The sequence below is a fragment of the Dama dama genome, chromosome 7 (genome assembly GCF_033118175.1).
Source record: "Dama dama isolate Ldn47 chromosome 7, ASM3311817v1, whole genome shotgun sequence".
Classification (NCBI taxonomy): Eukaryota; Metazoa; Chordata; class Mammalia; order Artiodactyla; family Cervidae; genus Dama; species Dama dama.
Window position 1 is genome coordinate 13,306,637 of NC_083687.1, and position 71,278 is coordinate 13,377,914.

At 43.9% G+C, this 71,278-nt stretch overlaps 2 protein-coding genes across 10 annotated transcripts; one reads left to right on the forward strand and one right to left on the reverse strand.

Annotated features, from left to right (window-relative positions):
• Window positions 1–1,579: 1,579 nt before the first annotated feature.
• PPIL1 (peptidylprolyl isomerase like 1) lies at window positions 1,580–21,983 on the reverse strand. The gene is made up of 4 exons (XM_061146578.1): window positions 21,682–21,983; window positions 18,293–18,447; window positions 3,518–3,586; window positions 1,580–2,754 (listed from the first exon to the last, which is right to left on the reverse strand). The coding sequence occupies exons 1-4, from the start codon at window positions 21,735–21,737 to the stop codon at window positions 2,534–2,536; spliced, it is 501 nt and encodes a 166-aa protein (XP_061002561.1). The 5' UTR covers window positions 21,738–21,983; the 3' UTR covers window positions 1,580–2,533.
• Window positions 21,984–26,042: 4,059 nt separating this feature from the next.
• Window positions 26,043–58,460, forward strand: C7H6orf89 (chromosome 7 C6orf89 homolog). 9 transcript variants are annotated; one of them, XM_061146582.1, is made up of 9 exons: window positions 26,056–26,196; window positions 34,486–34,551; window positions 35,966–36,044; window positions 36,627–36,840; window positions 49,118–49,272; window positions 49,404–49,543; window positions 50,750–50,879; window positions 53,962–54,085; window positions 57,292–58,460. In XM_061146582.1, exons 3-9 carry the CDS (start codon window positions 35,985–35,987, stop codon window positions 57,384–57,386), a joined length of 918 nt encoding a protein of 305 aa, XP_061002565.1. In that variant the 5' UTR covers window positions 26,056–26,196; window positions 34,486–34,551; window positions 35,966–35,984; the 3' UTR covers window positions 57,387–58,460. The 9 variants fall into 9 exon arrangements, with proteins under 9 accessions (XP_061002571.1, XP_061002566.1, XP_061002568.1 ...); XM_061146579.1 differs by having other exon boundaries at window positions 26,058–26,196; window positions 35,966–36,173; XM_061146584.1 differs by having other exon boundaries at window positions 26,058–26,196; window positions 36,686–36,840.
• Window positions 58,461–71,278: the final 12,818 nt, after the last annotated feature.

The following is a 71,278-nucleotide window of genomic DNA, read 5'->3' on the forward strand; positions in this document are numbered from 1 at the left end:
CTTAAAGCTCCCCCTTAGCAGCCAAAGCCAAGAGCTGGTAAAGCTCAGCCTGTGCTTTGAATCCCTTCAACTGTCTTAATCTTCTAAGAGGCAGAAGAAAAGGTTAATGTCCTGACTGCTCATGCTCTCAAGAACCACCCGCTTGCCCCAGTTTCATGTTGGGCAAACGTGAGCATTAGACTCTCACTACTCAAAGTGTAGTCTCTGGACCAGCAATCACCACCACCTGGGAGCTGGCCACAGATACAGAAATCTCTGGCCAGATGCTGAATCTGGATCTGCTTTCGAAGAGCAGGCTCCCCAGTGCTTCTTATGTGTGGCAAAGTGTGAGAAGCTTGGGCTACTCCCCGTGAGGGCCATGCACTTTTCAGTCTGGGTACATGATCTATTTCATTAATCCCCATCTAAGTTACAAACTCATCCTGTGCTCTCCACATAACCTACCCTCATCTTGATCTCTTTGAGCTGTGACTGAAATAAGCTGTGTCCCAGCACATCCCACTTCCATGAGACTTGTCCTAACTGTACTTTTCCAGAGAGGATGTGAACATTCCTATGACGAAAGGGTCAACCAGGATTCCTTTTACACAAGCTCCCTTTACATAGAATCAGGAATTTCTACATCTCTGGCTACCTGGCAGAATCACTAGAAACTGTGATTCAATTCAAGTTTTACTCTTTGAGGTCACCTCCTTTATGAAAACTGGCATGTGCTTGCATGTATGATCACCATGGCACACGTGTGGTATGCTTATCCAGAAACAAGGAACTGTGCCTGTGTGGCTCTCTTACCAAGTGTAATCACAATCTTGTTTACTTCTCAAAGTAGCCGTAATACATTTCCACCACTCCCATGACCTGGGTGAAAACAGGGATTTTCAGGATTATAATTCTGGAAGGTGAGTGATTGAGTATCTTATTCCTTGCTCCCAGAGGAGGATCCAATTATGTCCACCCAGTCCAAGCTGAAAGAAATGTATTTCTACTTTCCCACAATAGAACTCTGTGCCCTAAAACCATCTCTGGGAGGTTACAGAGTCATTTATATAGTTTGTTGTTGGGTTTTGCTTTCTTGTTGAGATAAAAGGCAACGATGCACATGGGGAAAGCTTGGGGAACAGAACCTTGTTCGGCCATTCCATAAAGTAAATCACCATTTCCAAAATTAGAGAGTGATAAGGAGGAACATTTAAGCTGTAATCCTCTTTCAATCAAGGAGCTATCGATTTAAGAAAGCAAATACCACAACACACATTGCCCCTGGGTTCATGATGACATGCGGGTATATCTCCTGCAAGTTCACGTAACAGTTCGGGTATCTCAGCACATCCACTTGGTTAATCCACAGGGGCGTCCCCCTCACTCAGAAACGCTAGTCAACAGCACTTAACTTTTTTCTCTGGTACTACCTTTTAAAAGTCAAACCTACTCTTGGATGGGAGAAATCTACTAGAGATCCCAAATCTTAAAATGATATGAAAACCTAAAGATCAGTCCTACAGTAAGTACTACTTGAGATGATTCAGATGTCCCAATGGCTGTTAGAACCTCATAAAATATTTAAGATCAGACTACAGCAGTGATTTCAACCATCAATGGCATTTTATTTTGGAAGTTTCTATGCATTCCATAGGTATTAACTTCCTTTCCCTCACCACTCCCTCCTTAAAAAAATTTAGAAAAATTAAAAAAATATATATAAACTCTCTTACCTAATTTCTCTTAAGTCTTAGTTTAAAAAAACTTAAGTGGTGCTTCTCCTTTATGAGAATACTGCTTTTTTAAGGAGAACTCACAGTCTGCCTTTATGCTCACTACAGATTTCTATTCCTTCCTGGAGAAAAAATGGTCAATGCTTCTGCTTCTTTTTAATAAATTCATTTCTTGATTATTACACATTATCATTCCCCACTTGACACCTTCTTAGAAACTTGATTGTTGGATGCGTTTTTCATTTGGCAAAAATTCAATGTGGCTTTGCGTGGGATGTCTAAGTGTCAGAAACAGCAGTGTTGATGTTCTGAGAGGAAAAATATATACAGAGATGCATACAATCCCTGGAAGAACAAATGCAAGGGACTGAAATAGGGGGCGCACACAGTTAAGAAGGCTGATAGACACTACTTGGTTTTGAATTCTATGGCTGTCAGCCACTAAAGACTGCAATGTAGGCCGGAATATAAATTTCCACAAGAGGTTGGTTAGGCACTGCGAAATGACAGAGTTGATTTCACTCTGAAGTACATAAAGCAGACACACACAGGAAGGAGCAGTCTGGGTCACGTGCAGTGAGAAGATCATGTAAGAGCATTTCTGCAAATGTTCAGTCAACACGGGCACTGGGGAAGAAAAAGAAGCATCTGACTAAAATATACTTCCATCTCTAACTTACCCAAGACCCCAGGCCTCCTCAGTGCCTCAGATCTGCAAGGCCAAAATGAAGTTTAGAGTTATGTGTCATTCTAGGTCATCTGCAAACTGGTTTGTTGGGGCTATCTCAGAAGACCTGGATGTGCCCGAGAGGGCAGCAAGTCTACCCGGAAGGGTATGCCTTAATGATCTTCACATCGTCCACGGGGCGGTCCTGGGAGTTTGTTTCCACCATTCCAACTCGATTCACCATGCCTATACCCTGACACACACGGCCAAAAATGGTGTGTTTGCCATCAAGCCACTGGGTGGGAGCCAGGGTCACAAAGAACTGGCTGCCGTTGGTGTCAGGCCCTGCATTGGCCATCGCGAGAATTCCAGCCCCTGGTGGCAAAAAGGAAGAGGAAAGAGTGTGAGTAACCCTGACACTCCAGCCTGGACCTGCTACACCAGCCGAGGGATAGCAAGAAGCCACACCAAGCACCCGACCGGACAACCTTGCCCCCAGGGCAGGCTCTCTGCTCCCGCACAGAGGCGGACAGCTGGACTACCCCAATGACCTCATCTTCCTCGTCTTCACCTGAAGTGAAGCTGCTCAGTCATGTGTGACTCTTCGCAATCCCCTGGACTGTTGCCTACCAGACTCCTCCATCCATGGAATTTTTCAGGCAAGAGTACTAAAGTCAGTTGCCATTTCCTTCTCCAGGGGATCTTCCTGACCCGAGGATCAAACCCAGGTCTCCCGCATCGCAGGCAGACACTTTACCCTCTGAGACCCCAGGGAAGCCCTGTCTTCACTTATTCCTCAGCTTATATCCATCATGATCCCTGCCAACTGCTGGACCAGGTTCTCAATTCCCCTCAAAAATCCAGGAAGGTCTCCTGCTTCTTTGCAGAAGCTTTTGCTTTCTTGCAACATTCAACAAGCAGTGAGAATTGAGATCATTCAGACCAGCACTCTGAAACGCTCAGGACTCCGAGAGGCGCCGCTTTCCCTAATCAGCCAGAGCTCTTTGGGTGCTGCAGCTGGGCAGCTACATGGCACCACGCCACGGTGTCAGGCAGTCACCCTGAATCGCTGCCAAAAGAGTGAGCTTTTAAAACCCACTACCTCTTCCTACCCGGTCCAGCCAGATCATATACTTACCTGTGAATTTCAAGTCTGGATGAAGTTCATCTTCAAACTGCTTGCCATAGATAGATGCACCACCTCGACCTGCCAGTTAGAAGATGGGAAACCAGTCAGTCAGTCCCACGTTCTACCACACAACAAGAACTATGGTCCAGGGCCAAAAAGACTGGAGTACAGGAAAGGAAAATCAGTGAGCACACCCAGCTGCCTGCTAAGTACACTGCAACTACACAGCCCAGCAGCAGAATCAAGTACTGACGCAGCACATTCAAATCACCAATTTCATTTAGGTAGGACGTTTCTCTTCAAAATAACACTGTTTTTTTTTTTCCTGCTTATTAAAGTAATACATGTTCACTGTCAAAATGCAGAAAACATAGATCATTATCAAAGGAATAGCAAATTCTCCTGAATATAACAATCTACAATAACCACCAATCATGATTTGACGTGTTAAGAGCTTTCTTAATTTTTTACACTTTTATGAGTACTTCAGACAGGAGTGGTCCAAGCCCTAACCCTGTGCTAATCAATCAGCATTCTTCCCTGCAGAGTTCAGATTGGCCTCTGAATCTGTACCCACCCACAACTCCAGACAGCCATTTTCAATGGCTCAGAGATGGCATAAGAATTGAAACCTATTCACTATCCTTAACCTAGATGAAGGGAAAAAAAAATCATTTAAGTCAAAGATAACTAGCTTAAGGAGAAAAAGGGACAATGCTAAGTGGCAATGTGGCAGAAAATAATAATATTACAGTAAGAATTCATTAGAAGGACAGGCCACATACTGTAAGGAGAATATGAAGAAACATGGCACTGGGAACGATTTGCTGGTAACCACACCACCACATTATTTATATTATTGATAGGTCCACAAGAGTCCATACTCTTGCTATGCTGGGCACCCAGGTTTCTTGTTAGAAAAAAATATATTAAATAAGAATTTACCATAGGAAAAAATGTCCTAATAGGAGATAACTCTCTTAATCAATTATTTAGTCAACCATATGCCTTGTTGAACTATTTTGGCTTCTCGGGGCTTTCTTGATAGCTTAGCTGGTAAAGAATCCACCTGCAATGCAGGAAACCTTGGTCCAATTCCTGGGTTGGGAAGATCTGCTAGAGAAGCGATAGGCTACCCACTCCAATACTCTCAGGCTTCCCTTGTGGCTCAGCTGGTAAATAACCCACCTGCAATGTGGGAGACCTGGGTTCAATCCCTGGATTGGGAAGATCTGGAGAAGGGAAAGGCTACCCACTTCAGTATTCTTGCCTGGGGAATCCCATAGACTGTACACAGTGCTGGGGTCACAAAAAGTCTTACATGACTGAGTGACTTTCACTTTCACTTTCAAGTTGGCCAGTCAAGACAAAACAGCCTGAAACAAAGTGAACAGTGGATTTTACCAGCTTATTCTGCTTGCCTGGCAGCCAGGAAACTGGTCAGAGGCAGGGAGCTCACTTTCTTTTACAGCCTGCTGTGAAAGTAGCATGTTAGAGCACCATGTCCACCCCCAGAGGGCCTGGGCCCTGCTAAGATGTTTCCATGGTAAAAAAAATCCTTTGCTTTATCTTTTAGGATGCTCCACCACAGGGAGCCTGTCACAGCCCCCGGTTCAGGAAGGAAGCACTGTTCTCCTGTAAAGAGGCATGGGGGTGAATCCTAACAAGTTGGGGAAACCTCCCACCTGGCCCAGGCTACCTAAGCTTCTGGAAAATTACTGAACTACCAAACTATGTAAAAATTCATTCCAAAAATTCCAACTTGCCAGTATACCTCCAAACAGCACTTATATAACCAATATATTCCCTCTGACTACAGGGTCAAGGTTCCTGCTTGAGCCTGGGGTGGAGGTAGGGGGGTCAGCTGCAGAGCTAGGGCTGAAGATGAAAGAGGAGAAAAAGGGCTATGGGGACAAATCCAGGTCAAGCTCTACCCCCAGGGCTTGAATAAGCAAGCTGAGGGTGAAGTTCAGCAGCTCGGAAGTATGATCTCTGCAAGTCAAGGACTGCCAGAGCCTTGTGGAAGAAGCCTGGAGTTTTAAGCAATCAGGAGATGAGAAGAAAGGGTCTGGAGACTCCTTTTTACTCACTAGGCATAGTTTGACCAACCGCAAGTACTTCAGGCCATGAAGACAGTTTACTCATAAAGTTATCTTTTCATAACTTAATTCAGTTCAGTAGGGTTTGCAGCAAAATGTCAGAAAGACAAATAATTCCAATCAAAGCATTCCTTTGGGCATGTGGAATAGGGGAGAGATGGTAGGAGGACTGGAGTGATTAAAGAGTTCTCTGGGGGAAAAAAAAAAAGAGTTCTCTGGTGCAGAGCGGGCAACAGGTCAATGATCACATACAAAGTCAACAATTAGGAAGCTCTGCGGTCAAAATCGGAGAAGGCGATGGCACCCCACTCCAGTACTCTTGCCTGGAAGATCCCATGGATGGAGGAGCCTGGTGGGCTGCAGTCCATGGGGTCTCGAAGAGTCAGACACGACTGAGCGACTTCACTTTCACTTTTCACTTTCATGCATTGGAGAACCCACTTCAGTGTTCTTGCCTGGAGAATCCCAGGAACAGGGCAGCTTGGTGGGCTGCCATCTATGGGGTCGCACAGAATCGGACACAACTGAAGCGACTTGGCAGCGGCAGCAGCAGCGGTCAAAATGCACTGTGTGCCTCCTCTGGTACGAGCACAGGCCCGTTTTGCACACTCTACGCTCAAAGTTCTTCACTCTTCAGTCCTCTCTTTCAAACATTTACTCAAAGTATTTAATATTCCAGACATAAAATAATACAAAGAATAATATGACGAACAACTGTGTACCCTCCTCTCAAGGAATGAAAGCGTGCAGGGACTCCCCTGGTGGTCCAGCGGCTAGACGCCTCACTCCCAAGGCAGGAGGCACAGGTTCAAATCCCTGTTCAGGGAACTAGATCCCCACATTTGAGAATTTGCAGTTGAGAGCTTGCATGCTGCAACTAAGACCTGGTGTAGCCAAATAAATAAAAAGAAAGAAAATATGGCCAGTCTGACAGGGACAGAGTAAAGGGACAAAGTAGGTGATTAAATACTTAACCCCACTAGGGGGACTGTAAGTAGAAAAAAACATGGGAGACCCCCGTAAGTTAATGATAAAGAGCAGGCTTGCTTAGCAAGGGAAGCATGAGACCTGCCCCCAAACAATAAAACAGTGGTGGCATTAGCCCCACATCCTGCCCAGGGAGCTTGGTAAGTTAATGATCCCCAGGACATGCTCTCTGCACACATAAAAAACAATGATTTGTGGACCTAACTTGACCATATAGGGATGAAAAACTTCCCTACGCAACCTGGAGGAGGAACTGATGATGGAAACATAATGTCTAGTCAGAAAAGACAAAAAAAGTTCTTCCCCTGCTCCCCGCTTTTCCTTTTGATTATAAAACTGTAGCCCAGTTCTCAGCACATGGCAACCCCTCGCCTGCCCACTTGTAAACCGCACAAGCATCCTATTCTAATAAATCACTTATCTATATCTCTTTGCCTCTCACTGAATTCTTTCCGTGCTGAGACGTAAAGAACTGTGGTACTGGGAACTCTTTGAAGCCTCCTGAGATCACACCAAACGGTTTCAAATCCAGTCAAAGGCCCCAAGCACACATCCCCCACCCCCACCCCATTTCCCTCCCTCAACTCCACCATTCCCCCAAGAGTTAACAAGGGCTGTGATGGAGCTCATTTTCCTCTCAGGTAACCACTATTCTGACCAGGAATTTGACATTTCTGTGCATTTTCTTTTCTACTACATATTGTATGCATCCCTAAACAATCCTTGTTGTTTGCATGCTTTTAAGTTTATATAAATGGTACTATACGCTATATGTGCTATGCTTAAGTCGCTCAGTCATGTCCGACTCTGTGCGACCCCATGGACTGTAGCCCACCAAGCTCCTCTGTCCATGGGATTCTCCAGGCAAGAATACTGGAGTGGGCTGCCATTTCCTTCTCCAATACTCTATATATTCTCCTGCAATTAGCTTTTTTTGGCTCACACTGTAAGTGATATTTATCCATTTTGTTCCAGGTAGTTCTCCGTAGTATTCATTCTATTGTCTGATTACACTGCAATCTTATCTTTTCTCATGGCGATGGATATTTAGGATCTTGCCCATGTTTTTGCTATCATAAACTACGCTGCAATAACCATTCTTCTACTGTTTCCCGAACACAAGTGCAGGAGCGCTCAGGGACTATACCTCACGGGGGGAAGTGCAGGCTCACAGGTTATGAGCGTGTCACCATTACTACATTTCCCCAACCATCTTGTCAGATGTGGCCCCCATCTGCATCCCCAACCAAGTGCTCTCACTCTCACTGCCTGAGGTCCTTTTGCCAGGCTTTCTAACATGTCAGTTTTAGAGGTGTCAGCTCTCTTGTGTTTTAAATTGTGTTTCCCTGGAGCCGTGCATAATTTCATGTTTGGTGGTTATTTAGCTTTCCTCCTCTGTCAATAGCCAACTGAGTGGTCTGACATTTTACAATGTGTGTGTGTCTATATATACATACATACACATATAAATATATTTTATTAGTAGGATTATTCTAGATACTAATCCTTTGTCAGTTAATGCTTTTGCAAGTATTTTTTTCCAATTTACTTTTTTCACTCTTTTAATGGGATCTTCTGGCACAAAGAATTTTTTGCAGTTGAAATTCCTTAAACTGTTTCCGTATGACCTGTGCTTTCTGTTTCTAAAAACAAACAAAACAAAAATCCTTTTAGTCCCAAGAGTCCTCTGATGTCTCTTCCTCCTGCTCCTGCTCACCGCCTACAGAAACCTCTCAAGATGAAATGAGGTGGCATCTGAGACATGCAGAGTGGTCTCCCACACAGAGATCGCTAAACCTGGTGCTACTTGTCCCCACCACTCTCACAGCTGATGGGATCACGGATCAATATCCAGCCCTAAAGCAGCCAGAGGTCAGCCAGTTTATCCATTAGGAGGCCCGTGTGAAAGCTCTGCTTCAGGCATTTGACACGAGAAGGTGACTAACCAATCCAATCAAAGCCTCTCTCCCAACAAGAAAGCCTCTAACAGATACTGAAGCTGTCTTCTGAGCATTTCCAACCCCTTCTCCACAGCCTGCCTCAACCTCAGAGACAAAAAAGGCAGGTATTGACCAGTCCCTTTTGCAGCTGGGGTGACCAGATGACCCAGTTCTGACTTACTAATGTAAACAGAAGCCAGTGAGTAGAGCTTCTAGGAAAACTACAGCTTTCCTGACAAAAGGGACAGACAGACTCCTCTGTCTCTCATCTCCTCCTTGGAAAGCAGAGGTGATGTCAGCAGCAACAGCAGCCATCTTGCAACCATAAGACAAGTTTGATATCAAAGGCCGAAGCACTAAGAACGGTGGAGTGGAAAGACACAGCAAGCCTGGATCCCTGACAACCGGGCAGAGAAACCGATGCCTGCAATTGCTTAACTCCAGACATTTTGTCACATGAAAAAAACAAAGGCTCCGTGGTTTTCTGTTGCTTGCAGCCAAAAGGATCTGAAACTGATACAACCACTTTGTTAGTTAACAGTAGGAAGGGGAAACTAACTAGTGAGGCTGCTAGTGGATTACCAGGGCAGATGCCAGATACCAGATCTAACACAGCAAATGACACTACAGTTCTCCAAGAAGCTTTACAGTTAAGAGTCCTCTCATGCTCACTTTGCCTTTGTGGTCAAAGAGATCTGGATTTTGGTTCCCACTTCACCACGTACCAATTGTGCAACCTTAAGCAAGACACTTACCCTCTCTAAGCCTCAGTTTCCTTATCTGTAAAATAGGAATAGTAGTAGTACTTACATTTCACAGGACTGTTACAAGGATTAAATGAGATAATACAAGAAACCATGTGATATACAACATGAAGCACACACAGCGGTATCAGTAATGATGAGCCCTCTTTGAGATAATCTGAACATTTTCTGTGAGAGGTGACTGTAGGTCATGATCCACCTCGGGAGTCAGCCCTAGGTTATTCTAGTTTGCCTTCAAACCTCCACCACTCCCCCACTGCTCCTTGCTCTTTGTGGGTAACTTTGCTTCTTATTTCACTGAGAAAAAGATGAGAACTTTCACATGTCTTCACCACCAAATCCTCTTTCCTTCCTACATCTCTACCCATTTACTTTCCCTCTTCCGTTATTAATACACTCAAACTGTTCAATTGACTGTCCTACCACCATACTAATCAAGCCCATTCACCTTTAAAAAACTTTGCAACTACAATTTTCCACTCTCCTATATCAACTTTCTTTCTAGTACATCATTCCTATAAGTACATCATTCCTATCAGCATAAAAACATGGTATTACTATTTCCCATTTTGGAAAAACAGCAACAATAACAAATACTGTCTCTAAGCTTCCCCCTACATCTCCGCATCAATTCCCAGAAAAACTCCATCCCACTTCTTCTCCGGCCTCTTGAATGATCTCCATCCAGATGTTTGACCTCACCACTCCGCTGAAACGGCTCTTGTCAAGGTCATTGGTCCTACTATGTTGTCATTAAATCCAACAGCCAGTCCTCAGGCTTCGCCCTGCCTGATCTACGAGCAGCATCTCATAGCTGATGTCACGTTTCCTGAAATCCCACTTTACTGCAGCTCTTCATTTTCCTCTGCTGGCCCCTTCGCTGCTTCCTTCTCTTCTATCACAGATGTTAGACCTGCATTGTTACGTGAAGACTTCTCTTTCCAATCCTTGCTCCCTCACCCCTTTATCTTTCACAGGTGTTACCCCATTAAATCTCTTGAATTCCTAACTCTATCTAGACATGCGCTTCCCAGAGGACCAGCACCAATGGAACCACTATCACCATAGTCTAAACTACAAGCTTTAGCTTTGACAACTATAAACCTTCTACCTGGTCTCCCTGCTTCTGGCCTTGCCTCCAGCTTTCCTTACTAGTCTATTCTCCATGTGGAAGTCAGGGGGATCCTTTAAAACAAGTCTTATCATGGCAGACCTCTGCTCAAAATCCTCCAGTGACATTTCTTCACACTTAGGACAAAATCCAAAGTCTTCAAGACAACTTACAACACTTTCCATGACCCCCTGCCACTCTCCCCGCTCACTCACCTGCTCCAGCCACACTGGCCTCTGCTGTTTCTCACGGAGCACACTCTGCCCTGAGACCTCTGATTGCTGTTCCCTCTGGATTGTCCTTGGCCCTGACAATCTCATGGCTTACTACTTTTCTTCATCCAGAGCTCCGCTCAAATAACTTACCAGAGGTCTTCCTTAATCATACTATCCACAATACCACCTCTCTCCAAATCCCAGTGGTTGTCAACCAGGCGAGACTCTGCCCCCTGGGGACACTGAACAATAGGTGGAGATATTTTTGGTTATCACATTGAGGGATTCTACTGGCATCTGGGGGTAGAGGTCAAGGAAGCAGCTAAACATCCTGCAAGGCACAAGACACTCCCACAACAAAGAACTGTCCTGCCCAACATGTCAGTAATGCCAAGATTGAAAATCCCTGCTCTATCCCCTTTTCCATCATTTTTCTGTATCATTTGTCACCCATATTATGTACTAATTTGTTCATTCTCTCCCACCAGAATGAGTCTCACAAGGGCTTTTTTAGTCATTATTGTATCCCCAGGTCTTAAAATAATGCCTGGAATCCAACAGACATTTGTTAAATGAATTAATAACCAAAATGAATAATGAAACCCGTATTTTTCTGCGCTCGTATTTTGTATCAAGTCTGTGCTAACCATTTTACAAACATCTGCTCATTTACTACTCACAATAACCTGAGGTACATATAACCACACTCCCCATTTACAGATAAGAAGCTCAGCAAGGTTACCTAATTGTCTACATTTAAGAAGTGTTCATGTGAAGCTAAGATTCAACCCCAAGCCCACCAGGCTCTACAACCCTCTGTTCACCCCAACACTACATTACCTTGCCATGTACCATGGGTGGATTCAATGTCCTCACATATTTTCCTTACAAAGAATCCCAAATGGTCCCCGAATGATGCTAGACCAAATCTGAACTTCTGTCTGTGAATCTCCACGAACTGGAGATTCTAAACCCCCACTCTATCTCCTACTACTCTGCGGTCTGTCCCTAAGTGGTCCTCCCTTACTGTCCCTTAAACATGCAGTTCAGGGGCCTTAGAAATCACATTTCCTACATCTGTCCTGGGTGTGGAGAGGCAGCTGGGTTACGTCACCGCCAGTCCAGCGTGAAACACGACGCCTGGGGTGGTGGCTCTCCCTTGCGTCCTAGAGGCCTCTGTCCCTTGTGCCTCCTCTTTGCATTCATTCCGAAATCTAAAATGCCCTTCCCTGTCCTCTCAAGTTATAAGTCTACATTTCCTTTAAGGCTCACCTCAAAATATGCTTCCATCCCATTCCAGTCCCACTTCCACTGTACTTTTCTCTTATTATGAATTATTCCAGCCTAGGTTCTATAGATAACTGAAAGCATATAACCAGGAATGTGCATATTTATTGTACCATTACTTTCTGAGTCACTCAGTTGTGTCTGACTCTTTGCGATCCCTTGGACTATACAGTCCATGGAATCCTCCAGGCCAGAATAATGGAGTGGATAGCCGTTCCCTTCTTCAGGGGATCTTCCTAACTCAGGGATCGAACCCAGGTCTCCCGCATTGCAGGTGGATTCTTTACCAGCTGAGCCACAAGAGAAGCCCAAGAATACTGGAGCGGGTAGCCTATCCCTTCTCCAGCAGATCTTCCCAACCCAGGATTTGAACCGGGGTCTCCTGCATTGCAGGCAGATTCTTTACCAACTGAGCTATGAGGGAAGCCCCCATATTATTACTTTCTAGTTGTTTCTTATAATGAGTACCTTGTCTTCCTGGCAGGGCAGGAAGCTCTGAAAGGAAGAGAAAAATGCCTTGGCTTCTAATGCTTAAATACTCCTCACAGGCCTTGGAATAGTACAGGATACCCTGCAGACTCTTAGCAAACATTCATCAAATGAATAAAATTAACAAGGAGCTTGCTGTTGAGCACTTTACATGTCAGGTGTTCCTGGAGCTACTAAGAGGTGAGATGAAATCAGAGTGAGGGCAATGCACAGCATAATCAGCATGTAGTTAAATCAATGCAATCACGGCAGCCGGTGAGCTCCATGAGGCTAAGTGCAGAGCAGGAAGGGTGAAAGGAGAGCTTGATAGGATGCCAGGCCACATAGGGAGGGGAGAGAGGGAAGTTAGTAGAAAAGACATAGAAGACATTCAGAGGGCTAAGGATTCTTTCAACATAGCATTATTACAATAAGGGGAATTTAAAAGAAGAAAAATGGTTTAAAATGAACAGGAGGTCAAAGATAACTGAACTGAGAAAACATCTGGCAAAGGTGTATCAGAAAGATCATGGAAAGTATAGTTACAGAGAAGCCAGACTGAGGGACGGCTGGGGATGGAAATGATACAGGATGCCACACGCAGCATATCTTGTGTTATCTAATCAGCGAGCAGTCCATACTCGGGACCCAGGAGGGCCTAATTCCTGCTTGCCTTCCATCATAGGCCTGCCAGCAGGCTTAGCTCAACCACTCACTATACCTGAGGTTGGATGCAATTATTTGGAAATCTTTTGAGTGATTCAATTTCATTAAAATTACATCAAGGAAATGTGACATTATGAAGGATTGAGAACCAATTATAGAAATATTGGGAAGCTCTGATATGAGCACTCACGTCTGAGTCACTTCCAATTCTTGTACACTAATCAAGGACACTCTCAGTTCTACTGGTGTTATAAATTAAGATTTTATCTCATAACAAGGGAGAGGAGGAAGACAGGAAAGAAGTACATCAAAGTGCTGACAGGACATTTTCAGACTAAGAAAGTAGAGTGAAGCAGAATTAGACTCTGCCCCCTCCAATAACTGATGAAGCAAACCTCCCAAATTCAATCTCTTTCAAAGTCAAAAATTCATCAGCAAAAACCAAACTGGAAAAGAGAGACAATCTTATTCCAAAGATTCTGAAAAGTCAGTCAAGGAAAGAATTAAGAGATTCTTTTTCCTGCATTCCCTAAAAGTAGAAATCAGGAAAGGAGGCACGTCACCCACAGAATTATTACACATACCCTCCAATTTTATGAAGCCAACAAGGGGAGTAGGTGAATAGCCCTGAAGAAGTTAAGGAGAAGCTCTTGAAGGCAGAAGCCCACACACCACAGGCATTCAGTGGTGGCGGTCAGGCTACCAGCAATGGCCACCTTAGTGGGTAGGAGGAACACAGGGCCACGATGGGGGATGAGGATACACTACTCCAAAATAAGGTTCCTTACTGAATATTTCAAGTGGAAGGAATCTGAGAAACAGCAGGTGAAGGAAGGACTTTCTGACCTTCCCCTGAAGTGGGCATAAAGACCCTCAAGTGAGAGACACCTTCATACACCCAGGGGAAAGGAACATTCCTACCTTCGAGAAAGAAGGACATCAAGAGAAATCTGAATGAACAAACCTTGCTAAGTCTCCCCTAGTTTACTACACTGAGCCCATACTCATACCCACTTTTGTCCGATCACATCTTCCCCCAACTTTCCACTCTACCAACCCTACCATAGAAACGCTCAGACCTTTCCAGGTCTCCATTTCCTTGTAAAGGAAACATCATGCACAACTTATATGAAATGAATTTGTATGCTCTTCTCTTGCTAATTTATCTCCTGTTATGGAAACACAGCTGAGAACGATAAATGGTATGAGGCTTCTTCCTCTGCTCCAGCTACACTCAAGGGCTGCCCAGGACCCCGGGGGGCAGAAGGACACCGCTAGCATGGAGTCTGGGAAGGCAGAGCAGAAGTTGGCAACAGAGTATTTGGGATGGGAAAGGTAACTGGTCCCACAGAGGTGGGGACAGTGACAAAGAGAATCCACTTACACTGCAAGCTCTATGCAGGTTCCCACACTAAGCTTGGGTAAGATGACAAGAAATGGCACGGAGACTGTGCAAACATACACAACAAATGGAAGGAGGAAAAGAAGGGAGAAAATACAATCCAAGAAGGACTTCTCCATGGCTGTCTCAGCTACAGATGCTTCAATAAGAAAATTCAAAAAAACAAGAGCTCAAAGACAAGATAATATAAATCAACAGGATAAGATGAAAAGACGGCAGAGTTGAGGAAAGTTTGACAGCCAAGTGACATGAAGACAGCACTAATAAATAAGTCAGAGCAGTAAAGAACAGAATAGACATGACTCAAAATTGAATAAGGCAGAGAGTAAAGGTCTGAGATTATTTCAGCGGATGCAGGAAAAAATAGAAAAACATCATCTCACTTACTCAGGAGAAATGCGACAGACATGGAAGGTAAAGGTGATGAAACAAAGAGTAACTAGTTCCCTGAAACAGAAAATCCAGTAAGTATAAAAGAGAAAATATTCAGGAATACAAAAAATTTTTTTCCCCTGTATTGAAGGAAGGAGCAAATCTGGCTTCAGTATTTTCCACAGCCACATTCAAAACCAGAAGGCAATGGAGTAGGATTGTCTGAAAAGATCTGAGGGAATTTGTCTGGTCCAAGTATACAGTCATGGTCTTTTTTTAACTGGAAGAAATTCTCAAGCACAATTGAGTTAAAAAATATAACACCCTCCAGCCCTTGCAATAAAAACCATTTCTGCCTTCTAGTATTTACGAATAAAGAAGCCTAGTGGTGAGCGCTGAACCCTCTGAAAATGTAAACCCACTCTGTAACTGAGGGACTCATGAGTGCAGTAAAGAAAATGCTCTAAACTCTGATAAGGAAAAACAAAACTAACAAAAAATTGGGAGCAAAGGAGGGAGGACAGGTGTGAGACAATAGAAAAAAAATATAGATAGATACCTGCCCCTGGTTCCTGGCACAGAGCTTCTAAAACCCTTGTAATTTCCCAAGTGATAAGAACACTAAGAGTACTTCTTGTTCTAATATTTGGTCTTTGACCCTGTCCCTAATAGACGACTCTCGAAACCTTTATAAATTCCTAAGTGATAAGAGCACGAGGACCATCCTGTGTTTCAATGAGGTGACTCTGGGGGGCTCCTGGATGGGGGCTGGTCGCCAGAAAGACCAAGTCATAATTAGAAGTTAGAATTTTCAGTGCCTGCCCTATCCCCTTCTCCAGAGAGGGAAGGAGAGGAGAAAGCCTAGAAATGGAGCTAATATGTGAAGTAATTAGCCTCCAACTAATAAAAAAAAAAAAAAAGAAATGGAGCTAATAATTGACTATGCCCACATGAGGAAGCCTCCATAAAATCCCAGTAGTACAGGCTTTAGAGAGCTTCAAAGAAGACGAACACATCCACATTGGGAGGGTGATGCATCCCAACTCCACAGGGACAGAAGTTCCAATCTCCAGCACCCTTCCAGATCTCACCTGAAGCATCTCTGTTCGTCTCTATTCTTTGTCATATCCTTTAATAAACTGGTAAGTAAGCACTTATGTTTCCCCGAGTTCTGTGACCTGCTCTAGCAAATTAATCAAACACAGCTGGTGTCCAAGGAATTGCTTGATGTGTGGAGAAAAACTCCATATATTTGGTGACCAGAAGTGTAAGAAGTAAAGTGTTCTGTGTGAGCACATAAAAGTAAAGGAGAAGCCCAGAACTGAGTTTTTCCCAACACAGGAGGTAGACAAAACCAAGTTTTCCCTAAACAATAGGAATGGGTAGAAATTTAAGTATAATTGCCTCATCTTTCAAAGCAGGAAGTCAATTTTTCTGTTAAATAGATACAAAATTAAATACAATATTTTTTTCTTTAAAAAACAGTATTCATGACAGAGCCTAATTCTCTTGAAATTATTTCCATCCAGCTGGCGATCCATCCTTTTAACTAGGTATCTGAAACGCAAGATGTCTAGAATAATGGTCACCAAAAGTGAATGTTCATTATTTTTGAGAGGTGGGGTACTGGGGGAAATAGCTAACAGTGGTTAGGAATCCTTAGGAGGTATCCTTATGAGTGACTTTTCTTGTTTTGACCACATTGTGAGGCTTGCAGGATCTTAGCTCCCCAACCAGGGATCAAATCCGAGCCCCTGCAATGGAAGCACGGAGTCCAAACCACTGTAACCAGCAGGAAATTCCCTCTTATGACTGATTTTTTGGTTCTTTTTTTCTACTTTCCTCTATACCCTGTATTTTGAAATGTGTCTGTATATATCAAAACAATAAAATGTGTCTTAGTCATAAAGGATAAACAAAGGACAATTGAGAATGACAAAGAAGAAAAAGATGGAAAAAAAGTTGCCACAGAGACCCAAGCTTACTTAAAGGGAAAAGAGCAGGAGTAGGAATCAGCAGAGAGAAAAACGCAGACTGAGAGGCAAGTGCCCTTGAAAGTTATAAATGTTGGCATCTACCAATTTCAGTAATAAATTCCACCTAAATGATGATAACTCCCAATTCATACCTCTATCCTAGACCTTACCATGAACTCTACGCTCATATCCCATTACTTATCCTACTGAAGATCTGACAAGTCTTTCAAATACAGTGTCCAAAATCCAAACCAAATTCTTGGTCTGCATCCAAACATGCTGCTCTCTCAGCCTTCTCATTTTACTAAATTCGAGTCAAGAACCTTGAAGTTATCCCTAACCATCTCTTTCTCTCACCCAACTGCCCCTCCCCATTTCCAACCTCAGCAAATTCCACTGGCTCTATCTCTATCAAAACATAACCTGAATCCAGTCACTTCTCACCACCATCTCTACCATCACCGCAGTCCCAACCGCGTCCAGACTGGCTGACAACAGCAGCTTTCTAACTGGTCCCCAGCTCGCTCTCTTGCCCCATCTCTACTCTCCAAACAGAATTCAGTGATCTTTTTAAAGAATAAATCAGATGATGTAAGTCTTTTGCTCAAAACCTTCTAATGGCTCCCATCTTATTCAGAATAAAACCCGAAGTCTCTCTGACTATGCCCTACAAGCTCCTATTTGATCTTCTACAGGGGCTTCCACCTCACAGCCTCTGGGCCTACTCTTCCCTCCAAGGGAATGTTCTTCTCTCAGTAACAAGGTTCATTCCTTCACTTCCTTCAGATCCCTGCTCCAACCACATCTTCTCAGACAGGACTTCCCTGACTTTTCCACTAAAATCCCATCACTGAATCTTTTTCCTGCTTTACAGGGAGCAGGAGGGTTATTTTCCTTTATTCAGAGCCATGCCCCTAGAACTCAGAAAAACATCTGACACAAGGCAGGTGCTCAATATTTGTTAAATGAGTGAATCAAAGAATCCACTATTTTCTTTTCCTCAAAACTCTGCAAATATCTTTCTTCTGATTATCGAGACCGTGTGCTTAGGTCGCTCAGTCGTGTCCGACTCTTTGCAACCCCATGGATTGCAGCCTGCCAGGCCCTTCTGTCCACGGGGATTCTTCAAGCAAGAATACTGGAGTGGGTAGCCTATCCCTTCTCCAGGGGATCTTCCCGACCCAGGAATGGAACTGGGGTCTCCTGCACTGCAGGCAGATTCTTTACCACACGAACTACTTACTACAATTCAGGCAGATATTATTTGCTCTTAGTAAGCAATACACAGAAGTTATGAGAAACTCTGTAAAGCTCAAGAGTCAAGACTGGTTTCTGGTCATATGCGTGTGTTTGGGGAAGGGTGTGTGGTAGCAAGGGCAGGAGTGGTCGCCAGAATCAACTAACCCAGGCCCTGATACCTGGAAGAGAGCTCTGGCTGCCATATACCCAGTTATAAACAGGATGAGACTTCAGAAACTATCACTGACTTAACTGTACCTGTCCCTGTTGGGTCACCTCCCTGGATCATAAAGTCTTTGATGATTCTGTGGAATTTGGTGCCATTGTAGTAACCTCGACGAGCCAGTTCAGCGAAGTTCTTACAGGTCTTTGGAGCATGCTTCCAGTACAGCTCCAGTACGATGATCCCCATGCTGCAGGGGGAGAGGACAGTAGAATTCCAGTCAAGAACAAGGTCACAGCCCACAGGAGCGTTACGGGACCGCTCCACAACTCTTCACTTGCAAGCTTACTGAGTTGTGAAATGATGATAAAGGTCAGATTGCATGCTCAGCGAAGGAAACAACACAATGCAAATAACATAAACACAGACACCTCCTTTGAGGAAAACATGCTGGGGCTTCTGGTTCCTCTTTCAAGCAAAGCAACCATGGACAACTAAAAATCCTAATGCCTTATATACAACAAATCACCGATCATTGGAAACTAATATAACCAACCCCTAAATTAGGGAGAAAAATCTTACACCTAGTTTATAACTTTAAGTTGGCTATTAAAATATTGGGAATTCACATTTATTTACATATATATAAGTTTCTGGGGGCTTCCCTGGCAGCTCAGCTGGTAAAGAATCCACCTGCAATGCAGGAGACCCCAGTTCCATTCCTGGGTGGGGAAGATGCTCTGGAGAAGGGATAAGCTACCCACTCCAGTATTCATGGGCTTTCCTTGGCTCAGATGGTAAACAATCCGCTTGTAATGCGGGAGACCTGGGTTCGATTCCTGGGTTGGGAAGTTCCCCTGGAGGAGGGTATAACAACCACTCCAGTACTCTTGCCTGGAGAATCCCCATGGACAGAGGGGCTTGGCAGGCTATAGTCCATGGGGTCACACAGAGTCAGACACGACTAAGCGACCAAGCACAGCACACAGCCCAAATTTCTGGGGATGGGGTGGAAACTGCGTAAATGAGAGACAGAAAGACCTTCAGTGATTTTTGAGCCATATAAATTTGGAAAAAAATTAATGGAAAAAAAAAGTACAATTTGTGTGTATTGAGGAAGGGTGCAACAAAGGCAAAACCTGATTACTTCAAACCTTGCCCCAAACCTGAGCAAACTCCGAGAGACAGTGAAGGACAGGGAGGCCTGGCATGCTACAGTCCATGGGATTGCAAAGATTCAGACATGACTAAGCAACAACGTGATGAGCGCTTTTCCCCCTGAAATGCGGCTAAGAAAAATGAACAAATAAGATTTAAAATAGGTGCCTTCCTATCTTAATTTCATTCACCTACCTCCATGTCATCACTCACTCAGACTTTAAGCTCCAAGAATTTAAGAATTGAGTCAACTTTGTATAGCCTGAATACCCAGTGTGAAGCACAGTGTAAGGACTCTATAAATAAATGTGGTATGTGCTAGAACATAGCTTTCTAAAAGCCTTCCTAGTGGCAATTCATCCTTTACACCCCTAACATTTAACACAGATTAACAGTTACACTGTGTAAGACACAATTCTAAGTGCTTTTCCTCTTACAGAGGAACATTCTGGTGGATACTTTTAAAATACAGGGAATAACTTTTTGGAATGGCAATCAGAAAATAACCTATACAAATCTGGAATGAGCATACCTTTTGACAGCAATTTCAACTTCTAAAGTTTCTACTCTCTGTGAAAACTTACAAAAGTGCTTGAGGATATAATAGGTGCAAGGATGCCACTTGATAATGGCAGTTAAATGAATGCTTACTTTGTACCAGGCATCCAGTAAGCACTATTGTGTACTTTCACACTGTTAAAAATCAAACACAAATGGAACTCAGACTTGAAAATTTCCTCATTCACAATTGTAATTGTCCTAACAAAAAAAAATGAGAAGCAATTTAAATGTCCTTCATAGAGGGAATGACTAAAATATGAAATATCCATACAGAAGGCTGCATGTATTACATGCAAATTACAGAAAAAAACATACAGTATGATCATACAATCTTATTACTGTTTAGATAAAGAACATAAAAGAAATGTCTTTATGTACAGAGAAACAGATCTGCAGATCATCCAACATCGGTTCAGTTCAGTCACTCAGTCGTGTCCGACTCTGCAACCCCATGGTCTGCAGCATGCCAGGCCTCCCTGTCCATCATCAACTCCTGGAGTTTACCCAAACTCATGTCCACAGAGTCGGTGATGCCATCCTTCCATCTCATCCTCTGTCGTCCCCTTCTTCTCCTGCCCTCAATCTTTCCCAGCATCAGGGTCTTTTCAAACTATTAGTGGTGTGTTTACAGACAGGAGTGGCTGTCACTTCTTACTGTATATACTTCTACAACTGCTTGAATTTAAATTTTCATTTATTTTGTAATTAGAAAAAAAAACGAAACAGTAGTTGAGAAATTACATACTTTCAAGTTGACCAGAAAAAGTAGAATTTTCCCTTGCAAGAAGATGGGGAAGATGGCCAGGGGGCAAAAGCAGCATCTGAGAGAACTGTGCTCTGAAGGAAAGCAGCAGGAGCAAGAGGAAGACAGAAAGACAACGGCTGGACTTTGGCTATTGATGTGCAAATGACAGATTGTAAGCAGAGAGGTAGGCGAAGATCAGGTGAAAAAAAATCACCTTTGAAGGTGAGACCACAAAATTTCAATTTTATATTGCTGGAGCAGTAAGAAATTACTTAAGGTTATTTGGCCTACTTCGGAAAGATCACTTTTAACTTTTTCCAAAGTGGCAATGGAATGAATGGGGCTAAAGAACCTAGCTAGGTAGGCAGACAGACCAGGCTCCAAATGAGATTCCCCTACTTACTAGCTACAAGACTTTAATCAAACAATGTACTCTGTAAATTTTGACATTTCCTCTGCTAAAACCGGAGAGAAGGTGGAACAGTACCTACATGATCTGAGTTGCTAAGAGGATTAAACTAAATGTGACGCTACACATAGGGGATATGGCACTAGCTGTTTGGTGCTCAATACTATCACTCCTTGACAGGAGGGAATGAATGCGCTTCTTCCTGTGTTCTCCTAAAAATTTGTGTAAATAACTGAGCTACTTACAACCCTTAATATTTACATATCTGTCTCGTTCACTATACTAAAGGCAAGGTTGTGTTTCATCCACCTCTGACCCTCCGATCCCACGTCCCCGGTCTGTAGACTGAATGCACGCTGGTTGAACGAAAGGATGAATGAACGGAGGGGTAGGAGGAGGGCACTCGGGCTGCTGTCGCTAACAGCGCAAGTGGGTGTGGAGCACGGACGCGGGCAGTGGCGGTCCCCACTCAGCCCCAAGGCGGCCCTCACGACCGCCCCTCTACGAGGAGGCTGGCCTTCCGAAGGCGCAAGCCCGGAACCCAGCCCCGCGGCTAAGCCTGAAACTCCACGTCGCCTCCACCAGCCCAGCCCCGGAGGCCGGACCCTCACCTGGTCTCCAGGTACACGTTGGGCGGCTGCCAAGAGTCTGGAGGAATCGCCGCCATGGCGAGGCTGGCTGAAAACTCCCGAGGCGATCGCTACTTCCGGCGTCGATTCGCCGGGGCCCCGCGGCTGCTGCAAGACACTTCCGGTTCCCGCGGTTCAACTCCAGAGATGCCAAAATCGGGGCGATTTGAGACAAGGCGGAGGAAGGACCCCCGGCCCCCACCCGCACCTCCAAGGCCGAGAATCTAGAGCGTGAGGCTAAAGCAAGCTGTCTGCTAGGACGGAGAAAAGTGCCAAGCTCCATCGGAGGTGATCTCCAAGTGGAGAGAGAGAGAGAAAGAGAGAGACCGCGCCATTCTATGGACGCTCTGATTGGTTCGTTTAGACATGGGGAGGCGTGAGGGACCAGCAAATCTGCACTTCTACTGGAGTTAAAGCCTAACCTTCCGTTTGGAAGACTCTTAGTCCCACAATAGTGCTGAGACCCAAGAAGAGGAAGAGGATGGAAGGGGATAGAGATGAGAGCTGCCAGTGACTAACACTAATGTAAGGCGCTGTACATTTCCATAGCACTTGAACATTATTATGTTATCTACTCCGCAAAACAGTCCTGTAAAGTAGATGTTATTATTCCCATTTTTCAGATGTGAAAACTGAGACTCAGCAGTTAAATGACTTATATGTCCATAGCCAGGCTTCCCAAGTGGCTCAGTGGTAAAGAATCCACCTGCCAATGCAGGAGACACAGGTTAGATACCTGGGTCAGGAAGATCCCCTGGAAAAGGAAATGGCAAACGACTCCAGTATTCTTGCTTTGGAAATCCCATGGACAGGGGAGCCTGATGTATAGTCCACAGAGTCGCAAAAGAGTTGGACGTGGCTTAGGTACTAAACAGCAACAACAGGTCCATAGCCCCATAGCCATAAAGCAAATTAAACTTCAGTTCAGTTCAGTTGCTCAGTCGTGTCCGACTCTTTCAGACCCCATGAATCGCAGCACTCCAGGCCTCCCTGTCCATCACCAGCTCCCGGAGTTTACTCAAGCTCATGTCCATCGAGTGGGTGATGCCATCCAGCCAACTCATCCTCTGTCGTCCCTTTCTCCTCCTGCCCGCAATCCCTCCCAGCATCAGGGTCTTTTCCAATGAGTCAACTCTTGGCATAAACTTAGGAGTCTCCAAAGGCAAAGTGTGTGGGGAGAGGGAAGAGGGAAGGACTGGGAAGAAAATCAGAGATAAAGGAAGGGAAAAGCTAGGAGAATGAAGATCAAATATGTCAGGACTAGAAGCAAGGATTAGAGTGACTGTGGCTGGGATAGATGGTACTCCAAGGTTGTTAGGAGTGTTTGCACATTATCAAAGACAATGAGAGGAGGTTTGAAGGGAGGACAAGAAAGAAATGGGGTCAGTGAACATACCATAAGTGCTTTGAATGCCACTTGATAATGGCAGTTAAATGAATGCTTACTTTGTACCAGGCATCCAGTAAGCACTATTGTGTACTTTCACACTGTTAAAAATCAAACACAAATGGAACTCAGACTTGAAAATTTCCTCATTCACAATTTGTAGAGGTTATACTCCATTTATAGTTATTATAAAATATTGGTCATATTCCCTGTGCTGTGCAATATATCCTTGTAGCTTATTTTTGAACTTTTTTTTTCAATTATTTTTATTAGTTGGAGGCTAATTACTTTGCAACATTGCAGTGGGTTTTGTCATACATTGACATGAATTAGCCATGGAGTTACATGTATTCCCCATCCCGATCCCCCCTCCCACCTCCCCCCATTTTTGAACTTTTGACAACACTTAATCTTCAAACCCACAAGAGGTAGATATCACTATTCCCCCTTTTACTTTGAGGAAACTGAGACTTACAGAGATAACCTGCTCAAAGTACCACAGCTCTGATCCTGTGCTCTTGACCACAGTTCAATCCTAGTTGCCTTAATTGCCAAGCAGGAATAAGGGTATACAAGGTTGTAAAGGTCAAATTAGACAGTGCGCTCCTTGAGAGAATGACTGAGCCTTGTTCATCTTTGTGCCCTCCTTGCAGAGGACTGAACACAGGATGCTCCCTGAATGAATAATAAACAGGAAATTACATTTTAGGGGCTTCCCTAAATATTTACCACTGGTGGCTCACTGGTGGTAAACAATCCGCCTGGAATGCAGCAGACAAAGGTTCAATCCCTGCTACAGGAAGATCCCACGCACCACCTCAACTAACTTAACTAAGTCCGTGTGCCACAACTACTGAGCCTGTGCTCTAGAGCCTGGGAACCACAACTACTGAAACCTGTGCACCTAGATGCCCACGCACCGCAACAAGAGAAGCCACCGCATTGAGAAGCGCAGGCACTGCAACGCAGAGTAGCCCCGGCTCTCTTCAACTAGAGAAGAGCCTATGCAGCAGTGAAGACCCAGCACAGCCATAAATAAATGAATAAAATGAGGAAATGAATACAATTATTTTTTACAAAAAGAAAATTATATTTTAGACTGATGAGAGTTGTGCTAATATAAGGTATAATTAATTTACACTTCCTGCACTCTGGTGTTCGTGCCCTCGTTATGGCCCCTGAGCTGGGTGGAAAAGTTTTCATTGTTGGTCCTGTCTGTTGTTATCTGAGTTTCCTTTCTCTGGACCTTATGTAGTTCCTTACTACATATCTTGGGAGGCTTAGGGCATGATGAAGATGCATTGGGGTTTAACAGAAGCATAAGACAGCACCTTGCTGGCTCATTCCAAAATCCTTACTCAAGAGGCTCAGCTTTGGTTGGACTTTTTATTCCCAAGAGAACATTAAGTGTCAGTGACTTCAGGGCAGAGCTGACAAAGAGGCCTAGATTACTCTTCTAAGTTTACTATTAGATTGCAGCTTGTACTTACTTCATTTATTCTGTATCTAAGTTTAATGTGTCTTCTAAATTAATGTCCCTTATTAAAAACAAAATTATAACATCATTTTCTGAGCTGGAATCCTAAGGATCATCCTCTTTATCTCTGCTCCCTGTAAGTGACACATCATCAAACATGTCAACTCTTTTTTCCAAAGGTCCCCAAATTATATTCCTTTCTTCCCATTCCCACTGCTGTTTCAGACCTTTAACACCAGGATTATTTCAGAAGCTCCTTTGCTGGGTTCCCTGCCCTTTGGTTTCCCTCTAGTAACCCATTTTACACATAGCAGCCAAAGCCCTCATCTGAAATACTATACGATATTGCCATGAAGTATTAAATGGTTTCTCTTTGCCTATTAAAATCCCAAATCACTTGGCCTGAGCTTGAAGGCCCTTCACCATTGACCACTCACTGACTTCTCCAGTCAGATTTTGGACTATTTTATTATCCAAGCCATATATGTGGAATCAGCGTTCCCACTCTCTGACTTCTGCCCAAGCAAGTCTTTTTCCTTGCAATGCTTTACCAAACTTCACCCAATCTCCCTTGTTCCATCTCCTCCTCTCTACTCATCCTGTCTGTAGTAGATTCTCCTCTCTTCTTGATCTTTAATTTGGTGCCACATTCCATCCTTGTCTAAATGCTTGTCTCAGATTTTCTTCTCACCAAGTACACTGTCAATAACCTATGTTAGGGACCACATCCTCATGCAGTTGGGCTTCCCAGGTGGCACAGTGGTAAAGAATCAGCCAGCAGTGCAGGAGACACGAGTTCAATCCCAAGGTCAGGAAGATTCCCCTGGAGTAGGAAATAGCAACTCACTCCAGTATTCTTGCCTGGAGAATTCCATGAACAGAGGAGCCTGGGGGGCTACAGGCTATGGGGTCGCAGAGAGTCAGACATGACTGAGTAGGCATGCCTTATCCAGTTCAGTTCAACATTCACACAGGGCATGTTCCAGATCAGAATCTGAGCAGAGCAAGTTTCCAGTGTAATCTCGAGCAATTTAACCTTTCCATAAACTTCAGCTTGGTTAGTAAGAGGGTAAATGAAAGTTGTTGAAGCAGTTTCACGAATATAAAGTCCTTTGTAATGTCTGGCAGAGTAAACATTAATAAGTGTGCCGTGTGTAAATTTGAGTGATCTGTTTGCCTGCCTTTCTTTTAGATTTCAAAGGTAAGGGCCTGCCCACCATTTACATTACCCCTCCCACTTCCATCTCTTAATGCCTAACACGCTGCCTGTCACATAGTAGGAGGCTCAACAAATACTGATTGAATGAATTAGTTCAGCTATGAAGTCAGCGTTTGCTCACAAAGAGACCGCCGGCAAGGATTGAAGAAGATCGAGAGGGAAGAACTGGCCGCCAGGGGGAGCAAGAAGCCGTACTCTCCAGATCTCGTGATAGTTCCCAAGCTCTCCGAGACATCGCCAGTTCTACTTCTGGCGGAAGCTACCGGCGGGAAGAAGGGGCGCTGTCTCGCCTGTGGAGTGGGAGTTGCTTCCGGGTTGCGCGCCCGGAAGTAGGAAGTTGTCAGCCTATCCTCCTCGCCCGGCGGCTTGCTGTCCCCGAGGCGGGAGGAGCCCGAGGGGGCGCGGGCCCCGCATGTGAGTGACTGGGGCCCGAGGCCGGGAGGGGGGAGGCAGCTTCGTGACAACACTGTCGCCGCACCCGTCTGTAAAATCCTCGCGCAGCTCACCTTTCAGCGCCAGCGCCTCTCCTGCCCCTGCGCTGACCCCCTCTCTGAGCCTTCGGCGTTTTGCGGACTGACAGCTCCCTTCACCAACTCCCCGGGGTCAACTTTCTTAAGACGTCTCCCTTTTTTCCCTTGGCTCTGCCGGGGAGAGCAGAGAGTTCCACCCTAATTGAACTTGTTTCGCGGGGTCACAGTAGTGACCAAAACAGCGGACCTAGCAAAGTCTATATTTCTTTGCCCTTTTAGAGTTCTGTTTTTTTTTTTTTTTTTTTTTTTAATGTTTACAGTAGATTTCCCGCCCCACTCTGAAATATCTTTTTCTGATCATTGTTAGGGAAGGAATTTTTTTTTTTTTAAGTGTGGTCTTGGTATATGACAAACATGGCATCTCGGATTTCAGAAAGGAATATGACTTTGTTTATTGGCCTGATTAAATGAGCTGTTTGTAATCTCCATTTAGAACAAGGAAATTCGCCTGCTTCCTGTTGCCTAGTATTTTAAGATCATTAGTCCTGCAAGCCACACTTTTTTTTCTCGTCTAAGAGCCTGCATATCCTTGGTATTTATCAGTACACCAGTTTTAAGGTATTTGGCCTTCTTCTCATGATAGAGGCTTCTCTGGTGGCTCAGATGATAAAGAATCCACTTGCAATGCAGGAGAAGTGGGTACGATCCTTGGGTCAGGAAGATCCCCTGAAGGAGGAAATGGCAACCCATTCCTGTATTCTTGCCTGGAGAATACAGTATTCTTGTTCTGTATTCTATGGACAGAGGAGCCTGGCCAGCTACAGTCCATGGGGTCGCAAAGAGTCAGACAGACTGAGCGACTAACTTTCACTCATAATAGAGAATACTTCCAGAATAATTTCTGGTTTTTCCTGTTTGCTCATTTGGTTGTTCCCATGGTGGAATCTTCCATGGACATCTCTCCCTTAATAAATTTGCTTATTTGAGTTTGAGTTATGACACTTTCCCTTTAAGGAAGGACATGCTTTAACCTAAATTTAGCTTTGCTACACTGAAGTTTTGTCTGAAGTTCACATCCACCAGTTTGAATACCACAGGCCCTGTTTGCCCTTTCTGCTTTAGACCAAAACAGTTTTCAAGACCCAGTGCAAATCCCTGTTCTTCCACAGCTACTTAAGGCTCCACACACAAAAAAATCCAAATGTGAAGTTCCTATCTTGCTCACCTAAACTCTCATTAGGCTGATGTATTTTTAAAAAAATAAGAAGTAAAATAAACCATTAGTTTGTGAACAAAATGATTACTTTAGGTCTTTCTATAAATTTGTTCAACAGGCAGTGATAAGGTTCCATATCTCTGAGGTGAATTTCCATGTCTGTTATTAGTTTGTGTTGTTATTTTCTCCAAAAAATCTGCTTTCAAGAAACAGTTTCGTGGCAAGGAAGACAAGGAATAGATGTAATACAAAGTGATAGGGTTGTGTTTAAGGTTCAAAGGGCAGAAATGAAGGTCTAAGATTCAAAGGGCAGAAATAGTGTTCACTCATTGGACAAAGCACGGGGGGATAGTTTTTGTAAACAGAGAAAATTATGTGTACAGAAGCAGAAAGGTGTGAAATAGTATGGCAACAAAGAATGTGAGGGAAGAACGGGAAACAAGACAGAAAAGATAGGCAGTAACCAGTGGGTCATGATAAGTAATTTGGACTTCGTCTTATTGTAATTAGTATGTATTTAATTTGAGTAATAAGACAAATGTTTTAGATATATCACCTTGTAATTGATTAACAACATGGTTGGAAAGACACAGTTATCCTTATTTTATAGATAAAAACTCTGAGGCTTTAGAAAGGTTAAAACAGTGTCTCATGGCCACAGAGTAGATGGAGAATCTAGTATTTGAATTCAGTTTTTTGACTCCAGTGCTGGTATTCTTAACCACCATGCTAAATTGTTCCCTAGCCGGGCGTGGGAAGTCAAGGAAAGTGCTAAAGTGCTTTAAATAGATGAGCAATGTGAGCCAGTTTGTGTTTTAGAAAAATAATTTGTAGAGACTGGCTCAGAAAGGAAAAAAGGGGTTGGAAGTATAGAAATTAAAATATCTTTGTGATGGTCTATGGGAGGGATATTGAGGGCCTTGACTGCCACTAATGTAGAGCTAAAGAGGACGTGATGAATGTGAGAGCTATACAGGATATAAAATTGAGGATTTGGTGATTGGTTCATTGGTGGGGATGAGGAAGCAGGAGGAGAGGTTTTAAATTTGGAGAACTGATGTTTCCATTATTTAAGGAAAGGAATATAGTAGGATAAACAGTTTGCAGGGGAAAATTAATAAGTCAGGTATGGGCATGTAACATGTAGGGGACTATAAGAAATCTGGGCCAGGATGTCTGGTAGCTGATTAGATAGATGGGTCTTGAGTTTTGGAGAGAGTTCTAGACTGGAGAAGAGATCTAGGAATCACTAAAGTGGGTGGCTAAAGCCGGTGGCTAAAGCCGTGGAGGGAATGAGACAGTCAAGGACATCCGTGATGAATACCAACATTCCGAGAGAATGAGAACAAGAGAATTATGCCAAGATTTGAGGGCACTTGGGGGAGATAATGGATGGGAATGGCAGCTGCCGCAGAGAGATAACTGAAAAAGTGTCCTTTGGACTTGGCATGTGAAGAAAGCCTTTGGTGACCTTAGTGAAAGCAGTATCCGTGGTGTGAGGGGAAAAGAAACAAATGGTCCGAGGCCTGAGAAACAAGAGAGGGAAGGGAAACTTTTTTTTTTTTGAGAGCTTAACTTAGAAGAGAGGAAGAGTATAAGCCCTGGAAATCTAGATAGGAAGGATTTTTTTTTTTTTAAACCATAGAAACTAGAAAAAGTGAGACTAGGAGATATGTTTAAAAATCTGGGGGTTCCTGCTTCAAATATGTGAGTGTCATAAAAGGCCAGAAAACAAACCACCAGCATCTGTTGTAGATTTAAGTAGAACAACGAGACATAACAGCTAACTGTGATATGTGATCACTGGTTGGTGCCTAGATTTCTAAAAAGCTGTATGGCCTTTCTTTGCTTTTCTTTTTTTTTTTTAAAGTTTGACCATGGACTAGATATTAAGTAATGTTAGAGAATTATTAATTTTAATAGGTATGATAATGATGCTGGTGATTATATAGAATAATACCCTTATTCTCAGGAGGTACATGTTGAAACATTTAGAAGTGATTTCATGATGTGTTACATTAATAAATTTCAAATGGTTCTGGTTAAAAAAAAAAAAAAAAAAGAGTTGGACAGAAAGCAAATATAGCCAAATGTTTGTTAACAATTGGTGAATCTAAGTTAAGGATATACAAGCATTCACTGTACTATTAACAGTTTTTCTAGAGGCTTGAAATTTTTCAAAATAAAAAATTGAGAGAAAAGCAATATATTTTCAGAGAGCAAAGAAAACACTAGACTCTTCCAAGTCTCAATGAGCAGAGATGTCCAGAAAGAGGAACGTTGATGATAAGAGTGCATAAAAGTAGAATTCCCTTAATTGTAAAGTTAAAGCAGTTATTACAGTTTTAAATTGCTCCTCTTTTAAATTGTATCATTTTAATGTTTTATCATTTATCTTTAAATGTGGAATTTGTTTTTTCTTAGTGGGTTTTATTACAAGTCATTGATAACATTTTTTTGCAGTTTAATGAAACACATCTTCAATCAATGAGAATCACTGGAAAAAGTAGAATGGAATATATTCCTAACACTGAAGAATGGATTATCATACTACATAGCTAGCGTAATACTAAAAACCCTAGTATGGGGAAAAAGAAAATTTATTGTTAGGTACTCTGTGTATTCCTCCAGTAGTTGAAGATTGGGACATGTTTAGATGGGCTTTTGACACTTCTTTCTGAATACAGCTTTTGTGTTTTAACTAGTTGAGTCAGTATTGCATCTTAACAGTTGCCTAGATGGTATAGCCGTTTATTTGGGGAAACAGCTTTGGATTTGACATCCAGGGTGATGTCATATCAGTGTTCAAGACATATTTATATCAATAGAGAAATTCTGTTTTAAACAGTATAAAAGGAGAAATGTACGTTTTGTCTGACCTCTTACCCTGTTTTCTGCCTCAAACATCTTTATTGGTGAGTTCTGTCAGAGTCATTCTACCAGCTATGTCTCTGCCCTGTGTTTTCCTAGACTGAGACTCAGAAGGAATTGTGGAGAACATCCCTTCAGAGTTGTCAGTTGCCTCCTCCTTTTCCTGAAGTAATCCTTCAGACCTTAACAACCCCCAGGCCTCTCTTGAAAGCAAGATTTCTTAACCTCAGCACTCTTAACATTTTGAGTTCTTTGTCATGGGGAGTTGTCCTGTGCATCGTAGGAGGTTTAGTCTTTATGCATTAGATGCTTGTAGTGCCCCTACAGTTTTTGTTTGTGTGTGTTTATGTATAGCTTTATTTGGAGAAAAATGGATCATTCACAGTCTATTGCCAAGTGTGCTAATGCGTGTCTACCCCACCGAAGATGGTACTCTGTTACGTAAGAAATTGTTTTGTTCAAGATCAGAAGTAAATGCAGGCCTAGGAGACTTTCTGCGAGACATGAGTTGTGACTATGAGAGAAAGTAGAAATTCCAGGTTTTCCTGTCTGTTCCCTTTGGTTTCCCTCTTCTTGGGACTTTGAAGTTGGCATGGAGAAGAAAAAAATCATTGGGAAAGGTTGAGTACGCCTCCAGTTTTAACAGTCAAAAATGTCTCCAGACATCCCCTGGGGAGCAGAATCACCCTGCTTGAGAAGTACTGTTCCACAGCAGTGTCTCCTGATTGGGGGTGTGCCTGTGATCAGCAGGAAAGAGATTTGAAAACTTCCACACCTGGATCCCACTTCCGGGCTTCTGGCATTTCAGTGTGTAAAGCGTGTTGCATGATACCTTGATTTTTGTAATTCTGCAGGTCACTCTGCCTATGCCCTTGCAGGTATAAGCCACTGTTAAGAGTCGAGCTCACTTGTAGAAACTTCTCTCTGTGGCAAAGCTCATTTCTGCCAGAGTTGGACCTTCTTACTAGAGAGAAAGGGATTGCCATCAAGCTTCAGCTGATTTCACTCAGTCTAGATGAATATACTTGATGCTTAACCCTGACTTTGTGTTTGATTTTTTTTTTTTAAGGGACAAGTTCTTTGTTTTTGTTTTTTTAATACAAACCCTTGTGTTGAGGGTTGACTTTGAAGAGATCTCAGCAAGGGAGCTGCTCTGCTAGTCTGACCTAAAGGGACAAGATTTTTTGTTGTTGTTTAACATCATATCCGCTAGATGCCAGTAGTACCCCTGAAGTATGACAATCACAAATGTCTCCGAACTTTCCACATACCCCTGGGGGGAGAGGGAAGAGAGTTGCCCCTAGTTGAGAACCACTAATTTTACCAAAGGCAAAAGGGAAGGCTTATTACCAAGACCCCCCATGTGCTTGTAGAAACTTCATTAAATCGGTAACTGTCCTTCTGGTAACTCAGGAAATGTGTCAGAATCTCAGGGAAGAAGGATGTACAGCTTGCAAGAAGTGTGGGTATTCAGTATCATATTATCATTTTGCACTTTCTGAAATAGTCATACACTCCTAGAATTTTAGAGCTAGAGGAAACTTTTAATTTTTTATTTATTTATTTTTTTAATAGAGGAAACTTTTAAAAACATTCTGGTTCAATCCTCATGTCTTTTGGATGAGGAAATAGGCCAAGTGACTTAGCCAAATCATAGCAGTGAGTATAATAAATGCCATAACAGTGGTAAGTTCAAATTCTATAAATACACATTTAAAATATCTTTACTGAGATATATATATATAATTTATGTATGCCGTGAAATTCACCTATTTAAAATACACAATTCAGTGGGTTTTGTTTATCCACAGAGTTGCACAACAATTATAATTTGTTTTGAAGATTTTTGTCACTCCGGGGAATAGCTTTGTATCTATTAACAGTCACTCCCCATTCCTCCCCACCCCCTCCCCTAGGCAACCTCTAATAAATATTTTCTGTCTCTATAGATTTGCCTGTCCTTGACTTTTCATATAAATTCAGTCATGTAATTATCTTCTTTCACTTAACATAATGTTTTCAAGGTTCATCCATGTTGTAGCATGTATCAGTGTTTTATTCCTTTTTATTGTTCAGTAATATTCCATGAACATTCCATGATGTATGAATATTATTGAAATCCGTTTTGTTATCCTTTCCTGGATATTTGGATTGCTTTCATTTTTGAGCTCTTATGAATACTGTGGCTTAAACAAGTTTTTGTGTGGATATTTGTTTTAAATTATCATGGGTACATACTTACAAGTGGAGTTGCTGGCTCATATGGTAGCTCTGTATTTGAGTTTTTGAGGAACTGCCAAACTTTTCCAAAGCTGCTGCATCATTTTACATTCCCACTTGCAGTGTACAAGAGTTCCATTGGCAGCACTTGTTATTCTCTGACTTTTTGATTATAGCCATCCCAGTGGATGAGAGGTGGTGTCTCACTGGGGTTTCGATTTACACTTCCTTGATGGCTAATGAGGTTAAATATTTTTTCATGAGTTTCTTGGCCATTTGTATATCCTCTGCGGAGAAATATCTTTTCAAATATTTTGCCCATTTTTAATTCGGTATTTATCTTTTTTTAATTGAGTTGTAAGAATTCTTTATGAACTCTGACTGCTAGTCCCTTATCAGATATGTAATTTGCAAATGTCACCCCCCTATTCTGTAGGTTGTCATTTTACTTTCTCGGTGGTATCATTGGCAGCACAACAGTTGTTAATTTTGATGTAGTCCAATTTAATTTTCTTTTGCTGTTTGTGCTTTTGGCATCCTGTCTAAGAAGCCATTGCCTAATCTAGTGTTATAAAGATTTCCCCCTTTGTTTTCTAGTTTTAGGTCTTTTATCCATTCTGAATTAATTTTTGTCTGTAGTATAAGAAAGCATCCAACTTCGTTCTTTTGCATGTGGATATGTAGTTGTTCCAGCACCATTTGTTGAAAATATCCATTTTATTTTATGTTACTATTTTTTTTTGGCCATGCCATACAGATTATGGAATCTTAGTTCCCCAACCAGGGATTGAACCCCAGCCCCTGGCAGCAAAGGAGCCAAGTCCTAACCACTGGACTACCAGGGAATTCCCAAAAATACACACTTTAAAATAATAGACTTTCACCACCCTTTCACGTGAACCTTAAAATTAAGCCCTATGTGGTCTTTAAAAAAAACCCTTTGAGCAACAGCAGAGTTTGGAGAAAGATTGTGTCCCTTAAAATGTGTGGGGTTCCTCCTCCCTCCAGTCCTGAAAATCTAGGTTACCTGTTTGTTAATCCACCATTCGAAGTCTGACTCTTGATTTAGTCGGCCTTGGGTTGGGGCCCAGGTATGAGCATTCCTGAAAAGCTCTCTAGGTGACCTACTGTGCAGGCAGTTGAAGACTAGCCGCGCTGCTGGAGGAGGAGCTGAACCAGGATGTGTGCTGGCCTGTGGCAGCGCAGGCCGCCGCCTCTGCTGGAACCTCCTGACTGTGGTCTTCTGCTCTGCAGAGGGCAGCATCTCCTCACCGAAGGGATAGAGTTGTTCTGTGTTAGTGCTTTTCTGTGTTAGAAACACCTTAGGGATGAAATCCTAAAGTGAAATAAGAGGACCCTCTGCGTTATGAAAACAACAACAAAACTCCCAACCAGCAGAAGACAGCATAGATCCCAAGTGCTGTTTTCCCTCCTATAAATGAAGAAAAACACTGTTCTGTAGCCCAAGCACTTTTTAAAGAGAAGTGCTTTATTTTGTTTTACAAGTGATCCAGGGAGAATTCTATGTTGCCTTTAATTTTTGCCTTTTATTGTATGGCCATTGTGAAACGGCCTGACTTTAAAATAACTGTGCGAACACAAATTGAATTTTAAAATGAGTTATATAGATCTTAGGTTTTTAAAACATGTAAAATGCAAACGAAATGCCCATTGTTGTCTAAAATTCTGTTTGCCGAGAAGCATGAGGACTGCAACCTGCCAAGTGTGAAGCACTCCCGTGCCATGGTTTTGTGTTGTCTGAAATCCTGGCTCAGCCAGGAACGAAGCGTATCAGCAGGTTCCTCAGTAAGTCTTGCCTTCAGTGGTCAGTTCCTCCTCTCGTGTTGCTAAAAGGTTCATTTGATGTGAAACGAAGGAAATAATTGGTCAATAACACTTCCCATAGTCTGTTTCTTTTTATTCTAGTAAATTACCTGTAGCAGATCTCCTGTAGCAGAAATCATTTGGGAGACTTCCCAGGTGGTCCAATAGGTAAGACTTCTCACTCCCAAAGCGTGGGGCCCAGGTTTGATCCCTGGTCAGGTATCTAGATCCCATATGCCTCAACTAACAGATCCCTCATGCCATGACATAGATCCCAAGTGTCACAACTAAGACCCAACACAGACAAATAAATATTTATTTAAAAAAAATCATTTTGGATGGGCACTAGTATTCAAAGTCCCATTAAGGTTTTATTTTTGTGCTCTGAACTGGTATTCCTCAAAGTGTTTGGGAACCAATGCTGGTCTGTAAACCACTTTTGTTACTAGCCCACAATTCAGTTCAGTTCAGTTCAGTTGCTCAGTCGTGTCCGACTCTTTGTGACCCCATGAATCGCAGCACGCCAGGCCTCCCTGTCCATCACCAACTCCTGGAGTTTACTCAAACTCATGTCCATCGAGTCGGTGATGCCATCCAGCCATCTCATCCTCTGTCGTCCCCTTCTCCTCCTGCCCCCAATCCCTCCCAGCATCAGGGTCTTTTCCAATGAGTCAACTCTTCGCATGAGGTGACCGAAGTTGGAGTTTCAGCTTCAGCATCAGTCCTTCCAATGAACACCCAGGACTGATCTCCTTTAGGATGGACTGGTTAGATCTTTTTGCAGTCCAAGGGACTCTCAAGAGTCTTTGCCAACACCATAGTTCAAAAGCATCAATTTTTCGGCACTCAGCTTTCTTCACAGTCCAACTCTCACATCCATACATGACCACTGGAAAAACCATAGCCTTGACTAGACGGACCTTTGCTGGCAAAGTGATGTCTCTGCTTTTTAATATGCTGTCTGGGTTGGTCATAACTTTCCTTCCAAGGAGTAAGTGTCTTTTAATTTCACAGCTGCAATCACCATCTGCAGTGATTTTGGAGCCCAAAACAAAGTCTGACACTGTTTCCACTGTTTCCCCCATCTATTTCCCATGAAGTGATGGGACCAGATGCCATGATCTTAGTTTTCTGAATGTTGAGCTTTAAGCCAACTTTTTCACTCTCCTCTTTCACTTTCATCAAGAGGCTTTTTAGTTCCTGTTCACTTTCTGCCATAAGGGTGGTGTCATCTGCATATCTGAGTTTATTGATATTTCTCCCGACAGTCTTGATTCCAGCTTGTGCTTCTTCCAGCCCAGTATTTCTCATGATGTACTCTGTGCATAAGTTAAATAAGCAGGGTGACAATATACAGCCCACAATTAAGAAACACTTAAAAATCTGTATCACATCTTGACATTATCTCGACATATTCATTATGTTTTACTAAAGAATTGGTCAGCAGTGGATTGGGAAAAACACAGAACTGGTCCCTCCCCACAGGTGGCCAAGAAGTACTGTTCTAAAGGATGTAACTTTGAGAAGGAAGTACTTCAAAGAAACCACCTTTTTACATTTATTTTCTCTCTCTCTATCTCAGAGACTCTGCATTGGAAGACATGGATCTTGCCGCTAATGAGCTCAGCATTTATGACAAACTCTCAGAGACTGTTGATTTGGTAAGACAGACGGGCCATCAGTGTGGCATGTCAGAGAAGGCAATTGAAAAATTTATCAGACAGCTGCTGGAGAAGAATGAACCTCAGAGGGGGCCACCCCAGTATCCCCTCCTTCTAGCTGTGTACAAGGTAAAGACTTGGAAATAGCTTAGACGGAGCACAGACTCATCAGCATTCTCCCCAGATATTGCTGCTGACTGATTCCACCACTGAACCTTGGTTTTTCTATGAGTCGGTTGGCCTTTACTCTTTGTTACCATATATGATTAGGAAACTTGACTCTTGTTAAATGTTGTAGATGAAAGCTGTGTACTTATGGTTAGCTGTATTTGTATATATTTTTAAATGGTGAACATGGCCCCTGATCCATGTGATATAAACTTGGTGAGCCTTGCAGTCCTCACAGTTGTCAAGCTTTAAATCCTTTTGGAAGTGAATGTCAATGACTTGTTTATGAAAAAGGATTAGTTCTTAAAACACATTGGACATAGTAGAAAATGCCTGTTACTTTTTTTTTCCTTGGCATTAAAGTATTTCATTTGCTGGGACCATTATTAATCCATTTCCTGTCTTTCCTTGTAGGTCTTCATAACCCTGGGATTAATCTTGCTCACTGCCTACTTTGTGATTCAACCTTTCAGCCCGTTACCACCTGAACCAGTGCTTTCCGGAGCTTACACTTGGCGCTCACTCATCCATCACATCCGGCTGATGTCTTTGCCCATTACCAAGAAGTATATGCCAGAAAATAAGGGAGTTCCTCTGCATGGGGGTAGTGAAGACAGACCCTTTCCAGGTAGAACACTACGTTTACTACTTACTAGATACAGCTTTCTTGGCAGTATATCATGAGAAAGAAGGTCACATTTATTGACATCTAATGAGAGACACTTTCCCATATTGTCTCATTTAATTCCATCCTCAGTAAAACTCTGTGGGATGGGTTTTATTACCCCATTTTGCAGATTGAGAAACTGAGGCTCAGAGAATGAAGAAACTTGTCAGAGAAACACATCTGGTGGTGTCAAATTCAAGCCCCCTGATTCTTAACACACATGTTGGGGATGAGAGTTTTTCCTCATAGGAAGGATTTGAGTGTATCTTTACCATTTTCTCTCCTATGATCCTTATCCATAATAGATATTTTAATAAGTACCTATTGCTTTATTGAAAGCATCTGAGTCCAACCCCTTAATAGTCCTTAGCCTGTTGGGCTAGGTTTTTGTCTAGGTGTATCCCTCTCTTTCAGTTAAATATTTTCTGTTTCACAGTTCACTTACATAGTGCTTATAACTATACAACTTTGCCAAAAGTTGAATTTAAGAAACACTTTAATTTAGTAACAATGCAATGGTAGCACAGAAATTCCTGGTCCAATTGACCATTTGAGGAGTTGCTTTTTTGAAAATAGTGTAATGTAGTAAGACTTGAAATTTACTTTTTGAGAAAGAATAGAGGGATATTATTTGGGGATTTTATTTTAGTCATCTATTATTTTATCTGTTTATCTTATTTGCCTGTATGAAAGAATATGTACATTAACACCACAAATGGATTATAGAACTTTTTGTATAACCAGGTTCTGAAACCTTAGGCTTCAACATAACTGTTGGTCTTCTCTTCAATGTTGTTTTCCAAAAAAAAGTTAGTAGTTGAAACCAAGCTTTATAATCATAGTGCTACTCTTTAAGCCAAGACCTAATCAGTCATAAAAATCATCACTTGGTTTGAGTCTCCTTTGAAAGTTATTTTTGTACACTTGGGGAAATCCTGAAGAGGTTTCCAAAATTATATCAAAATCAGAGGAAGGGAACATTGTAAAACAAAAACCCCACCTCGTAAGTCTTTTTCTTTTTTTTTTTTTTTAATCAACTCATATATTTAGACTTTTAAATTCCAGATATAGCTTTCTTATGTTTATTGGGAAGGTTATTTTTGAAATGTCATCAACAGAGCTCCAGCTCTTTATCAGGGAGGTCCAGAACACGTGGGGAAAAAGCCAGAGAAACTGGTCAGTGAGGCCAGCCTGCCCTGCTTCCTCGGATGCATCAGCCTCCGTCCTGTCTTCCCCTCCCAGCCTCCTGAAGCTCACCTTCTGCTCTGTGGCACATGGGAGGAAAGTTCGCAGTTTTTGGGACCAAGTTCACGGCATTTATTTTCTTTCTCCCCACTTTATAAACTACATCTCCACAGACTCTTGAGTTAAGAAAACATAGTCAGTGGACAGTGATTGCTCATTCTGTGTATCAGAGTTTAAAAATTCAAGAAACATCAGTGTCTTGTCAACAAGCCAGGTTCAACAAGCCAGGTTGTTTGGCCACTCCAAGTGAATATTTTGCCTTGCGTATTGAAATAAAATGAGTCCTTAGAGCACACTTGTAAAGAGAGAGCATTGGAAGGGTGTGGTTTTAGGTCTTTAATGTTGTTGATTCTACTACAGAACTGCTTTTACTTGTAAATTGAGATTTGTTACCCTATTTTCCTATGTCTCATATTTCTGGGAAGCTGTAGACATGTAACAGCATTTTGTATAGCATTTGGAGGAAAGCTTAAGAATGCATAATGAAATAAGGGGTGAATGGAAACATGTTGGGGAGAATTAGGCAACAGAAGTGCAGGGACTTCCTGGTGGGTCCAGTGGTGAAGACTCAGCGCTTCCATTGTAGAGGACATGGGTTTGATCCCTGACCAGGGAACTAAGATCCCACATCCTGTGAGGCCCCCCCCCCAAAAAAAGTGCAAACTGCTGGTCCTGGAAGAGGGCCAGAAAAGCAAAAAACGTAAATTATCATTCCTGTTGTCATGTACCAAAAACCAGCGGCCTTTCAGTTAGGACTGCTTAGCAGTACCTTTAGTAAATGTCAAGGGAGAACGTAAAGTGAGTGTGGCTCTCCACAGGAAAGCCCTCCGGCCCACCGTTTCCCTGAGGGCTGGCCTAGTGCCCCCGAGGGCCACCTGACGCTCCTTGCAGGGGCGGCGGTGACACCCCAGAGGTGCCATACCAGTGCTGCTAGGTTCCTCCCAGCCTCCGGCAGTTTTCCTTCTTGACTCTGCCCAGGGAACAGAAGGCAACAGACGTGGGATTGTATTTTTCTATGTTTCAGCCTTGGGTAGGAAACCCTGCCCCTAAATCCTCTTCATAGGGTGGATGAAGTGATTGTGGTGAGTCATGTGAACACCCCACTCCGTAGCAGAAAATAACTAAGCTGACTATTTAGTACTTCCCAGTTGCCAGGCCCTGTTCAAAGGGCTTTCCGTGTGGTGGCTCATGTGATCTTTACAATATTCCTAGGCAGTAGGTTCTGGTTTTTATCTGTTTTACAGAAGACACTGAAGTACAGTGAGATTAGGTCGCTTGCCTGGGAGTCCAAGGCTGGTAAGTCATGGAACCGTGGCAGGCAGATTCTTTACTGGATTCTTTACCACTGAGGTACCTGGGAAGCCTTGACTTATTATTTGACTTAATCTTTTCTCTCTCTTTTTTAAAAAAATACTGATACATTTATTCTATTTGGCTGTGCCAGGCCTTAGTTGCAGCATGCAGGGTCTTTGTTGTAGCATGTGGGTTCTGTTTCCTGACCAGGGATCGAACCCTGGCCCACTGCATTGGGAGCTCTGAGTCTTAGCCACAGGGCCACCAGGGAAGTCCCAGTCCTTTCTCTTATTAACCTACAGTTTTCCCTTCACATTTACATTTTTAGTTCTTATCCACTCTCCCACCCCCATCTCCCGCCTCCTGCCTTTATATCCATTTTGACCCCACCATCTGTCCTCTTAGATTTTATCCTTCCCTAAAATCATTGTCTTAGAGCTCAAAAGGAACATTAGAGTTGATCTGGTACATACTCCTGGGTTTTTTTAAACTTTTTATTCTGTATTGGTGTGTAGCCACTTAACAATGTCGAGATTGTTCAGGTGAACAGCAAAGGGACTCAGCCATACATGTACATGAATCCATTCTCCCCCAAACTCCCCTCTCATCCGGTCTGCTGCATAACATTGAGCAGAATTCCGTGTGCTATACAGTAGGTCCTTGTTAATTTTCCACTTTAAGTACAGTGGTGTATACATGTCCATCCCAAGTTCTCTGACTATCTCCACCTTGGAATCTTCCCCTCTGTCAACCATAAGTTTGTTCTCTAAATCTGTGTCTGTTTCTGTTTCGTAAATAAGATTATTTGTATCATTTCTATTTAGATTCCCCATATAAGGGATATCATACAATTTTCCTCCTCCTCTGTCTGACTGACTTCATTCAGCGTGACAATTTCTAGGTCCATCCATGTTGCTGCAGATGACATTGTTTCGTTCATTTTAATGGCTGAGTAATATTCCATTGTACATATGTACCTCATCTATCCATTCTTTTCTTGATGGGCATTCCATGCTCCTGTTTATGAAGAGGAAACTGAAGCTGGGAGAGGTGGAATAGCTTGCTTACCCAGTTACGCGTAACAGACTAGCACTTGAACCTTAGTTTCTTTCTTTTTTTTTTTTTCCAGATCACAGTGCATTATTTATTATGCAGTGATATCTCAGTAGACAGAGACGGCATGTCTCTTTACATGTGGGTTCCACCTTTATTTATTTATTTATTTTTTTCATTTATTTTTATTAGTTGGAGGCTAATTACTTTACAATATTGTAGTGGGTTTTGTCATACATTGACATGAATCAGCCAGAAAGATAAAGAACATTCCAGCATACTAACACATATATATGGAATTTAGAAAGATGGTAATGATAACCCTATATGCAAAACAGAAAAAGAGACACAGATATACAGAACAGACTTTTGGACTCTGTGGGAGAAGGCGAGGGTGGGATGTTTCGAGAGAACAGCATCGAAACATGTATATTATCTATAGTGAAACAGATCACCAGCCCAGGTTGGATGCATGAGACAAGTGCTCGGGCCTGGTGCACTGGGAAGAACCTTAGTTTCTTAACTTGAGTCTGCCACTCTTTCCATCACATCACATTTCCTGCCTGCTGCCTTTGCCCTCAGACAAGCCAGGTTCCAGCCTGTTAGACTGAACTATTTTGTTTACTTTGGGCATTTCTGATTTTTAATTGTAACACTTATACATCCTGAGAAGGCCTGGGACAGTTCCTCACGTACAGTTAGACAGTGCATCTCTGTGTCTGTACTGCATAACTGGAACCTTATGTATCCATGAACTTTCAAGGGGTGGTTGAAGTGGATCTCCCAATATTAAGGAGTTTGGGGAATAGTACATCATTCATTGACTTAGAACTGATCAGACTTAGAGTCCAGGCCAGTGCTCAGAGATGAAGTGCTCAAACCTATTTATTTGCAAATAAAAGAGTAAAGTGATGGCAGCTCTGTCAAGAATTACAGTGTGTATACCAGCACTGTGTCATGTACTGCACCCTGTATTCCTCAGTCTTCACAGCAGTCACATAAGGCAGTTAGCATTTTTATGTTAATATTTGAGAGATGAGGAAGCTGATATGCAAGGGGGTTGACTAACTTAGCTGAAGTCTCACATTTAGAGACAAATTTCTATACGAGGAGAACTTGCAAAAATAGGTGGACTCTACAGTTTGGAATTTTTCATACACATTGCTTTCTGATGGCAGAGCTATTGGCAAAATGATTTCTTGGGTTCTTTCCATCCCATGGTGTATGAAAGTGCCTCTGGGCCTGTTGCCACTCCTGCAGGGGGCCTGGCCAAGGTCAAGGCTTCACCCGTGCCTCATGCCCAGGGAGCCGGAAGTGCTAAGCAAAATGAGCTCCTGGAGCAGAGCCTGATTAAATACTGAGCATGTACCAGTGACTGTCACAGAGGCTTTGTTGTGGACTTTGCAGGCTTCTCTTAGGTACATTTCTAATATGAGACACCTAAGAAATTATGAGGTTATATTTATTTAATTCTTATTTTGAGATTTTTCTCCAAATTCAGATTGTCTGATTTTTTTTTCTCCTGATGGACTTAATCCTGTTGTTGTGTGTGTGTTGGCTCAGTCATGTCCGACTCTCAGCAGCCCCGTGGACTGTAGTCCACCCGGCTCTTCTGCCCATGAAATTCTCCTGGGAAGAAACCTGGTGTGGGGTGCTGTTTCCTACTCCAGAGGATCTTCCCGACCCTGGGATCGAACCTGAGTCTCTTCCATCTCCGGTGTTGGCAGACGAATTCTTTACTACTAGCACCACCTGGGAAGCCCAATCCTCTTGTTAAATCTTCTGAAAAGTCAAAGTTTCATTCATTCAGTCCGTCATTCAGTGAGTGTGTATCGAGACCCTATTGTGCAGCAGGCACTGTTCTCAACAGATCAGCGAACAAAACAGTCCCCCCACCACCACCCCGCTCTCATGGGGCTGGTCTTGACTGTGTGCCTTTCTTCTTCCCTATCCTTTGTACCCATAGGCAGGTTTTTGTGCTCCTGGAAAGAAAGACATATATATATATATATATATATATTTTTTTTTTTTTTTGCCAGATTAATAGTCTGTGTAAAAGGACTCTCCACTGCAAATTCCAGAGTATATTATGATTGTCCACAGCGAGCCAGCCTGGGTGCCTTTCCGTTGTAAACGACTCTCAGGCACCAGGAAGCCTCCTGACAGGCCCTGGCTCCCCGCTCTTCTGCAGGGTGCCCAACTCACAGAGAAGCCTGGGAGGTTAGTTTCTGCCTTCCTTACCTTCAAGGCTGTGTTTTGTCTGCAAGACTGTTTTTGACATCTCACACAGTGAAACGATGCCATAATCACAGTGAGAATTTGGAATCCAGGTCCTGTGTTTTATTGAACTCTAATAATGTGGCGTTTCACTTCTCTGGCACAACTGTTTTTTTAGTATAACATACATAGCTTATGTAAGGAGGATACCTTGAGTAAAGAAGCCTTGGAAATCAAAAGAAAGTTAGGGATTGCCATCCAACTTCCTTTCTGTCTGGTGCTGGAGGACAAGTGGATAGATGCCGAGGAGGGCTGAAAAGAGGTGAGATGCAGCGTGTTCAGTAACTGAAGAAAAGCTGTGGACCAGGGTGGTGTGGAATGGTCTGCTGTGTGCTGTTGGCTATTTTCCAGCATGAGTGAGATTTTGCTCACTCTGTGGTATGACAGCTCCAGCTATTTGTACAGAGCACACAGCAGACAAAACCTTTTCAGACAGATGGAGGCCAAGTTGAAGTCTGGTCTCTTTTCCTTTTGTTGTTGGAAATTCTGTGAGAAGGGGAGAAGGAGCCCCAACTGTACACAGTCCCCTTCCTCCTGGTCACTTCACTGCTTAGCCATTCCTTAATTCCTTTCTGAAACAAATAGGAGCACATTCTTTATCCACCTTGGTGACAAAGGCTGCAGAGAAGTCCAGGGTAGCTCTTCCTCTGGAAGTGCTGGCTCCCCTTAATTCAGATGGAGTGTGTGACCTACCCCATTCCAGGGATTATTTTTCCTCATCACCTCCCCTCTTCCTTGGCTGCCCACCAACCTGGCCCAGGTACCTCTTCTGTCAGGTACCTCTTCAGGGGCCTGCCTTCCAAGATGACTAAACTCTGCATTAAAAGTTAATATTCTCAGTTTGAGTCTTAATGGTCTTCAAAGACATAAAAAAAAATTTTTTTTTTATTGAAGCATAGTTGATTAACAATGTGTGTTTCACATGTAGCAAAGTGACTCTGTTCTACATATACACGTATCTATTCTTTTTTTTCCCACCGTACTGCATGGCTTTCAGTATCTTAGTTCCCGGACCAGGGATTGAACCTGGGCCCTCGGCAGTGAAAGCTCAGAGTCCGAATCACTGGACCACCAGGGAATTCCCTCCAAAGACATTTTTATTTGGAAAATACATAAAACGTATACGAAGACAAAAAAAAAGACATAAGATTTTGATTTTTGAAAATATACTTTTTTTTTTTTTAACTTTTTTTTGCCATGCCGCATGGCATGTGGCATCTTTATTTCTCTTCTAGGAATAAAGCCCATGCCCCTCACATTGGGAGCACAGAGTCTTAACCTCTGCACTGCCAGGAAAATCCAAAAATATATTTTTAATGAAGTAAATTTTCTCACCTCTACCCCTCCCAATTCCTCCACCCGGGCAACCACTGGTAATAGTTTGAATATACATCCATCCTTCTGAGTTTTTCCGTGGCTGTGCAGGTTGCTATACTTTATATCCATAAATATAAAATATTTTTTGATTCACACACACAAGGAAGGCTTATGTAAATATTTTTGGCTAGGCACATTGTATTAGTTCCTAAGTTTGCTGTAACAAAGTACCAAAAGTCAGGTGAATTATAACAACAGAAATTAATCTTCTCACAGTTTTGGAGGCTAGAAATCCAAACATCAAGATGTTTCAGGGCTCTTCTCCTTCTCAAAGGCTCTAGGGACAAATCCTTCTTGGCTTCTTCCAGGTTCTGGTGGTTGCCATCAGTCCTCGGCATCCTTGGCTGTGGCCACATAACCCTGTTTGGCCATCTTCCCTCTGGGAGTTGTCGTGCGGCCTCTCTTCTTCTGATAAGAATGCATATAGATTGAATTTAGGGCCCACCCCACTTCAGTATCACCTCATCTTAATTAATCACATCTGCAAGGAACCTATTTCCAAATATGGTCAAATTCTGAGGTTCCAGAAGGACTTAAATTTTAGTGGGGAGACACTATTCAACCCAAAATACACATTTTTCAGGAGTTTATATTATTCCATTGTGTGAGTATTGCTTAATTTAACAGTTTCTAGATTTTTTTGCTGTTATTAAAAAAAAAAAGATTTGGGACATTCATATACACATATTTTTATATACATGTACTATTATTTCTGTGGTGCTTCCCCAGTGTTTTAGGTGGTAAAGAATCTCCCAGCGATGTGGGAGACCCCAGGTTTGATACCTGAGTAGGGACAATCCCCTGGAGAAGGGAATGGCCAGCCACTCTAGTATTCTTACCTAGAGAATCCCATGGACAGAGGAGCCTGGCAGACTATAGTCCAGGGGGTCACAAAGAGTTGGACATGACTGAGCAACTAACGCTTCACTATTATTTCTGTAAAACAGATTTTTGGAAGTAGAATACCTGGGTCAGAAAGCATGGGCATTTTACACTTTAATAAATACTTAAAAATTATCTTCATAAACTTATGTCAGTGTGTAACTTTCATTAACATGTATTGATCATCTACCCTGGATTTTATCATGGTTTTGCCAGTCAAGTGACTGAAAAGTGGTATCTCGCTTTAAGTTGCATTTCTTCAGTTATCAGTGACGGTGGATGTCTTTTCAGATGTGTTTTTAGGCCATTTGTATTTATTTTTCTGTGGACTCCTTGTTCATATTATCTACACAGAGAGAACAAAACAGTGCCCTTTGCCTCCAGACCTCCTGCCCAGCACGGAGGTGACCCATGAGCTGTTGGAGGTGAAGGTCCTCGGGTCTGCCATATGCCCAGTGTCTGTCACAAGGCTCTTATTACATCCTCTAACTGTACCTGTGCCTAAGGGGTGTATCCCCCATAGATTATAAGCATGACCATACTTTATAATTATTTTGTGTTACCCCAGGATGCCTTTGGGCACTTAAACATTTCCTAGAGTTAATTTGGCAGGTGGTGGATTGTTGTCTGTTGTTATTCTCATACATTTTTTCCTTCTAGATAAACTTTAGAATGCAGTTGTCACAGCCCTACCTCATCCCCACCGTCACCAATAAGAGACTCTGATCAGAGATTCTATCCAGTTGTATTAAATTTATATATGTGTGTTTTTGAGTAGGCTTGATGTCTTTATGACATTTAGTCATTTATCTAGGTCTTATTTTATATCCTTCAGTAAAATTTTATAATTTTACCTTTTTTGTTTAGTTTTTTTGCCAGTTATTATGAATGAGATCATTTTCCATTTCTGTTTTTAAAAGATTATGGTTAGTAATGTAAGAACAAGGTTTCCTAGGTGGTTCAGTGGGTAAAGAATCTGCCTACAGTGCAGGAGATGTGGGTTTGATCCCTGGGTCAGGAAGATCCCCTGGAGAAGGAAATGGCAACCCACTCCAGTATTCTTGCCTGGAGAATCCCATAGACAGAGGAGCCTGGTGGTCTACAGTCCATAGGGTCACAAAGAGCCAGACATAACTGAAGTGACTGAGCACACACAGACACAGTATAGGAACAGTGTTGATGTTTACGTGTCTAGAGATCTCTACCTTGTATTCTGCCACCTTAAATTCTCTTTTTAGTATTCTGTTCTTGTTTTCTTTTCCTCTTTGGGTTTTCTTCCTCCACCTGCTGTTCAGGCATCTCTACCTGGAAATCCCAAGAATACCTAAAGCTCAGAATAAAACTAAATTAAGTGACAGTTAAAATAATCTTTTGATACTCTTAGGTTCAGAATTGCTGCTACTAGTCCATGAAGCGGGCTTCCCTGGTGGCTCAGATGGTAAAGAATCAGCCTGCAGATCATTTTCCAATCCCTGGGTTGGGAAGATCCCCTAGAAGAGGGCATGGCAACCCACTCCAGTATTGCCTTGAGAATCCCCATGGACAGAGGAGCCTGGCAGGCTACAGTCCATGGGGTCACAAAGAGTCGGGCATGACAGCGACTAAGCACGAACACAGCCCATGAAGCAGCTTTGTGTATGTTAGAAGAATTTCTCCCAGCACTTCACTCCTGGTATGATTGTCAGAATTAATGGACTTATTTGGAATATGACATGTTATTGCAGAAAAATGTGATGATAAGTATTTGCAGCCCTCCAATGCCTCCCTTAAATGAGGAGCTCTCAGACCATCTCAGCCTGTATAGATGGTCTCCACAGTGCTGCTGAGAGCCATGGACTTTGTCATCACTGCCTCTGGAATCACCCCTTTCTTCCCAAGCCCACTGCCTCAGACTCGTTAAATTTCCCCTCTCATCACCGTACACCTCCTCCCTCCCCAATAAGAGGACAGAAACAAAGCATAACTGGGTCTGCCTCTTCCCAGCCTCCCTCTTCCGGGACACCCTAATCACGCCACAGAATAACCTTCCTAGAAGGAAGCCCTAGAGCCCTCATCACTGTCTTCCTCAGCCGTCTCTGTGTTGTTCCCACCCCGCACCCTTGGGTGGTAATTCCTCTTGCCTTCACTCTCAGTTTGCTCATCTGTAAAATCAGAATAGTGATGCCTCCTCAATAAGTATGTGGTAAGGAGTAAACAATATACTACCTGTGAAAACACAACTGACATTGGGCTTGGTGCCGATCACTTTAGTTTTCTCTTCCCTTCCTTCCCCCTCCCTCACAAGCACTTTGGAAACTGAAATGCTATATAACTGTAACATAGTATGTTGCCTCAGGGCTCTATTTTGGCAGCTTTTCTTCTGTGAGAATTAAGACTTTTCAATTGAATTTGACTCAATATAAGTTGCATTTGGGGTTTCCCAGGTGGCTCAGTGGTAAAGAATCTGCCTATCAATGCAGGAGACGCAGGAGATGTGGGTTCGATCCTTGGGTCGGGAAGATCTCCTGTAAGAGGAAATGGCAGCCCACTCCAGTATTCTCGCCTGGAAAATCCCATGGACAGAGGAGCCTGGTGGGCTAGAGTCCACGGGGTCGGTCACAAAAGAGTCGGACATGACTGAACAGCCGAACACATTCTGAACACGTGATTACTTATGCCTCATTGTATGTCTATCACCCGGAGTTCTTGTGTTTTGGCAAAAGTTCATCATATTTGACCTCTAATAAGGAACATGTGAAAATACTCCAGAAGGGAAAATAAGAGGGTAACTGCAGCCTCAGCGTGCCGCTAAAACAGGTGCCACTGAAGGTTTTTCTACTGCCCTTGGAGCCTCGCAGCGATCGCTGTGTGGTGTGGCGTGTGCTCGTCCCAGGGGTGAGAACAGTGGGTGGTGCTGCCTGCGGGAGACACAGAGTCTGTCTGCAGGAGATGCGGGCTCAGGGGACACGCTGAGCACATGCACCGCCCTCCCCCGGTGAGTGTTCCTTATCCTGCAGACTCCTGCCTTGTGCTCACTACAGAAGATGTTTTGTGTTAAGAGTCAGTTTCCACGTCTGCTTCTTGGCTCAGAGAACTGATTTCCTTTCAGCCACTTTCGATTGTTGTCTTTTGTTCTAGGCTCTCTCCTGATTGGATTTTCATTGGGTTTTAATCAGAAACCATATGGTGAAACATTTTGGATTCAAATTAAAGATCTATCACAAACACATATCTCAGAGAACACAGATGAAACCCAGACTGGACCAGAAAGCAAACAAGACATAATGCAATAATATTATGAACAGAATAGTCTCAGAGGGAAGGAACGCAGAGAAAACCAAGAAGGGCTGCATAGAAACAGAGCCAACCCCTCAAAGAGGGACCTACCAAAGTAGGGTGTGGGGGAGCCAGCGAGCGCTCACATCAGGGCCTGAGTGGGATGTTCTTCTAGTTCTGACCACCCTGCAGTCCTTGGGGCTGGAAGCCACGGTTAGTAGCCCTCTACCCTCCCCTGAAGTGGGACAGAGCGCTGATGAGCAGAGGCCATTTACTTTACTCCACAGATGGGCCCTGAAAAGTCCCATCTCTCCTCTTCATCGCTTCTGTCTGCACCCGTTTCTCACTCTTCCTTCCCAGAGCTGTCCTGGCCCCGCCTTGTACTTTTGAGCCTGGGGTCTAGGATATCAGAGAAATGCTAGCATCACTGGCAGTGGGACCACCCTGCCTGCCTGCCCCTCCCCCACGTGCTCTAGCCAGTTCAGACCTGTTGGTCACAGGTTAGAAAACCGGGAAGGAACTGCATCTCCAACCCCATGTCACAAATACAGCTCCCCAAACTGTCTGACTTCAGTTGTTGATCTGACTTAGGAGATACTTGTACGTGTTAAAAAATAACTTTCTACAAAGCCTAGAAGGGTGTACAGAGGGAAGGACCTTCCCTCTCTGCCTCTGTCCCCTAGCTAGGCTGTCTGCTTCCTTCTTGAGGGTTCACTTATTTGATATGTACCTTTTCAGAGGTCACCCATGCTGATCACTGTGAGCTTTTAAAATTATTATTCCTCTCTGTCTCCATTGCTGGGCCTCCTGGATTCACCCGCTGTATTTGCTTTCTCCACCTGCCTTCCTCTGTCAGACTTTGATCCCTGGTCGACAAATGACTGTGAGCAGAATGAGTCGGACCCCATCCCTGCCAACTGCACTGGCTGTGCCCAGAAATTACCCCTCCAGGTGATGCTCCTGGAAGATACCCCAAGGAAATTTGAGAGGCTGCATCCTCTGGTAATCAAGGTGCGCAGAAAGACTGGTTCTCCCACTGCCTTCATAACCCATTAAATGGCTAGAAAGCATCAAGCCCTGGGACATTCCTGATAAGTAATTCTGTGTTGTCTTGTTGCACTTTTGTTTTCTGCCTCCCCAAGACGGGACAGTCCCTGTCGACTGAGGGGCTTCAGGATTTTTTGTGCCAGTATCCGGAGGTGACAGAAGGCTTCACCGAAGGGTTTTTCACCAAGTGGTGGCGCTGCTTTCCTGGACGGTGGTTCCCGTTTCCATACCCATGGTGAGTGCAGAAAGGGGCACCCAGCCGTGTGTGTGTGCGTGTGTGTCTGTGTGTGTGTACAGAAAGAGGGCAGACCAAATGTCAAAATGGTACTAATTACTGCCGTGACCCTGCTATTCCCGGCACTGTGTAAACTTCACCACATACCCTCCAAGTCAAGTGATAACTCCAGAGCAGTGTTGAAAACCTGATGGGAGAGAAAGGGGCTGAGTTGAAGAGGTGTGTCAAGAGGGGCGTCACCATGGTGGACATCGAGATTGCCTAATAGAAGCACAGTTTGCTTCTAACTGTAGTGTTTGGCATTTGCTTTCATGCTGAGTGGGTCCTGAGTGTTGAGGACTGCAGAGAGAGCACAGAGAATAAAAGAGAAGGTTATTTCTTGGCATTTGTTGGTGCCAGGCAGCATGCCTTGGTGCTTAGTGTCTGTTCCTCATTGGAGATGCTCATCATAGCGCTGGGAAGTCGAAATTGTCATTGTTGTCTTTCAGTTCAGGAAAAGTGGGAACCAGAGAGGTTAAGTACTTTGCTTAAGGTCACCCAGCCAACACTGAAACCCGCATCTGTCTCCTTGTTCCTTCTTGGGTCTTATAGAAGACATGGGCCATTTCTTGGGGGTGAAACTTGCTTTCTACAAAGAAAAGGAATGCCAGTTTACTTCTAGAATCATTCCGAAGAGGATTAAAACTGCTTTTTCAGGCTTTTTGTTGGGTCGTTTCTCTGCTTCTGCCTTTCTTTAAATTGGCTGTTTATTTGCATGATCAAATACTCGGTTTACGACTTGATAGAGGCTTCCCACGTCATACTGCTCCACTTCAAAAGGGTCATGGTTGTTGCCCCCTCCTCCTCCCTTCTCCTTTCTTGCCCTGCCTGCTGTTACTTCAGTCTCTTTGCCAAGAGAGGATGAATGGAGTGTTTCTTTTCTCCCTCTATATGTTGTTTTAGCTGGATTTTATAAACACCCCACCCACACAGACAAATTGTGGCTGTAGAGTGAGTGTGTGTGTGTGTGTGTGTGTGTGATGTTTCAGTTAATTGATTCGGCATGACTGTTCTTCATGGACAGAATACTTCAGTTGTTGTCCTGACATCTTTCCCTCTTCACCCACCACCCACAGTTTTCCCACCCTTGCCAAGCTCTCTTTAGCCATGGTTTTGGGCTGGCTTGCCCAGTTTAACTACCTTTTCCCTCTTGTACACATTCTACAGGAGAAGACCCCTGAACAGATCACACATTTTACGTGAGCTTTTCCCTGTTTTCACCTATCTGCCGTTTCCAAAAGAAGCCTCCTTGAAAAAATGCTTCCTTCTTCAACCAGAACCTATTGTGGGGAGTAAGGTAGGAAATTCTGAGGAGATTTGGATCTAGAATTTTTCTTGTTTGGTACCTGGGCTGATGTCATAATCAAAGCCTTCCCTTCATGTCAGCCTAGAGGGTGAGCTGAAGGGTCATCCACAGAATCTGGAGTTCTCTCTTCCTGCTGCTTGCCAACACACCTGCAGCGGCCTGACTTTTTACTGAAGGCATGCTTCCAGAAAGTCTAGTGACCTTGCAGATCTATTTCCTGCCCTTAACACCTGGGGGCAAGCTACCTTTCTACATTAAAGGAAGTAGAATCCTCAAGTTTAAAGAGTCCTGAGCATGCAGTCAGACTGCTCTACCTCCAAGTCGAGAGCAGGCAGACTGTGAATGAATAGTGTGTAAATGAACAGTCTAGCGTTTCTCATTTTGTAGATATAAGGAAACTGACCTCCAGAGAAATTAAATGATTTGCCCAAGGACACAGCAAGTTACTGAGAGGTCTCACCACCTTCCACTCTCAGATTGGCTTTCCCCAGAAATAAACACATGAGAAGCTTCAGATGGAGAGCAAAAAGGGAGAGCAAAAAGCTTGGGAGCGTGGTTTGGAAACAGAGGGGTTGGCAAGCACGTGCCTGAGGCGGTGTGTTCGGCACTGCCTCTCCCCTCCGTCCGTGGCCAAGTACCCAGAGCCCACGTTTATACTCTGGGGCTGGCGGACTGGCTAGAGCTGTTCTGTCCTTGTGTCTGTTTACTTTTCTCTGAATTGCTCTTTTGTTGAGTCTCAACCCTGAGGAAGCTTTTTGAGTCTGGATTGGTTTGGAATAATTAAAAGGATGAATTTTCCTTTGTTAAAAAATTAAATTTGCTGAACTGTGACCCCTACCAACTCTGGATTGTGTCTTTAACCTCCTGACACTATTGTTTGGGTCCAAATGTGCTGAATCGTGTTAAAGGAATTTCAAAGCCTTTAAAAAACAATCATTTTGTCTAGAAGTAAACTTCTGCCTGCCAGCTGTAGGGTGGAGGTGCTGGGCTCTGGCCTCAGGTTTTTAAGTTTATTCTGCTGTCTTCGGCTAGAACTCGGGGCCTTAGTATGATTTCATCTTCATAATTATGATACATGAAAAAATTCTGGGTGAGGGCCTTTATCACTGTCTTGGGTTTTCCCACTTGAATCTTAATTTCACCAGTCTGCCAAACAGGGACACCAGGGAGCCCAGCCAAAGGGGTAAATACAGAGTTCCACAGACGCCTGTCAGAATCATCTTGTTGTGGTTCTCAAGGATGTTTTTGGAAGGGGAGTGGCCCAAATAGGCAGAAATCCTGAGAGTCTGGTTTCTTAGAGCATCTGTTCCCCACCCTGGCCCAGGCTCTCCTTTCTCCACAGCCATGTTACTCCACCCTTGGTCCACATCCCTGGGCCCTGGACTCTGGTAAAGTCATGTGTCTGTGGGCCCAGATTCCAGGAGGGAGCCCTGGGATAGAAGATAAGCAGTGGGGTCCGATTGTTGAGAGACCCTGGGGGAAGAGGTGAGGGGCTCCAGGGCCCACTTTTCCCACCCCAGGATGTTGCCTAGGGCTGGACCACTCCATCCTGTCGTCTGTTTCTCCTGAATGTGGAGGAGCTTGGTCCTAGCCCTTCTCAGGCCTATGTGAAATAGAGATATATCTGCTTAGCTTTTGGTCTTCTGGAATTTTTTCAAGACTGTTCATGACAGGGCTTCTGTCAGTCACAGCAGCTCCGGACACTCGTCCTCCCTCTGTCACTACAGCAGCAGTTGCAGTGGCTCAAGCGTTTCCATGGACACAGAGTCATGGCCAGGGCCTGTGGGGAGCAACAGGGAGACAAGGGTTGGGAGGCAGGAGAAGGTAGGGCCACATTCTCAGGCTCTGGAGGACCCAAATGGTAGGAAAGAAACCAGGACGTGGCCTAAGGAGTTGCCCTTCTGACTCCTGCTTTGTAAGGGTGCATAGGGGCTGGGGTTTTCCCTCGCCATCTAGACAGGAAGGGAAGTCTGACTGAGTGCGCCCTGTCCCTTTGTTTATACTCCCTGCCCCTCCCAAGCCCCAGGCACACGGCAGGTTGCACTTAGTGCCTGCTGGAAGCAGGACTGATTCCCCGGTGGTTCAGTGGTAGGGAATCCGCCTGCCAATGCAGCAGACGCAGGAGATGCCAGCTTGTTCTCTGGGTCAGGAAGATCCCCTGGAGGAGGAAATGGCAACTCACTCCAGTATTCTTGCCTGGAAAACTCCATGGATGGAGGAGCCTGGCAACCACAGTCCATATGCCCTCAGAGTGCCGTAGTTACCTGTGCAGTTGTACATCCTTAGCTTTCAAAATCAGAGGCTGATCCTACTGTTACTAGTCCTTAATCAGTAGCATCATGTATCTGCTCACCTGGGTCTTGCCAAAAAAATTGTAAACTTGAACTTGCTGCTGTCTGATTGTCTTGAAAAGTCTGACAGTAAGAAATAATATTCCACAGACCATTGCCCAGAGGATATGCAGACTGTCTGTTTGGATCAAACCAGACCCTCAGAAGGTTGCATATTTAGACCACCACATGTTGGCCTCTGCAAGACTTTTGTTAAAATACAATTAGATATTTTGCCTATGACCTACTTGGAAACTATGGCTAGAAATTGTGAATTATGAAGCTTGAGCCATTTCTGCTACAGGGCTGCCATTGCAGATGTTTCCGACAAAACTACACAATGTCTCTAAGAAAAACCCTAGAAAAGATCTTACCATGGGACTTCCCTGACAGTCCAGTGGTTAAGACCCTGAGCTTCCATGGCAGAGAATGCAGATTTGAACTCTGGTTGGGAGCTAAAATCCCCCATGCCTCCTTGACATGGCCAAAAAAAAAAAAAAAAAATAGAAATCTTCCCTTAGCCTTAGTACAGGGAGATGCCATGCTTAGCAGAAACTAACTTGTTTTTTGTCTTTCAAACAAAATTGTGAGTTTTATTCTTGGTTCTGTCTTCCGCTTTGCTTAGGCTGCTAGGAAATCCAGAGCCACACGTGTAAGAATTTTTGTGTGCTCCTCTCCCATGCCCCAGGATCTGACTTGGTTTTCTCTTCCTTCCTTTCCTTCCCCCGTGTCCTCTCCTCCAGATGCACAGGATGCATGACCTGCTCACCGTCGGCAGCGGGGAGGCCATGCTGCAGCTCCTCCCACCCTTCCAGTGCCGCAGCCTCTGCCAGTCCGTGGCGATGCCGCTGGAGCCAGGCGACATCGGTAGGTGGAGGGTCAGCTGCAGGGTCTTTCTAGTTTTTAACTCAAAAAGGCATTCTAAAAATTAAATACTGCCTTCCCAAAGATTTATTAAAGTCAAAAATAGCTTTTTTTTTATTAGCAAGGTCGATTATTTATGCTTAGATGTAATGATAAATGTACATTACTGAGAACATTACTGAGAAAATGTAGCAAAGAGAAATGGGTCATATGCACATTTAGAATGCATGTGTCCATTGGCTTTAGAGATTTCAAATTAGGAGGAATTGTTATGGAAAATATTTAGAGCAATACTTTCTTTGCAGATAAGGACATTGAGACCAAGAGAGGAGAGGTGACCATTCCAAGGCCCAACCGTCAGTTAGGCAAAGCATCAGTCTTAAGTGACTCCTTTTACTCACTCAAGCCAGAGGAAGTACAATTCAGATTCGATGAAACCCTTTCTGTGCCCAGTTTGCTAGTAAAACAATTCAGGCAGTATGTAAGGGCAACAGTCACACAAGGAAATACTACCTTCCTTGTGGATCCCATAGTCTGGTCACAGCCTCACAGTCATGACCCACCCTTGGCTCCATGATTTCCTGACTGTGACTTGTTCTGTGCCTTACCATCTACAAATCGGTTCTGAAGAAACAGACTTGAATCAGTCACTATCAGTTTGACAATAGAACTTTCTTGGCAGAAGCAAAATAAATCAACAAGCATCACCGTTGCCCTTCTTGTTTTTCTTTCACAAGACCTAGGGGAGCCCTGACTCCCTGACAGAGCCCAGACTGATTTTCCAGTTTATTCCTTTTAATTTTTTTTTATTTGGAAGACCCCAGTCCCTAGAAACCTCTCACCTCGCGTGGAGGTAGGGTGCATACTGAAAACTGCCTAACTTTAATCCAAGTTTCATAACTTTTGTTTCAATTTAAAAATGAAAAAAATGCACAAATTAAGCACTTAGCCGATAATGGAGCACAGCTGGCCTGGCCCTTGAGAATTACTGCAAGAAGAGAGGATTCTTGTGTGGAAATTAGTCCAAACCCGTTGTTCTGTAGTGGAGTGACGCTGCACAAGTCTGTGTGGCATTCTGGTTTTGGAATGTGTAGCTGTGCTTGAAAAAGTTTCTGTCTTATGTTCTCCAAATGCCTGACAGTTCAGACAGCTACAGAAACACTTGCGTTACCCAAATTCCAGGTTTTCAGCTCCCACAAGCATCCCGAGTGCCAATTATAGAATTTAGGAAAAAAGGGGGAAAAAAAAGGGTGACTGGCAGTGATCAAAGAAGCTTTGATTCCGTGATCAAAGGCTGGTGTGGCTAGTCCAGAATGGCCCAGAATCCACAGACTGATCCTTGTCGTTCTGTGACCGGCCAGTCGCTGACCGGAGGGAAAGGAGCCCTGTGCTTGGCAGTGTCTGTGAAGGGCAGAACGTGATAGGAATGTGGAGAAGGGATGGAGGCTGATGAGAACCAGGGGAGAGGGCAAGTCAGGAGAAGGCTTGGGGTGGGGAGGCCTGGGGAGGACAGTGGGCTCGGGAAGCAGTGGCAGAAGCAGAAGCAATGGCTGCAGCTGCCGCAGGGAAAAGTGAGGAATGACAGTGGAAGAGAGTAACTTTAGTGCTGTAAAACAGATGGCCACTCTTGCACCTCAGAGACCCTCAAGAATAGCGCCATGTCAAGCAGATTCTGGGTTTTTTGACAAAATAAGCATCATCCCATGATGGTTGGGTTCAGAGGTCAGTGTTCAAGATCACCAGAAAACCCATGATGGATGGCATTTTCAAGAGTTACGTGGGTGTTGAGTGTCAGAGGCTGACACTGGTAAGCCCATGTTACCTGCCATGATGGTACAGTCACGGCTTATAGTGACCTTTCTTGAGTCACCAAACAGAGGTTACATTCCATTCCATGCTCTCAGTTTAAAGAGGAGTGGTGTATATCCTTCTCTAGAAAATTTTTCATCAGGAAGTTACTGAAGTATTAAAACGTTTTTGATTTTACCTTTCTAGCCCATTCCTAGATATCATTGCTCAAATGATACAGGTCATGACCCTAGGGTTCATAAAGCAGCCCCTGGGAAAGACCCTTGGCAAATAGGGCTCTTGAGTCACTGACTTTGGGAAATGCCTGTCTTGTTGAAACACAGTACACATTAGTGTACAAAAGGCTCTGAAAAGCCCTGGAGGGATCTAGTGGTTTTCAAACTTACTTGACCGTGGTACCCTTTCTCCCCTGGGCTGTATTATAGGGTGCTACTGCTTGCAGAATACAATTTAGGAAGTATTGGTTTGGGTTAATCTGGATGTTGCATGAGACCATGTTGTGTATAACCTCAGGAGAATTGGACAGGGCGCCCTGTCCTCCCCTAGAACCCGTCCTGTTTTTTTGCTGAAAAAAAATGACCCTGAGAATTGATGCTCCATATCAACCTTATCTGGGGCTTCCCTGGTGGCTCATTGGTAAAGAATCTGCCTGCAGTGCGGAAGCTACAGGAGATGCAGATTTGATCCCTGGGTCAGGAAGATCCGCTTGAGGATCCCCTGGATGAGTATGGCAACCCACTCCAGTATTCTTGCCTGGAGAATCCCATGGACAGAGAGGCCTGGTGGGCTGCAGTCCATGGGGTCACAAAGAGTTGGACACGACTGAAGTGACTTAGCACACACACATGCACATCAGCCTTATCTAGGGCTTCCCAGGTGGCGCTAGTGGTAAAGAGCCCACCTGCCAATGCAGGAGACATAAGAGCTACGAGTTTGATCCGTGGGTTGGGACGATCCCCTGGAGGAGGGCATGAAAACTCACTCCAGTATCCTTACCTGGAGAATCCCATGGACACGGGAGCCTGGGGGACTACAGTCTATAGGGTCGTACAGAGTCGGACACAGATGAAGCCACTTAGCACACAGGTGCCTCAGCCGTATCTAGAACATCCTGCTTTCATAAACCTGCCGAACTGTGATTCACGGTTACCCAGGTGAGGGGTGACGCTGAAACACTTTGGTTCGTGGTTGGATGAACCCACTGGATGTCAGCTTTCAGAGAGGACTGAGTTTAGCTGGGGACACTTATGCTAGGAGGAACTCACGGACCGCCAGAGCAGGCATGGCCTGAGTCTGCGGGTGAACCTGAGGGCAGCCCTGCAGACCCACCTAGCTTGTGCCCACAAGTCGGCCCAGTCCCTGCCACTCACATGCTTTCCTTGTCGCTGTCTCCCTTCAAGGCTACGCTGGTGCCACCCACTGGAAGGTCTACATTATAGCCAGAGGGGTCCAGCCTTTGGTCGTCTGCGATGGAACCACCCTGTCAGAGCTATAGGACACAGATCTAAAGGAACAGCTTTGAGAGCTGAAGACCAGATCGAAAGGGGGAGAATAAAAACAAAAAACGATGAAACCACTTTCCAGGGGTTGGTTACTTAGTCACCTGCCCCGTGCATGCGTGTGTGAGCCAGTTGTATGCTGGAGGCAAAGGCCAGAGCCAGGGCCTCCCAACTCTTCCAGCCCAGCCGCTTGGCCAGGACTCCGCCACCAATACCGGTCTATGAGAGACGGGCCTCTGCCCGGCCTCTTGGCACCAAAGCCTTGAGGCTGCCTTCAGGCAGGGAGCAGGGTTGATACCGTCCCTCACTTGCATGGCATGATCCCCTCTGCTGGCTCCTGGCCACGAGAGGGTAGTCAGCAGGTCCTGACTTCAGCGCCATCCTCTGCCAGGTGGGCCTGCCTGTCCCATCTCCCTGGTAACACCACCCTCTACGTCTTTTGGAAAGCCACATATGGTTAAAGAAGTCATGGCAGTTTCCCAAGCAGAGTGGAATCTCGAACCAGTGAAAAGGATCAAATAACCTCAAACTGCACTTGAGAACTGCACTTCCTTCCCAAGTGCGCGTGGCTCTGAGAGTCTCCGATGCCGGGTCAGAGCCTGATTGTAATTGAAGCAGTAATTCCTAAGGTAATAGCTTTCTCCATTCTGTCAGGTCCTCAGTCTCTCCCTCCCTTGCCTGTCTGGCTGGCGTCTCAGCAGTTGGGCTCCCAGCGCCCCTCCCTTGGCCCGGCCAGAGCCCTTTACTGCTGAGGCAGCACCGCTTTCATCAGCCGTGTTGCTTTTACCAAATGTTTTCAGAGGGGGGTGAGTTAAGAGTGCTGGCCCGGGGAGAGGGCGTCTCCCCGGGTTTGATCTTTAGGGTCCGACTTTCTGCAGAAAAGATGTTTTACAGATGTGTCAAAGTGATGTTGTCATGTGGCTAGGGAAGGAACTCCAGACGCAAAGTGCTGGTCAGCTGGGCGTGCGACTGTGCGACTCTCTGTCTTGAAATGATTTCTGTCTCTGTACTGGGAACCAAAGTGAGGTGTTTTTAATTCTTGTGAAAATACAAAACCGTGTTCCTTTTGATTGGACAATTCGCTCTGCTCGTTGTTTTCCCCAAGTGCTTTTTGTATGTCTTAAGTGTACAAATAAGGACACTCTTTTTTTGTTTCCTTTCCCCCTTTATTAATCCTTTATTGACTTTGTTAAATATCTGGCCTCTGATCATGCCATTGCCAAGCTGAAGGAAAAGAAGCAGATCATGCTACAGCCTCTGGTTCTAAACTGCAGAAATCAGACAGTGGAGGTGTCTGCTGTGTTGAGTTACAGACCAGAGGCAGACAGTGGTGGGGGAAGAGAATGGGACTCACTGCGGGGTCCTTGCCATCCTTTGGAGGCACCCCTGTACCTTGCCCCAGGCCCTCTTTCTCTACACATCTCATGAGCATCAGTGAGGATCACTGTGTGCTGGAATGGCCTGTTTGGGGGCTTGTAAAGGACAGGGAGGGTTCACAGAGCTCAGAGCCTCCTCCACGGACTTGAGTGAAAGTAGGATGAACTGTACCTGAGGGAATTTTTGCTTAAAAGAATCAGTACCATGTGTGAAGTAATACAGGAAAAACAAAACTTCATGTCCATATAAAAGGCATGCTGCTAAGCAGTTAGAATTTAAACGGTTTTAAATCAGAGGGACCATTCAGAGGCCAGCTTTGTGCATACTTTTAAAGCCTTTGCAATATCCTTGCCCCTGGTGATACGTAAACAAGTTCCTTAGAGGTCTCTCAGAGTTCTCTTAAATTAGGCCATTTGGGTTAACAAAAGAGAGGGTTCCTTAGGAGCAAAGCAACTGTTTTGATGGTCGAAATTCCCCGTTGTGTTTTTATGAATTACCCCGTGTTCCTTCCCCATTTTATTCTGGCCCGTCACACCTTAAATGATCTTAAAATGCCCTCTTCAACTCACAACTGAAAGACCCTTGTGTGTGTTGGTGTTCTGAGGTCTCCTGTGGGAGGTCCCCAGAGCTGTCAGCTGTCTTCAACAAAGAATGGTCTGGCAGCAGATTATAGAAACCGTCTGTGTGTACACTACTCATTTTACTTAAAATCTGTCCAGTTCAGAATTGAATGTAGATTTATGTTAGGGGTGAAATTCTTCAAAGAAGGTTTTTTAAGTAATGTACCTTCTTCCCAAGGTAATTCTGAAAAGCAGAATCTACCACTGACCAGTCAGTGGTCAGCGAGTAACCAGCTAGTCCCTTCCCAGTTACCCAAGGCTTTGTGTGAGGGCGCCGCAGGGCCACCCCTGCTCACCTAGCTCGCAGCTCCTCCGTGGAAGCAGCAAAAGTTCCTCCACATGACCCAGTGTGGGGAGGAGGCTCATAAAGATGAGGAAGCAGGGCCAGGGGGCTGGTGGGGCCATAGAAATCCCCGTGTCTACCACCACCCTAAGAACAAAGCCACAGGGCTTGCTTTAAACAGAGGGCCTTGCTCACAAGTTTGCTGACTGTTTACCAAGAGGTGACATGGCAGTGAAACTCATGTACTGAGTTTCTCCGGGGAGAAGTCAGCTCCCTGGGGGAGAAAGGCTGCTTTGGCCCCGGTTTGAGGCATTATATCCAGGTGTCCTGAGGTCCCCAAAAGTCAGATGTTGAACACTACCCCTGTTCTGGTTCATGAAGAACATAAGTAGAACTTACCCTCTCCCCACTCTCAATTCTTTCAGCAGGGAGAGAGAGTTTCATAACCATGGTTTATGAAAACAGAATCTGCCTCTTTGGTGAAATACAAAACAGTCCATAAAATAGACAGATTTGGGGTCATTTTCTGAGAGAAAGACATAGTAATGTTTCTTAATAATGAAATAGTCCATTCCAGCTTCAGATTGTCTGGGTACACATGATTTTCTCCTCTGATCTTTGCCCAGTCCTGTGAAACAGATATGAGAGCCTCATTTACAAGTAAAGAAACTGGGGCTAAGGACAGTTCCTTTGCTGGCGGTCGATGGCTGGTTCCACAGCACGGTGTCTTCCTGCTCCGGTGCAGAGTGCTGCCCAGGAACAAAGCCATGGGTCAGACTGACTGGTGTGCCCAGCTGAGTGGGAGAACCTAGGGGCAGGGTCAGCAAGCCAGGAGCTCTTCAGGGTTTGTTTTTGAAACTGTTTGAGACAGAAATGGAGAGAAGCTAACAGATGACTTTTATAAAAAGCCTTTTCCTTTTTCCGTCCCCATCTGAAAGCGCTTTTTAGGAGTGAATATTCCAGCCATTTTCCCATCACCACAAGTTTCCAGATGTGTGAGCAGCAGAGGGACTCAGCCCAATTCCAGTTGTGGGTCCCCTTGGAGTTTACATCACTTGTTTTTTAACTTCGCGGTTTTCTATTCCCTTCTTCCAAAACCCAGCCTAGGCCTCGGTGTAGGAGCAATTTTAAAACAAAATAATTCCTTAGCTGCAGGTGATGGCCTCAATCATTTTATGTTTTTTATATAGGAAGTGTTCTTTTTTTTTTGACTGCACCACACAGCGTGTGGGATCTTAGTTGCCTGACCAGGGTTGAACCCACACCCCCTGCACTGGGAGCACAGAGTCTTAACCACTGGAACACCAGGGAAGTCCCTCAGTCATTTTAATACAGTCTGGATGCAGTTTTGCTCATTAGCCAGTGGCTTCCATAGTGAAAATTGAAACCCTCAGAGTAGATGTTTGCTTCTCATGTAATCCTCACCCAGCAGAAGGCCAGGTTATAGAGGAAAGAGACTAGTGCAGGGAGAGAGTTGATCTTGTCTACCTTTTGAGAATCACTTATTAAACAGGAATATTTTAGACTTTTGAGTTTTCCTATTGCTAGAAGACAAACTCTCCTGACTTACAGGTTCCACACTCCTTAACGTCCCCTTTTCAGCTTTTTCACCCACTAAAATTGGTTGAAGGAAGGGAGTGCCAGAGATGTGCTTTAAAGTAACATTTTGGTCTGAGAATCTCTCCACATTTGGACCCACGGATATTGGGTCCAGAGCTGACGCATGTCAGGTCCAGAGCTGACGCATGTCAGGGCCAGGCGACTAGGAAAGTGAGGTGCTTACAGAGCAAGCTCTGTCACAAATGGAAAGTTTGGTTGCCATCAGCCTCTCCATATCCAGCAGCTGCTTCTGCAGAAGCATCTCAGAGAAGATGGACAGGTGGTCTCCCTCATGCACACATCTGAGTCCACCCGCCCTGGGCACGGCGTGGCTCTAAGTGCTGGCCCTGGTGAGAAGCCCTCCAGCCAGCTCGTCTGTCGTCCAGGTTGCTTTGCGTCTGGTTTCCCTGCCCTGCATAATTTCAGCATTAGAGCTAACTACATCCGTCAGTTCTCCCTCTCTGGAGACCGTGAGATGTCCAGATCGTTGCAGAATACTGGAGAGAAGAGATGTTACGAAACTCCCAAGCGGAGACCTGGAATGGTCCAGACGTGATGGGGCTGCCCACGGGTCACTCCTGCCTTCTTGCATCTGTCTGTCTGTCAGCCAGCGTCAATCCAAGAGTGAGCCATAACTGCAGACACCCGTGCTGAGAAGGGAAACCAGCTTAGTTTTGAGTTTCAGACAGAAATTGGAGAGTCGGAACATCTGCTTCACACCAGGTTTAATTTACCTCTTTATCCCCCCTCTCCACGGCTCTGTGGGGGAGGCGAGGTCAGCCTGCAAAGCCACCTTGACCTACAGCTCAGCAGGGTCCCAGCCTTCAAGCTTCAGCCCCTCAGAGCACTTCCAGCCTTTCCAGGAACAAACTCTTACCTGTGAGAATTGGTGACCGGAACTGGGCGGACACAGGCCATCATTCCCAGAGAAGACACGGCCTCCGTCATAGATGACCTTCCCTCCAAACTTCTCTCCATAGTCTCATCCTCAGAAAAATTCTGGCCATGGTCTCTTCCCCCCTCGTCCTTCCTGCGGGAACGTCAGTGACAGACCCCTAGGGCAGAGGGGAGAAAACTGGAGAGGCAGAGGTGAGCGGGAACTGGGCGTTCAGCAGAGCCCCTGCCGCCACCAGGGATGAGATCCAGGACGGCTGCAGTTCCTCAAGGGAGCCAGGGGTGGCGGGCCCCGTCGGGGGGTGGGGGGGTCCCAGTGAGCAGAGGGGTGGACACCTGTCCAGCCATGTGGGCTCCGAGTGGTCTAAGCCGTTACTCTGTTCAGTGTGGAATGTTGATTGTAACTTAATATACCGAAAAGAATGTATGTACATTAAGGTTTCATGTGACAAAAGTTTTTACTTTTTGCAATAAAAAGTGTGTATGTTGGTTGATAAGAACTCGCCTGTACTTGGTGTCATCCTTTGGTTTCCCATTTTCTCTTCTACCGCAGCTCGGAGACTGATAGTCACATCCTACTCCTGAGGCAGGCCTCTGCTGTGGGCCTCCAGGTCACCTGTCCACCCTGGCCTGGGTCCTGTCTCACATCCACACCGAGCTTTGCACTCACTCACATTCACAGACGCTTCTTTTACCTCCATTCTAACCCTTTGCCTGGCATGGCTTCTGATCTCCTGTTCCCACGAATTCTCAAATCTCAGTCCTCCTGTTAGTCCCCTCCCCTGTTCTTGTACTTTGCACAAAATTCAAATGAGACCCTCAACCCCTATTTCCTTCTCCCAGCAGGGTGCACGCAGCCCAGGTGCCCTCACAGTGTCGCCCCACCCATAGGTATCCTTGGTCCTTGCAGGAGGACAGCGAGGCCCCCTCGCTAGCTCAGCCCCATGCCCCCCGATTGAGGCCGCTCACAGCACTGAGTCAACTCAACTGCAGATTTGATCTAAGTCATTTTTGTGTGTGCATTCTTTTTTGATAATTTCTTTGTGCTATATGCACAATTTTATATAAATGCATAAATATGGCCATTTCCTATATAGTGTTTAGTGTTCTCTTTTTTCTTCAGTTTTTTTTTAAAATAATCATTTTTCTTTTTTTTAACTCTTTTGGCTGTGCTATGCAGCCTGTGGGATCTCAGTTTCTCAACCAATGCAGGCCCTCTGCCTTGGCAGCATGAAATCTTAACCACTGGACCTCTGGGGGCGTCCCCTGCTGCACCCTTCTCCCTCCCCTCCACCTCATCCCTCCTCTCCCCTGGTCAGGCGAATGTAATATGTATACAGCCATATCCTGCCATGTATCTTCCCACTCTTTCTTCCATGTTCTCTGTAATCATAATCAGAAATGATGAGACTTTTGCCATTGCTTGGCCAAAAGTGGGATCATATTACAGGCATTTGATGTTTCTTGCTTTTCTTAATACCTCACAGAGTTCCCTTCAAGTCAGTTGGCATAGCTCTCTAATCCATTCTTTTTAGTGGATAATATTCTATGGTGTGATATGCCATCATGTATTCAACTCTTCTCTTGCTGGTAAATCACATCCTGTTCAATGATTATCTGGATTATAAGTCAAGGAGTCTAGAGTTAATTTTTTTAATGCTTGTTTTTACAAAATGTGTATTCATTCTTGTTTGTGCCAAGTCTAATGTACATTCTTTGAAAATTAGTGCATTCCATAATGCTATTCATTAACCTGCTTGAAAACTGCACTTCAACCAAAAAAAAAAAGAGAAGGTAAGTCTTGATTCCATGTAAAAAGGTGGCAGAATCATCAGGCCCCTTCTTTCTCGATCCCTCTACAGCCCTTGACACTGACCTGTGGAAAAACCCCTCCCTCCCCTGGCTTCTGTGTGACCACTGCTCCCCTCTTGGGACTCCTCTTTCCACTCATCTCCTCTAGAGGTCCTCCCCCCGTCTCTGAAATGTTAGTCTCCTCTACCAGTCTGCCCCTGGATCCTCCTCTTTGCTTCCTCCCTGGGAGAGATCTCAGCTCTTTGCTTCACCTTCCACCCATGGACAAGTCACCTGAGCTCTAGACTTGTCAATCCAGCATTGGGATCTCATCTCCATCAGCTCTCTCCCAAAGCACTTCTGATTCACCATGTACAAAACAACTGTGCAATCTCCGAGGGTTCCTGTCTTTCTCCCCCAGCCTCTACTTCTGGTCAGGACCAAGCTCTGGAGACCTCTGCCTCCTTGTCACATGCCCAGCCCCGGTTTAGAACCTTGCTGTTTCACTCTTGGACTCAGACAGTAATTGCCTTCTTTGTTTCTCATGTACTCCCTACCATCCCAAATCACCATCCACTTAGCTGCCATGGGGATCTTTCTAAAGCATCTGTTCCCTCACTTCCTTGCTCAGCACCCTTCAATGGCTCTCCATTACCCACAAGATAGGAAGTCCTGGCTAGCCCCTCCAGCCTCATTCCACTTCTTTCCTTTGCTTTCCCTCCTCATCTACTGTGCCCCACCTCTACTGGACTGTCCATAATTCCTAGAAACATCCAGACTGTGGAGTTTGTCCTCTTTTTTTTTTTTTTTTTAAGAGAAGTTTTAGGTTCATAGCAAAATTGAGCAAATAGAAAGTTCTTGTATACCCCCTACCCTCACACAGCTTCCCTCAACTATTGACTTCCTGCACCACAGTGGTACATGTTAAAATCAATGAACCTACACTGACATCACCACCCAAAGTCCATAGTCCACTTACATTAGGGTTCTCTCGGTGTTTTATATTCTGTGGGTTTGGACAAGTGTATACTGATGTGTGGGCTTCCCTTGTAGCTCAGTCGGTAAAGAATCTGCCTGCAGTGCAGGAGACCTGGGTTTGATCCCTGAGTTGGGAAGATCCCCTGGAGAAGGGAAATGGCAACCCACTCCAGTATTCTTGCCTGGAAAATCTCACAGACAGAGGAGCCTGGTGGGCTGCAGTCCATGGGGTCGCAAAAGAGTCAGGCACGACTGAGCGACTAACACTAACTAACTATACTGATATGTGTCCACTTCCCCGGTGGTGCTGGTGGTGAAGAACCCACCTGCCAATGCAGGAGACATGAGGGGCGCGAGATTGGTCCCTGGGCTAGGAAGACCCCCTGGAGGGGAGGGCATGGCAACTCGAGTATTCTTGCCTGGAAAATCCCACGGAGAGAGGAGCCTGGCTGGCTACGGCCCATCAGGGTCACAAAGAGTCAAAGAAGACTAAAGCGACTTAGCATGCACCCATACTGACATGTACGCACCACGATTGTGTCATACAGAACATGACGTCATACAGAATAGTTCCACTGCCCTAAAAATACTCTGTGCTCTGTCTATTCAACCTTCCCCTCCCTGCTGATCTTTTTACTGTCGCCGTAGTTCTGCCTTTTCCATAATGTCACATAGTTAACATCCATCATGCAATATGTAGCCTTTTCAGACTGGCTTCTTTCACTTAGAAATACGCATCTGAGTTTTCTCCATGTCTTTTCATAGCTTGACAGCTCAGTTCTTTTTAGCACCAAATGATCATTCCTTTGTCTGGCTGTATCACAGCTTATCCATTCACCTACTTGGTTGCTTCCAAATTTGGGCAGCAGTTATGAGCAAAGCTGCTATCAATATCCGTGCGCAGCTTTTTGTGGAGACCTGTTTTCAACTCCTTTGGGTAAAAGCGCAAAAAGCAGGGTTGCTGGCTCATGTGATAAGGGTAACATTTAGTTTTGTAAGAAACTGCCAGACTTTTACAAAGTGGCTGCACCATTTTGCATTTCCACTCGGAATAACTGAGACTTCCTGTCTCTCTACATCCTTACCAGTGTTAGGTGTTGTCAGTGTTCTGGATTTGGGCCCTTCTCATAGTTGTGATAGTTCGCTGTTGTTTTGTTTTTTTGGGCCGTGCTGAGTGGCTTGTGGGATCTTATTTCCCCAACTTGGGGTTGAACCCAGGCAATGGCAGTGAAAGTGCCGCATCCTAACCGCTGAACCACCAGGGAATTCTCTCACCATCCTTTTAAATTGCAATTCCCTACAACATACGATGTTGAGTCTCTTCACATGCCTACTTGCCATCTGTGTATCTTCAGTGAGGTATCTGTTCAGGCCTTTGGCCCATTTTGTAATCAGATAGTTTATTTTTTTATTGTTGAGTTTTAAGACTTCATATATTTTGGATAACAGTCCTGGATGAAACATACATTTTATAAACATTTTCTCCCAGTTGGTGGCTTGTTTTCTCATTCTCTTGACATTATCTTTTACAGTGCAGAAATTCAACATTTTAATAAAAGTCCAGCCTATCAGTTCTTTCTTTCGCAGATCATGCCTCTGGTGGTATATACAGATATTCACCTGCATACCCAAGGTCACCTTAATTTTCACCTGTGTCATCTTCTAAGAGTTTTATAGTTGTGTGTTTTACATTTAAGTCCATGAACCATTTTGAGTTAATTTCCTATGAAGGGTGTTAGGTCTGGGTTTAGATTCCTTTTTTTTTTTTTTTTGGCATGTGGGTGTCCACTTGTTTCAGCACCATTTGTTGGAAACACTATCTTTGCTTCATTGTATTGCCTTTGCTCTTTTGTCCAAGATCAATTTGCCATATTTATGTGGATCTATTTCTGGGCTCTGTTCTGCTCTATTGATCTTTGTTCTTTTGCCGATACCAAATTATTTTGATTACTGTAGACTCTGATAAGTGTTGAGGTCCCGTTGTGTCAGTTCTCTGACTTTGTTCTTCTCCAACATTGAGTTGGCTATTCTGGGCCCTTTGCCTTTCCATGTAAACCTTAGAATCAGTTTGTTGATATCCACAAAATAACTTGCTGGAATTTTGATTGAAACTGCATTGACTCTACGGATCAAGTTGCATCCAGGTTGTTTTTACTTCCAAGTTATCATTCTTATCCCGTGATATTTTAAAACTTCAGTATGTCCTTTTTGCTCAGTTTGAATTCCATTGTATTAGTGCACATTCCTTCAACATGACACATGTCTTTTAGGCTTTCTCACTAAATCAAGCTGACGAGCCTCTAGATACCATGTTGAAGATAGCTATTTCACCAATCTTAGTTTTTCAGAATAATGACTTTATTATTTCTGTAAAAATGATTCATTTTCTTATAAAGTATTGAAGACAGTTTGAATGATGTTATGGAAACCTCCACCCAGACGTAACTACTGACAGCATTCTAGGCATCTCGAGGGTTTCCTAGCTAGAAGGTTAGATAGAAATGCTTTTATTAAAATGGGCCCAGTCATACCAAAGAGTAAAAATGCTACATCAATTTTATATGATTTTGATAGAAGAAAAAGAAAGTTAAGTAGACATTTCTTTCCCCCACACAAAAAATTAATTCCTTAAGATTATGAGAAACATTGAAAAAACTAAACTGTTCTTAATAAAGTTTCATTTCTAGGTGAGACGGTTCAAGGTTCTGAAGGTGAAAAAATAGCTCATTCTTTCTCCAACCTCCTATCTCTTCCTCTACTTTTCAATCTGTATGAATTACAGTTACATGGGTATTATCACTGTTGAATTTCCTTCTGCTCTGAAACCATCATTCCCAGATTTATTTAGGCTTCATTTTATATTTAAACTGATTTGTGACTCATCAGCAGTACTTTTACCATCACTCTTCATTCCTGAGTTGTTTTTAAACTCTTGGTTGGCTGAATCATCGTTATGTTTTTCAGGGAATGGCTCATAAACGCTGTGTTTTCTGCATTTGAGAATGTTTCTGTGGTCTTTATGCTTGAATACAACTTGGCTGAGTACAGTATTCTTGCATCACACTTTTTTTTGCTCAGAACTTTGGAGGCATTTCTTCATTATCATTTGGTAGCTTGACTGTTGGTGGGAACAAGACGGGCAACCCTAAGATTTCCCCTTTAAAATAAAATTGACTTTTTCCCCTTTCTTCTTCCCCTCCTCACCTGCCTCTTTCTTCTTCCTCTCCTTCTCCTCCTCCTTTCCTTCTCCTTTTTCTTCATCTGTGTGCCCGAAGAATTCTTTCTTTCTTATTCCTTATCAGCTTTTCCTGGAACAAAGTGTGCTCTTTTGAGTTGCAATTTCAGTCTTCATCCTGGGGAAGATGTATTTTCCTTAAAATGGATGCTTTTTCATTTGTTAGGTTTTCTGTTTCAGATTCTGTCTTTATTCCTTTGTTTCATTGTCTTGATCTTTTATGAATATTGTTTTGTCTCTCCTTTTTTTTTTTTGGCTACCTGGTGTGGCATGTGAGATCTTAGTTCCCAGACCAGGAACTGAACCCCCACCCCCTGCAGTGGAAGCCATCTTAGTCACTGGACTGCCAGGGAAGTCCTTCTTCTCTCTTTTTAATACCTGTCTTTTTTTTCTCATTTACCATGAATATCTCAAGGGTTCCCTCTGTATCAATTTATTTTTCAGCCACATCTATTTAGTTTCTTGTTATTTTTGATATGCTTGTTTTATAGACGTGCCAACAGTTTGTTCCCTTTCTATTCAGTTCAGTCGCTCAGTTGTGTCCGACTCTTTGCGACCCCATGAACTGCAGCACTCCAGGCCTCCCTGTCCATCACCAACTGCCGGCGTCTACCCAAATCCATGTCCATTGAGTCAGTGATGCCATCCAACCATCTCATCCTCTGTTGCCCCCTTCTCCTCCTGCCCTCAAATCTTTCCCAGCATCAGGGTCTTCTCAAATGAGTCAGTTCTTCGCATCAGGTGGCCAAAGTATTGCAGTTTCAGCTTCAACATCAATCCTTCCAGTGAACACCCAGACTGATCTCCTTTAGGATGGACTGGTTGGATCTCCTTGCAGTCCAAGGGACTCTCAAGAGTCTTCTCCAACACCACAGTTCAAAAGCATCAATTCTTTGGCACTCAGCTTTCTTTATAGTCCAACTCTCACATCTATACATGACTACTGGAAAACCCATATCCTTGACTAGATGGACCTTTGTTGACAAAGTAATGTCTCTGCTTTTTAATATGCTGTCTAGATTGGTCATAACTTTTCTTCCAAGGAGTAAGCGTCTTTTAATTTCATGGCTGCAGTCACCATCTGCAGTGATTTTGGAGCCCAAAAAAAATAAAGTCAGCCACTGTTTCTACTGTTTGCCATTCTGTTTGCCATGAAGTGATGGGACCAGGTGCCATGATCTTAGTTTTCTGAATGTTGAACTTTAAGCCAACTTTTTCACTCTCCTCTTTCACTTTCATCAAGAGGCTCTTTAGTTCTTCACTTTATGCCGTAAGGGTGGTGTCATCTGCATATCTGAGGTTATTAATATTTCTCCCAGCAACCTTGATTCCAGCTTGTGCTTCTTCCAGCCCAACGTTTCTCATGATGTACTCTGCACATAAGTTAAATAAGCAGGGTGACATATACAGCCTTGATGTACTCCTTTTCCTATTTGGAATCAGTCTGTTGTTCCATGTCCAGTTCTAACTGTTGCTTCCTGACCTGCATACAGATTTCCCAAGAGGCAGGTCAGGTGGTCTAGTATTCCCATCTCCTTCAGAATTTTCCACAGTTTATTGTGATCCACATAGTCAAAGGCTTTGGCATAGTCAATAAAGCAGAAATAGATGTTTTTCTGAAACTCTTGCTTTTTTGATGATCCGGCAGATGTTGGCAATTTGGTCTCTGGTTCCTCTGCCTTTTCTAAATCCAGCTTGAACATCCAGTTAGTGCAAATGTAATTAAAATTTCAGACTATAAATTTTAAATCATTATAACTAGGCTCAAACACATCTTTATTGATCAAAATAGGAAGCATTACAATCAAAACATTTTTGCCAATGAGAAATACGTTTGTTCATTCCTGTAGCATAAAAACCCATGCTTCGGGATTTGATGAACTCTTGGAAAGCATTTTCTGCCTCCTGCTGGTTGTGGAAGTGTTTTCCCTGCAAAAAGTTGTCGAAATGCTTGAAGAAGTGGTAGTCAGTTGGCGAGAGGTCAGGTGAATATGGAAGGTGAGGCAAAACTTTATAGTCCAATTTGTTTAACTTTTGAAGTATTTGTGTGACCTGCGGTCAGGTATTGTTCATAGAGAAGAATTAGGCCCTTTCTGTTGACCAATACCCGCAGCAGGCATTGCAGTTTTTGGTGCATCTCAATTTACTGAGCATATTTCTCAGATGTAACGGTTTCTTTGGGAGTCAGAAAGCTGTAGTGGGTCAGACCCACAGCAGACCACCAAACAGTGACCATGACCTTTCTTTAGTACAAGTTTGGCTTTGGGAAGTGCTTTGGGGTTTCTTGGTCCAACCACTGAGCTGGTTGTCACATAAAATCCACTTTTTGTCACGTATCACAATCCAATCAAGAAATGGTTTGTTGTTGCATAGAATAAGAAAAGACACTTCACAATGATAATCTTTTTGATTTTCGGTCAGCTCATGAGGCACCTACTTATCAAGTTTTCTCACCTTTCCAGTTTGTTTCAAATGCCAGACTTCTCGTGTAGGGATAAGAGGATCAGCTCCAATGACTGCTCTCAATTGGTTATTGTCAGCTTCCAATGGCTGGCCACTATGTTCCTCAACTTCGAGGCTCTCCTCTCCTTTGCAAAATTTCCTGAACCACCACTGCACAGTACATTCGTTAGCAGTTCCTGGGCCAAATGTGAGTTGTTTCTGCTGCTTTATGACCCATTTTGAACTTGAATAAGAAAATCACTCAAATTTGCTTGTCTAACATAATTTCCATAGTCTAAAATACATATAAAATAAACAGCAAGTAGTAAGTCATTAGCAAAAAAAAAAAGGTGAGAAATGCATATTAGTGATGTATAGCATAACCACATTTATTGAAGAATGTATTCCAGTATCCAATGGAAAATTTCAACAGTGCAAAACTGCAGTTACATCTGCACCAACCTAAACATTGTCATCCCATCTGTGCTTACTTCTTGAATTCATGTTGTTGTTAAATTTTTCTGTAGTTCAAAATGCTATAGGAATTTATTTTTTCTGTTCCGTGGGTTACTTTTTTTTTCAGATGTGGTTTTCATTGATCACAGGCATGTTTCTCTTTCATATATTTCTGCAGCTACTCTGTCGTTTCTTTTCAACGTCTCATGCTTA

Excerpts from the sequence above, each read along its gene's own strand:
- PPIL1 (XM_061146578.1), bottom strand. The coding sequence starts at position 21,737 with ATGGCGGCGATTCCTCCAGACTCTTGGCAGCCGCCCAACGTGTACCTG. Across the intron at positions 18,448-21,681 it reads AACGTGTACCTGGAGACCAG|CATGGGGATCATCGTACTGG; the intron begins GTGAGGGTCCGG and ends CTCCCCCTGCAG. Across the intron at positions 2,755-3,517 it reads TCCAGACTTGAAATTCACAG|GGGCTGGAATTCTCGCGATG; the intron begins GTAAGTATATGA and ends TTTTGCCACCAG.
- C7H6orf89 (XM_061146588.1), top strand. The coding sequence starts at position 35,985 with ATGGATCTTGCCGCTAATGAGCTCAGCATTTATGACAAACTCTCAGAG. Across the intron at positions 49,273-49,403 it reads TGCATCCTCTGGTAATCAAG|ACGGGACAGTCCCTGTCGAC; the intron begins GTGCGCAGAAAG and ends TGCCTCCCCAAG. Across the intron at positions 49,544-50,749 it reads TTCCCGTTTCCATACCCATG|GAGAAGACCCCTGAACAGAT; the intron begins GTGAGTGCAGAA and ends CACATTCTACAG.